This window comes from Phodopus roborovskii, unplaced genomic scaffold (assembly GCF_943737965.1).
Source record: "Phodopus roborovskii unplaced genomic scaffold, PHOROB, whole genome shotgun sequence".
NCBI classification, from domain to species: Eukaryota; Metazoa; Chordata; class Mammalia; order Rodentia; family Cricetidae; genus Phodopus; species Phodopus roborovskii.
The window spans coordinates 25,535,455-25,607,543 of record NW_026126447.1 but is presented as its reverse complement, the minus strand read 5'-3'; positions in this window follow the sequence as shown (position 1 = coordinate 25,607,543).

The window sequence follows — 72,089 nt, the reverse complement described above, 5'->3', positions numbered from 1 at the left end:
TATTCTTACTCACCTTACCCATCAGATGGACAAATATTTGTCTTTCAAATCTACAGAGATGCAGTTCAATTTGGGATCCATTTCCTTATTTCCCAGGATCAAATTAAATTCACCTGGTACTCATCAGCATAACTCCTACAATACTTCACTAGAACATCATGGTGTTCTTATTTACTTATTTTTCCCCTTATGTCTAGACTGGAAACTCTATTAACAGTTAAGGAAACATTTGTTTTAAGATATGTTATGGTATCTCCAGTGTTTAGAAAACTATCCACCACATAGGGAAGATATTTACTGAATAAACAACACTAGCACATATTGCATATTGTCACTAATTGCAACCTATTTTGTCAGCATATTTCCCAAAAGTTTTAGTTATATGGAACACTCCCTATTTCTGGATGAAAACTCTGGCAGAGCTGTCTTGTCCCAAATCACTTTAAAGAAATAGAAATTCTTACAGCCAGTCACCAATTACTTGCTTAATTAAACAGTGAAATGTCTAGTGTCCAATGAAATAATAAAATATTTCACCACTACTAAATGTGACAACTCCACCATTTTTTTTTTCAAGTAGGACTTGCAGCTTCATGAGCTTCTTTCTTAGAAGACAGTCTTCCTCTTTTAGCTCCAAGTTTAAAGTATGTCTCGGAACCATGACTTGAAAAGCATCATTAAAACAACTTTCTTTATTCACTATTGACTGTTTTCAGATGCTCTTCCATACTCTGGGTCTGAATACTGTAAGGATCATTCCCTTCTTAGACACTGAAGTATTGGGATAGTTGCTTCTATGTTTTTTTTTTTTTTTTTTTTTTTTTTTTGTTTGTTTTGATTGAGACAGGGTTTCTCTGTATTGTTTTGGAGCCTGTCCTGGAATTCACTCTGTAGATTGGCCTTGAACTCATAGAGATCTGACTGCCTCTGCCTCCCAAGGTCTGGGATTAAAGGTGAGCACCACCACAGCCCAGTTAATCTCTGTTTGATGGGAAATACTCTATTCAGAAATTTCAATTATACTTCCTATGTAAAGTGCAAATTGTTTTACCATAGCTCACCTTTGTTTCTTATGAATTCAGTTCCTGGGATAGCTGAACAACCCCCAGGGATCAACTGAACAGTTGATCATCCTGATACTAAACTAATTATCTCCAATATTTAGCCAACCTCTGGTTCTGAGGGTATAGTTTGGCTTGATATTATATGACATAGAAAACACTATTATTAGTCTTTCTTATGGAAGGGGAGCTGTCAGGGGAGGGAGGGGTAAAGACAGCTAAGACTTAACTTGTTCTAAATAATGTTAATATTTTTAATCATACCCTAATATGAAAGTGAAGCTTATATATTACACGATGAACTAGCAAGATGTTCTATTTTTACATCATTTATATACATGATATATATTGTGTATTTTTTATTATGGCATCATAAAACCATATATACAACTATTCTAGATTTTCTCCCAAAGACATAAGGACTTTGAGAAAAGGGAGCTCAAAATCAGTACTTGATATAATTTTCTTTGAACATGTACATCTCAATAAACTAAATGGGGTACCTGGGAAATCTGGATGTGTCATGGGTCATAGGGATGCTTTACTGGAATTACAGAAAGAAAAATGCAGAAGGAAAGTTCATGTAGTTTGCAGCATGGCAATATATCATTTATAATTTATTAAAGCTTGCCTGAGTATTCAGAAAGGAAATCCAGACAAAAGCTGTAGAAGTCAGGCAATGGTGGCATATTCCTTTAATCTCAGAACTCAGGAGACAGGCAGGTGTATCTCTCTGAGTTCAAGGCCACCCTAGCCTACACAACAGGGAAGCATAAAGGAGCTCACACCTTCTATCCCAGCATTTGGGATTATGCACCTTTAATCTCAGCACTAGGGAGGTGAAGACTGGAGTGATATGGCTGCCTGGACAAAGTAATAAAAGACAGGAGGAGACAGGAACTGAGAGATTTTGCCTCTAGGGATTTGTGGAGATAGGACTGCCAAGTTATCTTGATATGGATAAAATCTACTAGTTCGGCTGCCTTGCTTCTCTGATCTTCATCTTGAAGCTTGAACCCCAACATCTGCTTCTGGATCTTTTCTTAGCAGGATATTTAACTAGAAGAATTGTATCATAATTGACAATTTCAAAGTTTGCCATGAAAAAGTAACAATATGAAACCCATAAGGGCGCCATTTGTAAGGATTAGGTTTTTTTCCGCCTGCCACTGGTCTTGTCCCGCTGTCGTGCCAGCCCCAAATAATGCACAAAGACTCTGTATTAGATATAATTCTGTTGGCCCGGTACTAGTTTTTATCAGCTAGCTCTGTCATAATTATTAACCCATTTCTATGTATTTCCACGTGGTCTTACCAGAGAGAGGCAGCTGGCGATTCTGCCTCCTCCAGACTCCATCTTGACTCTCCTTTCTACTTCCTCTTTCCTCCTTGTCTCCTAGTCCCTCCTATCTCCATTTCCCATTGGCCAACAGTGCTTTATTCAATAACCAGTATGAGAAACATATTTACAGAATTGCATCTCCCATCATAAAATAATTAGTATCATTTGGACATTGAATATTCATTGTTCTTTATGAATTTCAAATTAACTTAATGCAATGAATCTATAATTACAATCACATTTTTCAAATAACTAGTTTTTGTAGTAGAAACCATGTTTTTACTGTAAGTAAAGATCACCTATGGTGTCTCATTAATGTGTATTTGGGGAATTTTAAACATTGGTTTAATAATTCCTTGACCCCATGGCAATTTTAAAGAGAAAATATTTTTACAATAAGGTTATTAAAGTACTTTTATTATATTTATAAATAAGTAGGTGTTCATTTAAACAAACAAACAAAGCTTGAATGAAAGCAGAAGAGAGGAGCAAACACCAATTATTATTGACCAGGCTGGAATTTGTCCCTCTGGTTAAATCACTTTTATTCATCAGATATTTTTGCCTGTATTATAATTTTAAAAATCTATGTTTAAAGTCACTCATTGCATGTACCCATCTTAGAAGGGAAGCTAAAATGTCACTTAACCATCTTGTATTAGTATGTTTCTATAGGAAGTTCCAGGCTTCTAATATGAATGAATGTTTTACTATAATCACACATAAAAGCTAAAGCTGGCACTTCAATTCTTACTTATTTGTTCTGCAAAGCAAAAGAAAACCCCTCTTGAAAAGCTTCAGATTTAGTGTGGGTTTCTTTTTGCTTGAAATTTTAAGCTGACAATGTATAATAAAATATGTATGCCCTGATAATTCTCATGTACAACACCAATGAAATATGCTCTGAAGAAAGCATTCCATCATTGTTTTCTTAAAAATAAATCCTCCTTGTTAAACAAAAGTCATGATAAATAACTAATAATTAATAAATTCCTTATTTTCAAGTAACTAATATCAAGCTTAAAAAAAAATAAAAACCACTGTTATCTTTCTACTCAACTTGGTTGCTTCATCCTAAGGGAAAACAATGTTTTACATTCACAGCATGTTCAACACATCTCTCCCCATCATTTTTATTCTTGTTTCATTGTTGAAGGTATCTGTTGAGTATTCGATTCTCATCATTCAAACACACACAGTTCTGCATGTATAATAAGTGCTAACATGTTTGATTTACAAATCTCTTCTTTGGACCTCCAGGTATCACAGAAAGTGCCCCCCGCCCCATGCTCTGCCCTTTCATTACTCATTACTTAACGGAGAAAACAGATTGATCTGTTGTCTGACAATTTGTCATCCTCCACAGCCTGCTGGTGTCAATCAGGGCTAGGGGACAGACATTCATCACAACAACCTAAACCTTGTCATTAAAAGTGGACGTGTACTTCCTATAAGGCTGATCTGAAGTCAGAGGAGCCAGAGAAAGGGTAGCAAACAGGACATCTGTGAAGGCCACTTCAAGGTAACTCTAGCCACTGAGGGTGGGCTACAGTATTTTGTTCAAATCCTTGATTGTGCATCTTTCAGTGAAAGGCAGAAAATGACAGAAAAAAGAAAGTGACACAAGTCATGCCTAAGATGTATGGAATTGATAGCCATCAAAATCTTCAGTTATTAAATAGGATTGTCAGTAATATATACGAAGGGAAGACGGTCTTTCATAAAATACCTTTTGTAAGTTGTCTCATTAGGTAGAAGTGTGTGATAATTATGAAAGCACAGGAAATCTTGTTGGGAATAAATTAAACTCAATAATGTTATAATAATTGCATTGGTAACAATACTAATGATTGTGTGGCAGAAGATATCATGAAACATAGACATGTGTATCTGTATTTTGCTTACAGTCCAAAACAGACAAAACATTTCAATATTACAATAAATATAATTATTCCTCTTAAGTTACCTGGGAAAATGCTTATTTAATTGATTAAATATTTCTGTTTCATGATTAGATTTCTAATATAAAGTATTGTTTTGAGAGTTTATCTAGGGCATGATGAAAACTCCATGACAAAATACAATGGAAAGACACTGCCCTTTTAGTAAACTGGTGATTGTTAAAAATGTTTCATCTTGATATTCCTTAATTATTTAATTTACTGACTATCCTTAAAAGGCAAATGTAAATATAGATAGTCACATAGCCCTTCTGGTTTTCCAGCAGAGTACTAAAATCTGAAACAGCAACAGTAAATAGAAATGGTAAACTATCCCAGCTTTAATTGAATGTAAACCTTGGGTTTAATCAGAATATCAACAAATTATCACAGATGTACCTTACATTTTGTGAAGCATCGTGAAATAGGAAAGCAGGTCACAGAAACTCTAACTTCTCTGCCTATTTTGAAACTGGCTATGAAGAAGATATGAGAGTTTTGCTTCAGAAAGGTCTTTGTTCCTTTCTGGGAGACAGATGTGAAGAGCCCAAAAAGAATCTCAGCAAGCAGGTCTTGCAGGTCTTGCTTTCTTTCTCCACTTGGTCTTTGAACATTGTCTATTCACATTTCAATATGGTTTTCTCTGTTTTGTTATTCCTCTGTAATGTTCTTCATAATAACCCCAATGGATAGAATTTGGAGAATTCCAAGTAGAGGATGCTGAAGAGTGATGTTCTCAAAGGTGACACGGTAGTTAATTAATCTGTGCACATATCTCAACAAACATCTTCACATGTAATATTTGTAATTCCCAATCATTTTTCTAAAAGTGCAGGTTTTTATGATTTCTTTGAGTCATCCAAGAAGTTTATTGAATCTACATAGAACTCTTTCACAACATTAATTCATAGCCAGTTGGTCGGAAACATATGTAAAGCCATCTATTATTGCTGAATTGGCATCTAAAGTCAGGAGTCAGTTTTGGGAAAGAGGTAGTCTAATTGTAAAATTTGGAGAAGATGGTTGTAGATTGTTTAGTGTAAAAAGTGTATCTGCTGTCCACTTTTTATATACCACATGAGAAATGCATAGCTCACTAATGGTGAAGAAATTATGGGTGATAGAAATATATATATTTTCTGGGTATTCTGTGAGTCTAGAACCTGAGCTTCTACAGCCCAGCCCACATTCTGTTCTCTGAGGTTTCTGATATTTCCTCCCGCTAATGAGAAACAGTCTTAGAAATATTTTAGCACACTGGCTTCAGCTATCTTTTTCTCCTCCAATAAAGCATCTTATATCTTTTCAGTAACTCCATCTTTCCTCAAAACTCATTTCCCTTCTTACCTGGGTTGCCTTTGGAATTCACAACTTAACACCAGACTCAAGCCCTAGACCTTCTTCAGATGCAACTAATTTACTAAAAAGTAGTTCAAATGAAGTCTCAGTGCTGACTGAATATATAAACTCATGTGAAGATCATCAACCTTGCTACATTTCCCTTGATCCCTATTAGCTCCTTTTCTTGGAGATAACTATTTTACCTGTTTTCATTTCAAACATCTAAATTCTTGTCTTTACATGTTCTTAGTTGAACTTATCTCTTAGAAATGAAAGCCAGCCCCCAAAAACAAAAACAAAAAACCAAAAAAAAAAAAAAAAAAGCAAACTCACAAAAACCCCATCATCAATTTCCTCTGTGCTCTTAAAACTATGTTAAATTTCTTTTTTTTCTTGTTCTCAGAACTCATCATCTTCTCTCACCAGTCCATGCATCTGCGGACTGAATATTCACTTTAATTTGTATTGCTTTATTCTCATATATCCATACTGTGCTATTTTTCATTTGAAACATCAATAACAAACAAGCACACAGTAAAATATAATATTGGTCCTTTTCTCATCCATTACTCACTGGGGATTTTCCTGTTCCAGTTTACCTTAAAACACATCAATAATTCTGTTGGAAGATAATTAATTTTTGTCATATTAATTATCCTAAACAAGCCCAGATCACCATTTCAGTATCCAAATATTCACAGTAAGACATCTGCATAATTTCCAAATATAAAACAGAATTTATTTATTCATTCAGAAAAAAAGAAACATAATTTCAGTATTTTATTCCAGGAGGACTCTATATAGAGATTTGGCTTCCTTTGTTTACTTCTCAGAAAATAAGTGTCTAAATATATTATATTGGGCTTTCATCTCTACCTATAATCACTTATGCAAGATTTTAGCTCAAGACTTTTATAGCTCTCAAAATTATATCTTTAAAATATATTGATGGGAAATGTCATTCTGTAAATATGCTTCTCTTATTGGTTAGTGAATAAAACACTGTTGGCCAATAGGAAAGCAAGATAGGTGAAACTAGGACCCAAGGAGGTTTCGGGGAGAGAGAGGAGAAGATTCAACACTTAGAGACTTGAGGGAGAACAACTCTGGATCCTCTCTCTGGTAAGATAGACCATGTGGAAATACTTTGTAGAAATGGGTTAATATTTAAGACAGAGGTAGCCAATAAGAAATGCTAGTAACAGGCTAACAGCTTTATATCTAATACAGCATCTGTATGTGTTATTTGTGACTGGTGCAGCTGTGGGACCAGGCCTGCAGGTAAACATGTTTGTAACAATATATCTATTCTGACAGGATTTCTAGTTTTCAATAATCAAATCCCAACACAGGATCTGACTTAAATCTCTAGTGGCCATTACAAACTTAGTATAACCAAGCATTATGGTTTGCCAACTTCTGTTTTCCAAACTCAATCCTTTCAAACTATTCACTTTTCTGGTAAGTGGAATCACATGATTACCATTTTACAGAACTACACCACTTGGGGACATAGCCATAAATTTTTTTTCATGTCTAAATTCTTCCCCTGCATTATTCTTTCTGGCTCTTTCTTCAAAACATATATATTTTCTTTACTTCTATTGCTATTTCTAATTCCAAATATAATCTCCAGTTAGATGCAGTGTTTTCTACTGCCTACAGTCTGTTTTTGTTTGTCATCTGCATTTTTATATTGCAAAACAATATGCATGCTCTCAACTAGGGCCTCAATAATTGCTGTTTTATTGCTTTAAGTTCCATAAATGCCATGCTTACTTCCTTCATTGCATTCAGATATAACATCTCTTCATAAACAAGTCCATACTAGGACCTCACACATGAAAAAGTGTACAATTTCCCATTTAGCCATTTATATATTTTCCTTGTCTAGGTACTCTAAAATATAATTTTATTTTAGTGCCTATGCTTCTTTGCAATATTAAATAATTAAGAAAGCAAGCTTTTCATTTCTTTCTATGACTTGAATTTTAGCACTGTATGTAAGAGCAATTTAAATGTTTCCATGTTTATAATTGTATGAAGACATATTGACCGTATTGCTTAGAGTGTTTTGACTACATTCTTTTTCACTCCTGTGTTGTATCTGAATGTACTCATGTGACAAGTGTGTATGGAGATCAGAGGAGGACAACAATCTTGGGAATAGGTCCTCACTTTCAGTTTTGTGTGCCTCTCTAGTCACTGCTGTGTACCAGGCTCATCATCTTTTGGAAATGCTCCTGTCTCTACCATCTATATCCTAGTAGGTGAGTAATGGGATTAAACACAATGGATTAACACTCAATCAAGGTTTTATGTGGGTTTATGAATCCAAACTCAGGTTGTCAGCCTTTCAAAGCAAGCACTTTCCCAAATAAACCTAACTAAGTCATGTCTTTTAAAATCTTGTGTCATCATATACCCCCAAGACCCACAGTTTTCCAGATTTCTTCTTCTCCTCAGAGACCTTTGTCTGGACCCTCTGTTTAATTAATCTAAGGATACTTCAATATCAGCTAAAAGTCTTTTTCTTCTTATACACTAATTTAATTCCTACATTCCTAATACATGTGTTGAATTCACCCTGAATCACAAATATGCATATTTCATAATTATAATTCTTTGTCTCTAATGTGATTCTGCAAAAAGCTTTTTGATGTTTGACACAAAATAATAAGCTTTTTGATGTTTCACAAGCAGACACAAAAATGTATCCTCTGAGAAGGCTTCTCTGACTTTTCATAATTTTAGGGGTTTTTTGTAATCTCACATGACATAATTACATTGTAATTTTTTTAATGCTAGAGTAGTATACAAAATAGAGCATGTGTAAGCTGATGGTTTTATGCATACAATAGTTCCTGAACTGACTGATTTTTCTATATATTTATATCCCCAATAACCATGTCAACAAAAAAAAAATCAACTCAAGTTTTTTAATAGAACATGAGAAGGTGAAAGAGTCAAACATTTCATGGTATATGTAATCATAATTTTAAAACTAATTTGCTGTGTTCCTCTGAAAAAATGTTTCAAGAGAAATGAATCAATTATAAGATGTCTCAGATACTGATGTTTCAAATTGATATAAATATATGACCCTTTAATACAGTGCCTCATGTTGTAACCCCAATCCTAAAATTAGTTTTGATGTTACTTCATAACTGTAATTTTTCTAATGTTATGAAATATTGTGAATTGTGAAGTAATATCTATCTTTGCTTTTAAAGAAAAAGTCAAAAGTTATTTAGTTTATCATAATCTTTAGCCAGTAATGTAATGCTGAGATTTATTATAATTCCATCAAATTCTTCATTTCATCATTTCATGAATACCTATTTACAATTCTTGTAAGACTGTGAACTTGATGGTAAATTTTCATATATTTTTGTCCTGAGTCCATGGGTTACAAGGTATGTTCTTGCTTCTCCTTAAATATCTATAGTATTCTTTGTTGCTATGATCTGGTCTCCATCTCAGCACTTTAGCATGCCCAACCTCCTTGACTCCTAAAATCCAAATCCAAATCCCTTCAATAAACTTTCAAAGAACTCTGCATGTCCCGATCTCCTTAATATTTTTCTTATTTTTTTATTTTTTTATTTTACATGTTGATCCCAGTTCCCTCTCCCTCCCTCCTGCTCTACCTCCCCCTCCCTCCTTCTCTCCATCTTACCCTCTCTGTGCCCTCACATGCACCCTGACCACGCTCCCCTCCCATCCCCCCCACCCGAATTCCATGTGTAGGGGAATGCCATCGAGGTGGGGTCATGTAAATCTGTCAAGTCATTTGAAGTAGGGACTAGGACTTCTCTCCTGTGTCTAGGTTAAGGTAGTATCCTTCCATGGAGGATGTGTCCGCAAGGTCCTTTTGTGCACCAGGAATAGATCCTGGTTCCACTGTCTGAGGTCCCTTAGACTGCTCAGTCCTTCTAGCTGAGAGCTATATTCAGGGGGGCCTGTGTCAATCCCATGGGACTGACTCCTTACTATTTTTAAATTTTATTAAAATTATCATATATATGTCACAGCATTTTTGTTCCACATGTAAGATTTAAAGAACAACTTCCTAGACTGGGATATATCCTTCTAACTTTATTTGATTTCCAGGGATTGAATTCAGATTATGCAGGTTTCATACTAGTACTTTCATCTCCTGATCCATCTCCCTGGCCAGATAGCTATTTTATTATGATGTCTATAGACATAATTTTTCTGTGATTATGAGCTCTGGTGATGTGGAAAACTCTGTATCTATATTTATTTTTATATCAAGAGATGAGTCTAGTAGTTAACAAATGGTTAGAGTAGATGAGTAAAGCTTTGTTTTGAATAAAAAATGATAAGACATTGTATCACATACTCTTCTAAATCCTCCCAGAAAAAAAGGCTTCAACAAATCATCAAGAATGTGTAATTGATTACTATACTTAAATGGAAAACCAGTCAAAATGAAACCAAGTCCTCAAAATTCATTAAATAAAACAAAGTGTATACTCCTTAAAATAGTGACTAAGTAGGTGAGACATAGCCCAATGTTGAATAGCCTCAAGCATGAATCATGTGATTTATGAGTATTTGTTTGACATAAACATACTTCAGTAAAGTCAGATAGAAAACTCATAATTCAGAAGAGTTTTCATTAAAAAGAAAACACTTGACTGTCATTGTATTAAGCATGTATGATGCATGCACACATTTGAGTAATTTATAGACAATATGCCCAAATAAACATGATTTAAAAGGGTATATGAAAGCCACAATTATTATCACCCATATGATTTACAACAACAGATATACATTCAAAATGTGTTATCAGAAGCCACAATATCAATAGCCAAAACATTATCTTGGGGAAATGAGAGAAGCCTGCATAGTACTAAACAGTGTATTTACATTAGTTTAACACAAACTTCTTAAATTATCATTCTCTTTAAAATTTTTCTTAGGTGCATTTAAACTGCCTACTTCTATACCCAAAAAGTCATATCTATGCCATATATGACCTGAGTTACTTAATCAAAGGCCTTCTGTTTACCAGTCTAACTCTTTTTTGTCTTTCTAAAGGGCAGGTTTGATGCATACTGACATCTCACATGGTAAATTATTAGCATGATTTATTGGAAAGTTGTTAATTTAATGCCCTTGCATGAGCCTGTAATTTGACAATAATTCAGTGAACTTTTAATGTTTCCTACACACACACACACACACACACACACACACACACACACACACACACACACACGGGAAGAAAATAATTTAATGCAGCATGTTGGAATCTTAAAAATATTTCAAGGAAGATTAATAACATCTGGATGATAGTTATTTCTCACTTTGAAGGAAAATACATTATCTGTTCCATAACAATTGATTGCCTTCTGAGGAATGTCCTTGATTACAGCTGTATTGTTCAGGATTTGATACTAATCTGTAAGATCTTTTCATGAAGGAATATCACCTCATCAGATATTCTGAAAGAAACAAAACTTTTTGCCATTGATAAATCATCCATAGTCTGAAAGTGACAATTTTCACTTGGTCCCATCTGATTGCTTTCAATACCAAACATAAAAAGAATATTCCAGAATAAAAATAAATAAAATGTGTCTTCTAAGCCAAGAGAAAGACAGAAGATAAAGTATAAAATCAGTCTTGACCTTTTCAAACACATTGTTTTACTTTGGATTTTATTTTAAATGTACTTCTAGTTCTTGGAATTGTAAATATTTGATTTATACTATATATAATATATTTTATATGTGTAAGTTATAATAATTCATATTTTCATTATTATATAAGTCTACCACCAAAAGCATCTCTGTTTGTGTGTGTGTGTGTGTGTGTGTGTATATATATATATATATATATATATATATATATATATAGTTTGTGTGTGTGTGTGTGTGTGTGTGTGTGTGTGTATATACAGAATCTTGGTTATTTGTAAGTACACAGTTATTGGAATAACCAGATTTCCTATATATTCACCACTGTATGAATTTTAAAGTTTATGGAACTATATCAATTATATATTACTAAAATAGGTAACATATATAAATAATATGCATAAAAACTATATCAATAGAAATTTAACAAATAATTATTTTTATTCATAATCTGTTGATATTCAGAGCACAATGTGATTTCATCTATAATTAATCACCTGTTAAAAAGTTGCTAATAGTAATTTATGTGAATTAAGAGTTCCTTTTTCTATTTTTTTAATGTTACTTCATGAGATTGTGGTCTAGGACCTGGGTTTAGATAGATCATGGACCTAGGGGTCGACCTAAGACTCTGTAAAAGGAACAAAAGAGTAAAAAGACTTTTTTTAAAAAAATGTCTGTTTCTTTTAATTGAAACAATCTTATTTTCTATATCAATCCCAGTTCCCTCTCCCTCTCATCCTTCCATGATCCCTACCTACTCCCCTACCATCCCACTCCCTATCCACTCCCCAAGAAGAGTGAAGCCTTCCATGGGGGACAAACAAAAGCAAATGTCTGTCACATCATTTGGGGCAGAGTTAAGGCCCTCCCTGGTTTATTTAGGTTGAGGGAGTGTCCCTGAATGGAGGAAAGGTCTCCCATTGTCCATTTGTGCACTAGGAATAAAAACTGGTTCCACTGAAAGAGGCCCCATACACTGCCCATGCTTCCTAATTGTCAATTAATTTCAGGAGGCCTGGAATTACCTCGGAACTTTCAAATGGACAATGTTCAGAGAACCAGAGACTTTGGAGCAGTCAACCTTAAAGGAGATGCCTTCAGTAAACCCTTCTTAGGTCAAGGAATTTATGAAGAAAAGGAATTGAAAGATTGTAAGATGTGGCAGGTGACTATAAGAAAACAGTATTTCAATGCAAAAGGGGTGGTTCACACTAGAATTCATAGCTATAGTAACTAAACAAATAAGACCTGCACATTTTTAAGACAGAGTCCCAGCAATGGAAGGAGAAAGGGTAAATGGGTTCCAACCAGTAACCAAAAAGCTATTTACAATAATAAGCTCTCACAAAGGAAAAATCAGTTGTCTTTAATGGGGTTTCACTGAAGATATCAAGCACACTATAGTGTTGGTACCATGCCTAGTAGTAGTCTGCCAACACAAAATGAACTTTTTGACTTTCTGTGGCTTTGTTTTTGTTGTGTATGTTTGGATGTGTGTGTGAGAATGTGTCTGTGAGGTCTTTTGTTTCATTCTGCTGTGTTTTGACATTTTTGTCTTGCTTTTTACTTGTTTCTTTTTAATTTTCAATTTTGTGTTTTTATTTTTTGAAGAAAAGGAAAGAGGGGATGGGATAAAGAAATGGAGAGAGGAAGAGAAATGGAAAGAAGAAGGGGAGGAAGAGGTGATGGTGGAGCGGGAGGAAGAAGTAATTTTTAAAATAATATAAATTAAGATGTGTAGGAAGGTGTGAGGTTCTTGGAGGAGTTTGAGCAAGAAAACATGATCAAATACAATATATGAAAAAATAAATTAAAATGCCTGTGTATTTTCTTTTAATATTTTCTGTATGTGTGCAAAATAACTGAGAGGGAACCATTCTTTCTAGAATTGGGACAGCTAAGGAGATCAAAGAATGCGGTCACATTTGTAACATTGCCAGGGAACTTTTTTCTCTATTTTTATTATTTTTTTTCTTATTTTACATATTGATCCTGGTTCCATCACCCTCTCATCCTCCCATGCAGCCAGACCTCCCTCCCATCCCATTCTGCACCCACTCCAGAGGGAGGTTGAGGCCTTCCAGGAGGGATCATCAAAATCTGTCAAACCATAGGGAGTAGGGCTTAGACCCTCCCATCTGTTGCCAGATAACATTTTTAAAGCAGTATTATTGTACTTAAGAAGGACAAGAATTAAAAAAAAAAAGTCAGTGAAAATTTAAGTAATGCGAAAAAGTAGAGAAGAATTCAATATGACAATATGTTAATGCACAGCAGTTTTTTAAACAATGTCCCTTTAGAATATTTTAAATGTAGATGTGTTATTGTATATATTCTCTGAATATTGCAGTCTCACATTAGACAGTCACATTTAAAAGCTATTGTCATATATCAATTTTCCCTCACTTTAATTATTATTTTCTTTTTTGCCTTCTTCTTTGACAGAGTCTCACTGTGTAGCTCAGACTAGCTTTGAATCCATTATCACTGTGCCTCAACCTCCTGTATTCTTAGATTGAAGGTACATATTCACACAGTGAGCGCTTCCTAATTGACTGTCTTCCCAGATTTTTCTTTTCCCTTCCCAAAATATAGCATCTTTTATCTCTGTTACATTTTGGCCCTGAACTAGAAGCATACTGAGCAACTTTCCCCGAGGAGAGGTTGCATGGAATTGTTGCTATTCACTGCTGCAAACCCAAGTTTGTTGACCTTAAGGTTACAGCATGAATTACAGCTGTTCCATTGCTATTGGCAGTGATTGATAACAAGGGGGATGGGAGTGATTAAGGAGTATATGATGTGTTTGTTTGCATCTTGAGTGACTGCTATGGAGTATATGCAATCAAAGGCATGGTACATTAAATAAATCAAATAGCTCCATAAATCAGCACAACCTGCCAAAAAGGAGCAGTGGGTGCTTGCCTTGCAGTAGGGCTGTATGTCAGGCCTTGGGCAAGCTGTTACCTCCAGGGTGAAGTTGTCAAAGCTGGAGCTCAAAGAACCAGGAAAGGCTGCCCTTTCATAGATGTTTGTGACATTTGTTTATGGTGTCACATTGCACTTCCCTAACAATTTTATGAAATGCTATTTACTTGTTAAAGTACATAGAAGGGAGATCCTAAAGGCCACATTACTTTAATAGTCTCTCTGAAGTGCCTCCATATTTTATACTTTTATATATCAGATCATGTCATTAAAGATGATGTTTCCTTCCTTTAATACCGTAGCACACTTACATTAGATCCCTCAAGATATGGCGAATTGAGGAGAGATGTGTTAGCATATATGGACAAATTAGAACCTCAGAACTGTTATGAAATGCATATTTAAACAGTACTTTTAAAACACCATGGTGCTGTAAGTTATACTGAAAAAGATAAAAGAAGTTGTTATAACTTAAAAATGTGATGGAAGTTACACAATTAGAATGAGATTCTTAGATATACAAGCAAAGGAAAGGCTACCTGTAAGTGCAGTAAGGTTCACGTTGAAAATAAAGATCTGTCTCTTGGACCAACAGAGAAGTTAGTTAATTATAGAATATAGCTTAAATGTCTGTGCTAAGAAATTACCTCACATTCTCATACCTTGTAAATATCCTCACTGGTTTGGAACAGTTTAGCTATGAGGATTTCTTAGATTTGGTTCTGTTTTTCTATACCATTATTTTACCACTTCTGTAACAAAAGTTGTTAAAATATTTATTATACTCAGTTGAAATTATTTTGCATATTGAGTTAGTTATCATTAGGTAGATCCCCAATGCCTTAATGCTGTAAGATAACTTTAATAGACTTTATTTTACAGCATTTTCAGCTTTATATTAAAATTTAGAGGGGAATATAAGTATATCTTATACTTATTCCCACAAAACTCATTATAAATACCTTGTATCAGAGCTGCAATTTGTATCAACTTATAAGTCTACAATAATGCATCATCACTACCCTGATATTTCGTGTTAAGGTTTACTCTTGGCATCATAATAGTCTATGAATAGGCAAATACATAATACTAAGTGAAACACACTATTTTTCTATTGTCATAGTAAAATATTCAAGGCTGTATAATTATAATGAAAACAAGTTTATTTAGCTCATAGTTTTTGAAACTAAAGGTCCAAACCTGGGCTGCTTTAACTGGTGTCTGGTAAGGACTTTATGACAGATAGACTCATTTTAGATGATCATGCAAAAGGCAGAAATCAGATGGTAGGATGAGTACTCATAAGAGCAGCAAGAATCATTTTTTTTGCTGTTCTCTATGCTTTCCCTGACTCAATCTTACTACTACCCATGCCCATCTCTCCCCTCTTCTTCCTCCTGATTCCCTCTCCCCTCCTCCCCCCATGCTCCCAATTTGCTTGAGAGATTTTGTCCCTTTCCCCTTCTCCAGGGGACCATCTTGTTTCCTAAATGATATGACAGACTTTGAAGACTCTCCATTGAAATCTGCTCCTTGTGGAGCAGTAAGGGGATGGGATGGAGGTTGGTGGGGGGAACAGGGTGCGGGACTGAGATTGACATATAAAACACTCTTTTTTCAAATTTAAATAAAAAATATTATCAAAACTACAAAGTAACCAAAACAACAACAACAAAAAGAGCAGCAAGGAGTCCTCAATAACTCACTCCTAGAAAAAAATAAATAGGATTTCATAGGTACTAACTAGAGTCCTAATTGCTTCTTGAGCTGGTGCCCAAAATGGCTTAACGACTTCCCACTAAACCAACCATCACTTATCATCTATGTACTGGAACTTGAGATTCTGTCATGAATTCTTTATGGTATATATTTAATCCATTTCTAAACTAGAGTGAGATGTAGTTACCACAATTATGTCTTGAGAATCTTTATTCATGCAGAAAAAATTTCAATAATAGGCAAGTGTGCTTTACTTCTCACACATACCCTTCTCTCAACTCCTGACAGTCAGTGGCTATTTTGACTTTTCCTGTTCTTTACTGATGTATGATAATACTCTTGTTCACTGTAAAGATTTGTCACTAGTATTGGTTTAATAAATGCTGATTGTCCAATAGTCAGGTACGAAGTATAGGCAAGGCTACCAGACTAGGAGAATTCTGGGAAGAGGAAAGGCAGAGACATATTTGCCAGCCAGATGCAGAGGATAAGAATACTTTACTGAGAAAACATACCAAGCCACATGGATAAACATATATAAGAATTATGGGTTAATTTAAGATGTAAGAGCCTACTAGTAATAAGCCTGAGCAATAGGCCAAACAGTTTATAAATTATATAAGCCTTTGTGTATTTATTTGTGACTAAAGGGCTGTGGGACTGGATAGGACATAAACTTTCATCTACACTTTCCTTTTCCAGATCATTCTATATTTGGGATTATTGAACCTACATGTCTATAAGATTGCTTCTTTCATGTACTACATTTGCTTACATTCCTTTTAAGACTTTCTGTAGCTTTCAAACTTGTGAATTCACAAATATTTCCTGAATGCTCTACAATCTGTCCCTTTGTTAATTTCAAGTTTTGGCAATTGAGAGTAAACCTGTTACAGATACCCATTTTCAGGAATCTATAAGGACCTCAGCTTTTGGCTCCTTTGGAAAAAAATAATTTTTAAAGTATAAAACTTTTGTTGGTCTTTTTATAGTTGTTTTGAAGTCACAAAAATCTCTGAAAGTATGAACAAAACCCTAGGACTTCTATTGTAGAACATGTCTGAGTCACTGTTTTCATGTTATGTTACTTAACCACTATAATTCCTAACTGAATTCTAAATATTTATTATTATAATTACAGATTTGTAGCTGACATTTCTCTTCAAGGATACTTCTCTTTGCAGCAGATGGATATCATTACAGAAAGCTACAATATAGAAAGCTACAACTGGTTACAATGCAAAGAGCAAGTGATCATGGGGGCACCTAGCCCAAATTGCAACATCTACAACATAGTTTCTTCACATAAGAGGTGCAGAGAAGAGACTATGAGCCAGAGGACTAGAAAATCTAGAGTGAGAGTATGTCTCTGAATAATGACAAGGGAGCTTCACAATAACTAAACAAGGTGGTGGCCTAAACAAGATCTGAAGAAGTACAGTATTATACATGCTAACATGGGGGGAAAGTTTGCACGGCATTCCCTATAAATACCAACCAAGAATAATAAGCAACAAGCAATGAAGAAATACTAAGAACAGGAGAAATAGTCTTACTCAGTGATGAGCTCTCTAATAGGAGAATTTAATACTAAATCATCAGTCTTGAAATCATATGCATACAAGTAACTATAAACACACTCAGCAGGTTGTTATATTTAACATAATAGGCAAAGAAACAGGCATGGTTTTGAGGACAGCAAGGAAAAAAGGATAGGAATGATTAGGGTGAGACAAAGAAAGAAGAAAATTATATAGTTTTATTTAACTTTAATATAATAAAGATAATATAAGTTATTCTTTTTTAATATCTGAATTTCTTTTTCCATTTTGACAGCATTTAGCCACAAAAGTATTAATCAATTATTATATATTTTATGCAGAAACAAAGTTTAAATACTCAATATATTGTCAAAATGTTTGTTGCATAAAATAGCACCCTAATAAGATAGCAAAGTGTCCACTTTGCTATCTTATTAGTGTGTATTTTAAACCAGAGGTCAATGGTATATTTATTATCAAAGAGAGCTGTATTTGTTTATATATGTGTGACCTTACACTCACATGCATATATAAAAATATGTAACAAATATAAGTGATGTGGATAAATAATAAATTCATAGTATTCATATTAAAAGCTTACTCAAGTATCTATTTAAAATACATTCCAAACAAAGCAATTACTTATTATTTAAATTAAGCATGTGAAGCTGTTGAATCTTGGCTTGACTAATTGCTTGTCAGCAAACTGTTCACTGTTCAAAACAGATGAGGCACTAGTATGAGAAAAGAGATTATACTTTGTTCTGATGTACATTTCAGAATCCGCAAAAATGATATTATTTGCTTTTAAACATTGCAAAGCATTGGTTTTAAATTGTCACTGAATTTACTGTGGAAAAATCCTTGTTGGAAGACTATAAAGAATTGTAAGTGACATGCAGCTAGATTTTTAAATCCTATCTTGGTTACTTACAAGTTTTGTAAATTTGTGCTATGGAACTGTATGAATTTAGACTGTGGATGCTAGAAATCTTTGATGCCTGAATTATATTGTAATTGCATGTTTCTTTAATTTCAATGGTCTAAGAAAACTTCCAGCATCAAAACATTATTGCCACTGAGTATATTATGTCATTACTATATAAATACTTACTGTTTCACTACTTTAGTTCGAATGTTGGTTTTATGATTAAATTATAGATTAATATTTTGCAATGGTTCTATAGAACTTAAAGGTTGATTTTTAAACACATAAATATAACTATGTGTAAGCAAAAATGTAAATGAGCATTCATGTATAAATGTAGAGCATGTGAGTTGTAATGAAACAAAAAGAAATTAATTACCCTAAATCATGAAACTAACTCAGTAATTTCTTCTATCTAAGAAGATATTGAAGAAAGCAATGGAAATTGACAAAAACTTTACCTGAATATATATACATATATACATACAATATAAATATACATACATATATATATATTTATATATATCCAGAAGAGATAGCTGAAGGAATATAAACAATTGGAAAAAAGACAATTATCTGATTTTCAGAGCAGTTAAAGTTAATTGTATTTTAGTGTGAGTCACTCATTGTATAGCACATCTGTATATGCTTACCTCATGGCTGATAGAGGTTATATATTGGTTCTGGAATAAGAAGCAACCATTAGGCTTTCTGAAGTAGAGATTTGTTAATGTAGTTCCATAACTGAAAATTATGTATGTCATTGACCATAAGATAAGACAACCACAATAATAGTTACTGAGTTGTGGATGGCAGAAGCACAGTATTCAATGAGGTGCCCATTATTTCTATGCCATACGTTCTCAAATTTACAATGGAGAAAGATTAACGATGTAAGTTAGGAATTATAGTGAGTACTGAGTGAACTCAAAGTAACTGAAGATGAATTAGAAACATTGGCAGAATGTTTATATACTCAGGTATTACTACAGTCAATAAGATTATTTTTTTAATTATTTTTTATAATTTTAGTCAATTTTCTCCAAAGTAAAGTGACATTAAATCAATATATAATAGTGTACCAAACCTAGCTAGATGAGCTTGATCCATGAGGCACATGTGATTCTAAGCTGTAACTCATTAGAAATTTTTATGACTAGCTATTGCAGGAAGTCATTTTAACTCATATTTTTTGCAGTTAGCTATAAGTAATGGTAATTGTGGTAAAGTGTTGAAAATACTAACTTGTGAAGTCAATTCTACATTCACTTTTATTCCTTTGTTCATTACCGTGTAATATTTGTTACTGGGAAGATAAAAAGCTATCAGCACTCAGGAAGACTTTTCATAATAGATGAAAAAATTTATTTCAGTTATTTGATATCATGCCATCATTTATCAAAGCTCTACATGATGTGTATCTTTTAGACAAGCCCTATAAATAAGCATGCTGCAATTATATTTACTATACTGCATGATTTACAGTTCTGTATAGTCTTACTTAGGAAATGGATCTTGTAATAACATTTAATATATTGGGTTTTACTCTGGAGAGAAGCATCAGTGGTAGGAAGCAAGAAGAAAGACACAGAATCCATAAGGTTGTCATCTTTCAGGATGCATATTTATGAGGTTATTAATTGAATATTGTTAGATCCCTAGAGATTTGGGGAGTTTTATGATAAAGAGAAGTGGGTCACAATAATCTAGAAATGCATTTGCCATCTATAAATCAGTTTGTACTCTCAAATAGCAAGGAAATGTGCATATGCCTGTATTTGTGGTATGCATTTCATAATTACGGATAAAAATACTTAAAATATATAAAAGTTGTGGTTACATGTTTGTTATACATGTCAAATTTGAATAAGATTGTTCCTATATTTTATCATTAGTATTTATACCAGGCAATGACAAAAAAAGTCAATACTCAGAAAAACCTACCAGGTATCATGAGCATGATAAAGTTCTGTGTCACCTGATGCAAAAAAGTGGGGATCTAAAAGCTTTCATAATGATTTTTTTATTCTCTTATTATTTATAAGCAATACAGGACAGACAGCTAAAACTAAAAGTCACATGAGGTATACTTAATACATTAGAAGCTTTTATATATATATATATATATATATATATATATATATATATATATGTCTATCTATCCTATCTATCTTCTATCTGACCATGTATTATGTATGTTTGTATATATTTATAAATGAGTATATACTTACACATCTATATACACGTACACACACAAATGAACACATCTGATTGGAATAACTAAATAACAGGGTGAATATGTCAAATGAAACCCAAGCCTATATCTCACCACCAATTTAAACCTCCAGTGCTAGGAACAGGTTATATCTAATTGTGCTGTTAGTGAAAGGGCTCACTTTTAAACCTACAAACAACTCAGTCTATTGTCAAGTTATTGGATGCTCTCCACAAAATGATGGTAATGCCCTATTTCTGAAAACAATACATATGTAATTACACATCACATTGAATACAGAGATTTATATTTGGGCCTAACTAGAGGCTTCTTCCCTATACTGTATTGTTCACAGTACTGGAAGGTATCTTGCAAACCAGCAAAGGAGAAAGGTAAAGACAAACTCAGTTATCTTCAGTCTACAATGGTTCCCTGCCTCCATGATGTGTTGATGAAATGATTGCTTAAAAGAAGTTGATATAATAATTCTTTGCAATTTGATTTAAGCCACACTCCAAGATATGGAGCCCATGTCTCACACACCAATGGCCAAGAACCAGTTACTAGAATAGCTATTCACTTAGTAGAAAATCAAATATCATTGTTCTCCTAACAGAGTGCAGCTATAAAATTACTCCTAACAGCATCCTGCTATATTTGTAGACTAGTGTCTTACTTAGCCAACTTCAGAGAAATTTCTTCCTGCAATAGATGGGAAAAATATTGTCTCATAACTGGGAAACATGTAGAGTAGGAGACCTTGGAGCACTCAGTCTCAAGTGGAATGTTTCTATCAAACCTCTTCCCTCAGTGCAGTTTTCAAAGGAGACAGAAATGTGGTTACAGCCAGTGGAAATAGATGATGTCAATGAAACATTACCTTTCAAACACTGACAGAGACTGTGGCAGAAAGCCACACAGCTCCAATCAATAGATGAAGTTCCAGCATTGAAAGAGGGACATGGGCATGATCTCCCATCCCTATCCAAGAAAATATTCCTAATTGACAACTGCTTACCAGGGGAAAAAAATAGTTATTTTCATCTTCAATGGAGTCTCTCATGATAAACAATCCACAATTAAGGGAAGACCCTATGCCCAGCACTAGATGGCAAACTCAAAATAAAGTCAGTGGTATTTTGGAGACTTTTTTCTCAGAATACTTTATTTTGGCATTTTCTACAGGTTTTGTCTCTTGATGACATATTATAATTTTCCATTTTGTTTTTGTATAGGTTGTGTGTGTGTGTGTGTGTGTGTGTGTGTGTGTGTGTGTGTATGTGTGTGTGTGCATGTGTGTGCATGTGTGTGTGTTCTGTACTTCTAAAGCCTTTTGTTTTTTTAAAGATGTTTTTCTTCATTCCTTTATTTTCCTCTTTTTTTCTTGTTTGTTTTCCTGACCTGTTTATTTTCTAAACATAGAAAGGAAGAAGGCTTGGGATTGGATGGATGAGGAAGTTAGGAGAATCTGAGAGGGAACTGGAGAAAGTGATCAAACTATATAGTATAAAAATAAATTTTCAACAAGAAAATCCTTCAAAAATAATACAAAGATTAAAACACATATTAACTTTTGTACTGCTCCAGAGGAAATGTTGCTCATATCTCTAACATTAGCGTATGCAGACTAACATTTAACTGTTTCAATCTCTGTATATCCAAGAGTGATAGGATGTGCTTCCCCGTGTATTTTCTCTTTCTCACTAGGACTAAACTTTTCACAGTTGTGGTGTTGACTAGTATGAGAAGACAATTATTAATCCTGCTTTTAAACACCAAAGTCCAGAATTATCGAGCATGGTCAGAGGAAAAGATACCAGCTATTCTCTTCCCAGAAAAAAGTTAAGTGGAAGAGAGAAAAGCAAAGAATTCATATACTGATATTTATATGTTGATTCTAGATTAAGCATAGTTAGTTCTAAATTCAATTAGACGTAGTTCAGGGTTGTGGCATTAGCTTAGTCATTTGATCCCATTAGTCAAGGGTTCAGATGCTTCCTTTCCAGAGCTGTGATTCATTCAGGACATCAGGAGATGAGTACATTGATATTTCAGGAATACGCTGCTGATTAATTGTCAACAGGAGAAATCTAGCTCATAAGACAAGACTGACTTGTCATTTGACCAGAGAAAGCAAATGATCAGTGTTGCAGAGAAAAGTCAAGGCAAACTTTGACCCCATGAATGCTGTTATACAGTGATTCATTTATATTTCACACAATTTTAAAACCATTCTTTATCTCAAACTTTGTTAAGTTCTGGTAATATTTCTTTTAAATTGAGGTTATTGCCATCAATGAGGAATCAAATAAAAAATACTTTAAAATGACTTCTGTGACTAATTCAGTAATGGTAAGATCACTGAGGAACATTTGACTAACTTTACATTTCAAAAGAAAGGATAAAGGAATTATATATACATGCAGAAAAGTATAAACTTTACATGACATAAATCTTTGAAAAATGTTAGACAGAATACAAAATATTTTTCCCTTTTATAAAAGTTTCAGTAAACCATAGTAAAACTATAAATTTCAAAATAAAGTAAATAATCTTTAAAATCCTTTTAAGGGGTTGAAGAAATTGCTCAATTGCATGGAATATTTCTTTTGTACACTGTGAAGATGTGTTTCTCTCATTGATAATAAACATCTGACTAGCCAATAGCTAGGCAGGTAAAGGGTAGGTGTGACAAAAAGAGAGTTCAGGGAAGAAGGAGGGCAAAGTCACCAGCAAGACACAGAGGAAGCAGAAGACTAAAATGGTAAGAATGCAAATGAAAAATACATGGTAATTTAAGTTGAAAGAGCTAGTTAGTAACAAGCCTAAGCTATCAGTTGAACATTTACAATTAATAAAAATCTGTATGTTTATGTGGGAGCAGGCTAATGGGACATAAAGCCCCAAATATAAATGACATCCAAAGTCTGGCAACATATCCACATAAAACCTGAGAAAGCTTAAGATTCCAAACACATATAAACAGAGCTAAATGTGACTTCCTAGTCTTACAGTCTCATGCCAGCCACAATACAGAGACATGTCTCCCAGCAGCTGCCTATGGCATAGCCCCTTTTCAGGAATCAAGTGCTAGTACCATGCACTAAGCTGAGCCATGCCAGTGGCTAAATAGTAACTTAAGATTCAACTCCAGTGATCAAAAAACATCACAGACACACAGTAAAGACAAATACAGATGTGAAATAACCTCCAGATGCATTATAGTGTGTTTAAAAAGGTACATAGGCTTGGGAGAAAAAAAGAGAAAGAATATAGACAGTCATAAAAAAGTTTAAAAATAAAATATTTAAAGAAATACTGAAGTAATATAAACAAAAAGGGCAATGTAAACATGAAAAATATATGAGGATTCTAGATCCTGTATGCCTTTGTGTTGTCTTTGAATTTTTTGATTGCTGATGAACAAACAATAGCTGCTAAGGGACATTGGACTATGATGGCTGCTGGATTAAACCTACCTATGTATTTTAAAAATGTCTTGACTTCAAATTGAAGTCAAAGATATGTTGCTCTGGAGAAGAAAGTATGTTTTTGCTCCCACAGAAAACAAAAAGCTGTGGCTTCATTTGAGGTTGAAAACCATCAGGTTTGATCAGGGAAGATCCACTAAAAACTCCAGCCACAACATGAAGAAATAAACCTAGAAAAACTACAAGACATGTGACATATGCTTTACTACTCAAATATAAAACAAAAAGTCATTTTGGCAAACTTTTTTTTATAACACACAGTCTAAACTTATATTAGTATTGATATGTATGTTACTTTTAAAAGTGTATGTACTTTCAGAGCAAGGGGACCTGATACCAATAAAAACAGATGTTCCAGGTGATTCAACATCTCAGCCCATCTCTGTTGCAGTTTCCTCAGAATTCTGAATCCAGTAAACCTTCAATGCCATAATACTGAAATTATAACAATAAGTATTACCTTTCTTAAAAGAATCTAAAAACTCCTCATTTTTCAAAATCTTCTATCTAACTTCTTATTAAACATAGTTAGGAATATACTTGATATAAACCATGGCAAATGTGCAAACATGACTTAAAATTGATTCTAACATAAAAACAATTAATTTTATTGAGAATTTTATGTACTGCATTTGGATCATATACACCTCCACTTTCCCATTTAGCTACCTCTGATTTTCCCCCACCTCTCTACTTTTCCAATTACCTCTCTACATTTTTAAAATTTAATAATTAATCACTAAATTTGTGATGTACATATAATACTAGATATGAACCCATTCATGTATCCTTAAAGGAAATTGACTCTTATTTGTCCTGAAGCCATCAACTAGCTATATATAGCTTTTCAGTTAGGTGTGTGTGTGTTCATGAATGCCTTCTAATCCCATGCTAAAACATTTAGTGGCTTTATCTCGTATAGGCAACCACAGATGCTATGAGTTCATGAAGACAGAGATCCAGTCATTTTTAGAAAACACTGTTTTTCTCTGTTCTTCCCTGACTTCTGTCTCTAAAAATCTTTCTATTCCCATTCCCCTTTCCATGATGATCCTCAAGCCTTGAGGAGGGATTTGATAAAGATATCCCATTTGTGCTGTAGCAATTTTTAGCAATTTATTCTCCTCATTTTTACCAGTAGTTGAGATTCTGTATTAACCACCATTGTTACACAAGGGACTTGTCTGATGATATCTGAAAGAAGCACTAAACTATAGGTAGAAATATAAACTTAAAAGTGCAGATTGACACTATATCCATTTAGTGAAATAGTGGAGATATTATCATCTGAGAAGCTTGTGGGTTCTCCAACAATGAGTTCTTAACCAGAATTTGTACTATGGAGGAGGTCTTATATCCAATAAGAAATGTCAATGGAACATATCTTCCCACATTAATTATTATTGTACTTCAAAGTTGGGTAAGGCTATTAGTGATATCTAACCTGCCTCTTTCAATGTAAGATACAGATGTTATGGAATAAGATTACTGAACTTGATTTCTCAAAGTATGAGTGTTGTATCTTCAGTAATCAGAGATTGTCACTAAATTCTGGTAGTTAAACAAAAAGTAAGAACATAGATCCACCAAATAATCCAACTATACCATGCATGGGTAAATACCAATAATACTCTATATCCGACTACAGATATAAATGTTTATTTATTTGTGTTCAGAGTTGCTCTATTTACCGGAGGTGGGATACTGAAATAGCCTAGCTCTCCCTAAAGTGATGAATGGAAAATGAAAATGTGTTATCTAATTGTGATTAGATTTTAGTCAGCTGCAAAGAAACGTGAAATTATAAAATTTTCATCACATGGATATAGACAGGAGACTTTGTACAGAATGAAGTAAGCCAGGCCTAGAAAGACAAACATCACATCTTCTCAAGCATATATGGATCTTGGAGTGAAATCTTTAGATTCACATGTTCAATGTGGAGTATTTGTATAATTCAGGAAACTACAAAGAGACCATTTGTAAAGAGGGAGTAGAAATATCTTAGGGAAGTATGGAATAGTAAAACAACAGTGATATTAAGCAGGGACAGAAGAAAAATAGGAAGTTTATATAATCCAGGAAACTACAAAGAGACCATTTGTAAAGAGGGAGAAGAAATATCTTAAGGAAGTATGGAATAGTAAAACAACAGCGATATTAAGTAGGGACAGAAGAAAAATACGAAGTTTACATGGGGAGAAGAATCAGAGAGTAAGTCAGGTAGGAAATTGAGGGAAGTATAACTAAATCTAATGATCATTTCAAAGGATGCATGGAAACCTAAAACATAGATATATGTCTGTATATCATATAAAATTTTAATTTCTGTTACCCAAAACATGATTATGCTAATTCCAGAGAATTAAGTTTCCAAATTAAAATGCACAGTGTTTCAATGGATATATCTCTCAGAGATTTCAAAAAGAGGAATACTATAGATTTCCCAAACAATACATATTTCCTACATTTTTAATAACATAAGAACCAACACATTATCTAGAAAAATCATTTAAAGAAACTTCTTGGAAAACAGGATTTGTAATTTTATTTATTTGTGTTTTACTCTTTTCTATTACTGGTATTCTAACCCAGTGTTCAGATTCTTAAAAAGAATATCACGTTTCAGCAAATTTTAACTTTCCATTAATTTTTATCCATAGATACAAACTATTTGCATGGTAGAAAATAAGTTGTCCTTATTATCTATATAGATTAGCAAATAATTTTCTATTATCATGCCCAAATTCAGAATACACACACACACACACACACACACACACATATATATATATACATATATATATATGTCTTTAGTGATAATAAATTCTGAATAATCTCAATATCTTCTTTGAAACACTCCTATGTAAATCCTTCCTTCACTAATATCTCTACCAAATTCTTATCTAGTTTCTTTGTTTTCTGACCCACTGAGTTTATCAATGTTTATCTGAGTGATCACGGGAGATGTTATTCTGCATATGTTCCTCTTATTGGATGATGAATTAAGTACTGTTTGGCCAATCAGGCAGGAAGCTAGGTAGGACTAGGAGACAAGGGGAATTTTGTGACATATAGGCAAAGAGGAGTCATGATGTGATCCTGGGATAAGAGAACACAAGTCAGGTCTTCTCTGGTAAGATAAGACCACATGGAAATATATAGATTAATAGGAATGGGTTAAAAATTAAGACAAACAGAGCCAATGAGAAGTCCTAGCCAATGACCAACATATTATAACTAAGATAATCTATGTGTTCATTTAGGGGCTCCAAGTGTCTGGGACCAAGCTGGTGGAAAAGAATACTAGTCACAAGCTACTGTTTGGAGCTTGGTGTGCTCAACAGTAAGAACACAACTAAAGACAGTGATTCTATCTCCACCATAAGCAATAAATAGACAGCAGTTCAATAGTAAATTATTGGGACTCTCAATATCCTCTGTTATCCACAATAACTGGCAGGACCAGACCAGTGGCGGGCAGAAAAACCTTACTCCTTACTTATGGTGCCCACATGGCTAATAAGAACTTCCACTTAAAATTTAACAAGAGTTTAAAAAGGGGTTTTACAAACAAAAGAACAGAGACAAGCAAGGCTTCTTGGTAGCAGAACTTGTCTCGATTGGGTTCTGTTTTGCTAAGGACAGAGATTTCCACGGCTACTTTAAAGTTTCCTGACTGAGCATAAGCAGCAAAAACCCAGCCAGAAGGACTAAGCAGTCCAAGGGACCTCAGATAGTGGAGGCAGGATGTATCCCTGGTGCACAAAAGGACCTGTGAACCCATCTCCCATGGAGGGATAGCTGCCTTAATCTAGAGACAGGAGAGAAGCCCTAGTCCCTATTACACATGACCTGTCAGATCCACATGACCCCAATTGGATGGCCTTCCCCTACATATGGAATTGGGGTGGGGGGGATGAGGGCAGTGAAGGTAAAAGGGAGGGAAGGAGGAAAGGAGGGAGGGAGGGAGAGGGAACTGGGATCTGTAAGGAGTTCAGGTTTTTCTTCCCTCTGCCTGGTCTTGTCCAGCCGCCATGCGGGACACACACAGAGACTCTGTATTAGATATAATGTTATTGGCCCCGTACTTGTTTCTTATCAGCTAGCTCTGTCTTAAGTATTATGGCATCTCCCATCAGGAATCAACATGTAAAATAATAAATTAAATAAAAAAAATTTCTTTGACTCCAAAATTTAAGTTCAAGGACAAATTACTGGGGAAAATGATTTCTATTTTTGTTTCCACACAGAAAATGAAAAGAGGTGGATTCTTTCCAGACTAATGTGGTTTGATCAAGACAGACCCCCTGAAACAGAGTACCAGGTGATCCTACATTAAAAACAGCTGGACAAAGCAGCCTTAAGGACTATAGCCAGGATTTCTGCATCTTCTTCGAATCCCCATGACAGCACCCCTTACCAGCTGGAAGTAGTTTGGAAAGAATGACACCCAAATTCCCAAATATTGTCTATAAATGTTTGTTTTCATTTAAATGGACTTGGTTATATAAAAAACAAAACAAACAAACAAACAAAAAATGGCTAAAAATTTTTTTGGTGTGTATGAGAGGTGGCAATTGCAATGGGGTTGGATATAAATGGCTAATGATCACAACCAATATCTTTTTAAAGGAAAAAAGGGGATTATGGTGTAGATATGAATATTTTGTTTTGGAATAGAATTTCATTTATTGATAAAATTTAAGGTCAATTTTCTGATATATATAGTTCTACTTTTGTTTAGGTATTTTGGTTATATAGCTCCTTTAAAATGTAATGTATAATTTAGTTCAGATTTTAGATAGTTACTTATAATAGTCAAAACTTATAGCTATGTGTGTTAGGATTTCTAGATATGTAGAGATGTATTTGAGATGGATAGGCATTCTTCAAACCTTTCAAAGACCTACAGAATATGGCATTTAAAAAGGCTGAGTGTTTTTCTTGACAATGAGGCACAATTGCTCCTAGCAACACCACTTGTGTCAGGATGGAAGATGGACATTGAGGAAACTCGTTATGGAGTTTACTTCCAATATGGCAAGACTAGCCATTTGGACAAGATACTGCTCTTGTCTGGACTGTTTGACTTTATGCTGTATAAACTGGACATGCAGTACCCACAGAAAAATGACTGCTGATTCAAGATGGACATTGCTACAGACTTCCTGCTTCATGGAAGAGTCTGCCAGACAGTCTGCAGGACACAGAGAAAAATGACTGGCAAACTGCCAGTACAAGAAGACAGTTTAAAGTTTCCTGCTTTGCTGAAGAGTCTGCCAGACACAGTATGGCCTATTAGCTGAAGATGAAAGATTACAGAAAAACTTCGAGTGACTGACAAGGCAAGATGTCTTTGTCATTTCTAGAATTTATATACTATCCTTCTGCGATCTTTAAAGGAGTTGAATACAGATAGTTATGGTTATAGTTTTCCTTAGTTAAGCTTAAAGATAAGTTAAATATAGGACTTTAGACTCACAAATATAGGATAGATGATAGAATAGTTTCTTTTAATCTTGCTAAATGTTAATGAACTAAATATTGTTAACTGTGATTCTTATTTGATAACTGTTGTGTTATATATTTTGCTATGTTAAGGTTAAAACCCTTCTTTTTATTTAGACAGAAAAGAAGAGATGATGGGAGATATCATTCTGTATATGTTTCTCATACTGGTTAATGAATAAAGCACTGCTGTCCAATAGGAAAGGAAGATAGGAGGGACTAGGCGACAAGGAGAAAAGAGGAAGAGCAAGGAGGAGTGAAGTTAGAGAGTCTGGAGAGAATAGGACACCAGCTGGCTCTCCGGTAAGAGCATGTGGAAATATTAAATTAACAGAAATGGGTTAATCCTTAAGACAGACTAGCCAATAAGAAACAAGTAACTGGCCAACAGCATTATATCAAATACAGAGTCTCAGTGTGTTAATTGGGGAAGGCGCGGTGGTGGGACCAGACCAGTGGCGGGCAGGAAAACCTTACTCCTTACATGGCTACTCTAAAGCTGGGAAGATTTTTAAATTGTTTGAAAATTATGAATTGGCCCCCATCTTAAATCATTTGTCTAAAATATTTCCATGAATAGAAATACTCATTTCTTGCTCTCATCTATTCCTCCTCTGACTCTATCAATCTTCCTTGTCCCACATGTTCTCCTCTCCTCCTTCCCTTCTTTTTCTCCTAGAGAAAATAAATAAATAAGAGAGAGAGAGAGAGAGAGAGAGAGAGAGAGAGAGAGAGAGAGAGAAGGAGAGACCACAAAAGAGGGAGCCATTGGAGGTTTGAAGAGAAAACTGACTCTAGAGAAATGTCCTGAGACCTATAAGGATGCCCTAACAATCTGAGCAACAGTGGAAAGGAGAATGATGACTAACTTATCTACCATCATAGAGCCCTCATCTAGTAGCTGATGGAAACCAAGCAGACAACCACAGCTAAACACTGAGCTGAACTGGAATCCAGATGCAGAGAGGAAATAGTGATAAGAAAATGGGGACAAAACCAGGCTACAGAAACCCACAGAGAGAGCTGACCTGAACTAGAGGGAGCTCAGACTGGAGCTGGAAAATCAGCTTTGGGCCCACTCAGAACCCCTGAACATGGGTCTCAATTAGAAGGCCTGGGAAATCTAAGGGACTTCTGACAGTGGAACCAGATTGTATTACTGTTGCACAAAAGGACCTTGGGAGCACATTCTTTATGGAGGGACACTCCCCTAACCTAGAGGCAGGAGGGAGGGCCTAGCCCCTACTCTAAATGAGTTGACAGATTTTGCTGACCCCTCCTGGAAGGCATCACCCTTTCTGGGAAGTGGGGTGGGGTGGGGTGGGAGCATGGCTGGGGCATGGGAGGAAAGAAGAGAGGGAGAGAAAACTGGGATAAATATGTAAAATAAGAAAAAAATAATAAAATAAGAAATACTTTTTTCCATATGCAAAAAAAATCTCTAAAAGTTCTTTAATGAATGTCATATACTATTCTCTGTTTTGAAAACATTTTTTCCCATTCAATTTTCAACAGTTCCTTTTCATATGCACCATAAAGTTAATAGAGATTAAGACATAGACAGCTTCGCCCTTTCACCGAAAACCATTCAAGGCTCTGATAGGAATATGGTGGTAATCTGGAAAAGTAAGCTATTTTATATACCATTGAATAAATCTGCTGGTATTTTCTCATTTAAACAAATGATGTGTCATATACAATGTCGTTTTGAAATTTTATACTATTAGTGGACATATTTGATTTGGATATGGGAAAACAAGATCTAGAAATATTTGCTATGTTAGAAAATTATTCTAAGTTGTATAGTTGTTTCCATTTAGAATTCATATACTTCTTTAAGCTAACAAAAATTGTTTCCAAGAATATTATTTTTCACCTTCTGCTCTGTCTTATCCAATAGTATGAAAAATATGACAGCCAAAAGTTGATGTGAACACATCTAAAAAGGTCCTATGTTACTAAGGAAATATAAAGTTTAAATAGTGAAATTATGTATTATCTTTGGAAATTTTTATGTACAAAATTATAAGAAAACATGCCAAATATGAATGTATTACTTAATTCAAAGTAGATACGAGTTGTTGATATTAAAAGTTTTACAATTATAAGTAAACTATAATTTTATTTCTTTGTAGTTGGGGACTATGCAAAAAATGTTTCAAAATTGGTGATTTTATAGACACTACTTGCAAAAATAATAAACTGCAACTGATCTTTGTGAAATATGCCTACAACAGGTTCATCTCTATTAAACATCAGTACTTTTGGAAGATGTGATTTTATGTTTTAATATGTAACATATATGTACATTATACACATTGAAATGTAGTAATTTTAAAGTTATTTTATGTGTTTAATGAAGTGTTTGATATATACTTATAAATCTGAGAGACCAGAATTTAACACCTGTTATCTTCCTCATATCTTAGTAAGTTAAATATTCATCTTGGTTTTTGAGACATGATTACTTACCGAACTTGAACTTTACAGGTTTAACTGTCTTGGCTATGCAGTTAATTCTGTTATTTTGCCTACCTCAACCTCCCCAATTAGCATGACCCACCATATATAGATTTTTAAGTCCTCAGGTTTGGGCTTAAAGCATCCAAATTGGCAACTTAGGAAATACTGGGGGAAAAAATTTTGCTGCATTTTTTAAAGTGTTGACAATAAATCTTATAGTAATATCAATGATATTGACATATAGGATACATTAAACAAAAAAAAACCACTGAAATCAGAGTATATTCTTTTACAAAATGAATAGAATTTACAAACCTAAAGATAGACTAAAACAATGGAAGAAGTCACTCAAAATATCAGATATATGTTCATATTTACCCTACTTGTTGTTATAAAATGATAGTAAGATAACACGACAAGCAAAGCTATTTCTTATTCTTGAAAATCAGTCAAGGGATATAGATTTAATTGTTTACATATATGCAACACATCTTTTAAAATTTTCTAAACATTTAAAGATAAAATAGGAACTCTACACAATATATTTTGAGAAATGGTAGATTAGAAAGTATTTCACATGCAGCAAGACTAGGCACCAGCTCACCATTAAGGCTTGATGAGGCCACCCATTAGAAGGAAAGGGTCCCCAATGCAGGAAATAGTGTGTCATGATAGCACCTACATCCTATTGAGGTTTAATAAGGTTCAGGATAAACAATTAGGCTGAACAGATGTTTATTCAGGGAGAAATACCTCACAACATAGACAGGTGAACACCAGCAGGTTTCTGCTTCAAAGAATGCCTCCAGAAGTCCTCCTGTCCCCATGCAGCTTGCAAGAGAGCATTCTCCCGTGCCTCCTCCAACTTAGTTCCCCAGGTCACTTCCGCCCCTGGCTCTACCCCCAATGGGCATGGTCAGTGCCACAGAAGGAGACAAAGTGAATATCACACTACAATTCTCCTTTTAGTCTAAAGAAAAGATTTAGGCTTCATACAAAACTATACAAAACAGTGAATAACAAGTATGCTCTAAGGAAAGGAAAATTGAGAACAAAACAACCTACATATTTAGTCCTAGGGTAAAGGCATAATAGAGGTTTCAATAGAGTTGTCCTAAGCTGAAAAACTTAAGTCTAGTACCTAATATATTCAACTAGAAAGAGAGAATAATTGTTGTGATAGTTTAATCTCCAACCTCATCAAGACCTGAGAAGGAAAATAACGATACTAGGGTAGACAGAAAGTGCAGATGGGCAACTTCCAAAGGTGCAGCGAGGACAGAAACAGCAGGCTACCTGGACAGTCACCCAAGGTCTCAAAACAATTTTGGTACACCCAGTTTTGGCTAAGGCCAAGAGTACTTGACAGACCACAACAACAGCAGGGAGGTAGAAAGGCTGTCTTACCCTGACTTGGCAAGGTTCAGCAGTCTTCTGTATTTGTCTCCTGCAAGCACATAGGTTCACATGTCCAAATCAGTGGTCAAGGAGGGGGCAGTTCTTTGCCCAAAAAGCCATCAGCCGAAGCAAGGATGAACTCCAGTAGGAGCAACAACAGTGTCCAACATATTTTCAGGAAAGTGCACGGTGCTGTCAGGAGCAATAGTGTCTCATGTCAACGGAGTACTAATATTAAAACATTTAAATGCCATGTTTTACATGTCTATGAAGTGATTGAAGATTAAGCACCTGTGTCTGAATAATCGCATATGTAAAGGAAACATGGGTGAAGATAATCTGTAATACTCAGGAACTTAGCTAAAAAACAACAACAACAAAAAAAAAAAAAACTGATTAAAACTTCTTGAGTAAAGCAGGGATTAATACCTAAACAATATAAATATATAATATATTTAAATATATGTAAATCCCTAAAATAGAGGTAGAGTAGAAATGTCTAGACAAGAGGTAGAACTATAAAGGGCAGCAAGATAAATATCCCCAAATGTATCAATATACAAATTGTCTTGAATACAAGAAAAGTATACATACATAGAATATGGCAAGAATACATGTGCATAAATTGTATCAACATATAAAATGTCTTGAATATAAATAAAAGTATACATACATAGAATACAGTAAGAATAATGTGCATAAAACATCATAACTGGAAAGAATTTCACACAATATAACAAAATATAATATACAATTCTTCTTGGAAGGGAATATAAACTTAATGTTACATAGCTTACCACAAATAAGAATATATAACAATGTAAGCTGTACAATAGTATTATCTCACTCTTACTCAATAATTCACAAGAAGACAGGCTAATCTACCTATATCCCATCTAAACCATATCTTTCCCAACCATACCCTATTCCTGTCTAAAAGATAAACCTGAGTCTAAGCATCACCTTCCATACACTACACTAAGTAACTAAAAAAAAAAAAAAAAAAAAAAAAAACACACAAAGAATATTATCCCCAAATTCCAAGAGTATGGAAACCAGAAGTCCCACAAGAAGACCAAGACCACAACTGAAGCACATGTGCAGAATTCCCAGATCAGTCCCATGCAAGTTTTCTGGTTGGTTATTCAGTCTCTGTGATAACCCTGGAGCCGATGTCAACTGACTCTCTGTTTTTCTTTGCTGTCTTTTGCCCTCTGAACCCGCAATCCTTCCTCTCCCTCTTCTACATGATTTCCTGAGTTGTGCCTAATGTTTGGCTGAGGATTTCTGAATCTGTATCTGTTTCTATCAGTTGCTAAACGAAGGCTATCTAATGGCAACTGGGCTAGGCAACCATTTATGGGTATGTATAACAGTACCTTTAGGTATCATTTCATTGACTGTATTTATTATTATTATTATTATTATTATTATTATTATTATTATTATTATTGCTAGTCATGTTTGGTTCTATTCTAGGTCTCTGGGCTGTCCAACCTTTGAAGTTCCTGGGCCTTGTCAGGCTCTATGTGCCTCCAGCAAGATCAGTCATTGGTTAGCCACTCCCATAAATTCTTTGCCAACTTTGTCCCAGCATATCTTGTAGGCATGGAAAATTTTAAATCAGAGCTTCCTGAGAAGAAACTAGACCTTGCCCCCATGGATTGTGTTTATTGTATTTATATCTTTTATATCTTCTCTTTTCTCTTAAACTCAATGTTTCACTATAATATTAAGACTAAATATTTGAAGATAAAATGATTGAATCAGGCAGTGGTAGCACATGCTTCTAATCCCAGCACTTGGGAGGCAGCAGCAAGTAGGCTAGGTATAGGACAGCCAAGCTACAAAATGCTGTCTGGAAAAGCCAAAAAAAAAAAGATAAAATGTTTGAAATGGAATATACTATAGATTTACAAATGACAAGAGTGATCTTGTAGGGAGACATACAGACTCTACAATAAATACATAATAAAATGGAATAGATAAAAGGAAAGGAAAAACCTAAAAAAGATAATGTAAAAATAGCCTGCACTTAATGCAGTCATAGGATACAAGATCAACATAAAACATTTATCACTTTCATCGGAAATTACAAATAGGACTGAAAATTATATTAAAACAGCATAAATACATGTTATTGGGGCACAGACAAATAACTAAGGAAATCTACAGAGTATCTATCAAGAAACTACAATGTCAGGTGAAAATAATTGAAAGTAAACACAGCTATTCCATTTTAAATGTTAGAATGCTAGATACTGCTAATAGGCTTATTTATTCTAAAATTAATATGCAAATTTCATGCTTTGTAGAGTTGCTAAACTGTTTCTTACCATTAAAATCAAGTGAATTATTTTTAAGTTATCAAAAACATCTTAATGTTTAGTCTTTGTAAGTGATTTATGCTTCTTTTTGTTGATTTTACTTCAATCACAATTTCATACACAGACATATTAACTGTTTTCTTTTTAATTTAGAAACAATCATTTTACATATCAATTCCTCTGTTCCCTCTTCTGCTATCCTCCCATGTACCTACCTACCCCTTCTGAACCCACCCCTCATACACTCCCCAAGGGCCTTACCTGGGGGAATCATCAAAGTCTCTCACATCATTTGGGCCTTTCCCCATGTATCTGGGCTGAAATAGTATCCTTCCATAGGGAATGAGGTCCCAAAGTCCATTTGTGTACTTAGGGATAAATACTGGTTCCACTGTTAAAGATCCTATATATCCAGGCCTCCAAACTGGCACCTCCGATCAGAGGGTATGGTTCAGACTAGTGCTACTTCCCCAGCTTTACAACTGGGATCTGTGTGCTCTCACTAGGTCAGGTCAGCTGCTTCTGAAGGTTTCTCCTGCACTGTCTTGACTCCTTTGTTCATCTCTTCTCCCTCTCTACAATTGGATTCCAGGAGTATGACTTAGTGTTTAGCTGTGGGTGCCTACTTCTGCTTCCATCAATTGCTGGATGAAGTCTCTAGGGCTGCAATTAATGTAGTCATCAATCTCATTATAGAGATAGGGCATTAAAGGCAGCCTCACCACTACTAGCCTAGATTCTTAGTTGGGGTCATATTTGTTGATCTCAGCATTTTCCTAAAGCCAAATTTCTCTTTAAACCTATACTGGCTCCCTATATTAAGATGTCTCTTTTCTTGGGGATGGAGGTAGGAAAAAGAAAAGGGGAGAAGCGGAGCAGGATGAACAAGAGGGATCAGGAAGACTGAGACAGGGAAGTAATAGATCACATATTGCATTTTTTACTACTGTGATTGCTGCCTGTTCACATCCCTACCACACCCAATTACTCACACCACTGCAGGACTTTTATTTATTTATTTTTATTGCCATTTTCACAACCTTTTGTTTTATTTTATAGCCTGAGTTTAACTAGAGATGTCTGTGTCACCTTGAAGGTGAAAGTAATTATTGTGGAAGATGTAAGCTCAACAGTAGATGCATGCCTGACGAAAATGAATTTTCCTCCCTAGAATTCATAAACAGAAAGTAGTTCTTCTAGAAGAAATAGGGAACCATGGGAGTCTCCTTAATCCATGAGTCAGCTACAGCTGTTGTGGGATCATGGTTACATTATGTACCTTATTTCCAGAAGACAGTATTTCACAGATGTTAATCCTGTCTTCTGGCCATTACAAATTTCCCAACTCAATTTCTACGATATTCCCTGAACCTTAAATATAGTGGTATATGTGTGCTGCTGTGAGCTGGGCAATCAACCATCACTTAACCTCAACACCTTTCACAGCCACATGTATCTAGTCAATTCAATTCATTGAAAAAAACAAAAGCAATAAATAAAACAAAGTTTGTTTTTGTTTTTGTTTTTTTAATGAATATTGATAAGGCAGCTTTGTTCCATGATAATTTATCTATTCAGGAGTAATTTTGCCCCTAAGAACCAAGGTTCTTCAGCTTTCAGGTTTTGAGTGGTTATACAGTGTCAGAGTATCCTATTATGGTGTAGCCCACAAATCTAGCCAGAGTGATTAGTTTTCTTTATAATAACTGTTTCACTATGTGGACACATCTGATCTGGCATATTGATATTATACTGTATCTAAGTGTTAAGTCCCAAGGATAACAGTGTGACGTTTGTTTAAAGAATCTATTTATAACAAAACAGCAAGGCAATATGATACAATCTACATTTTTTTCTAGTTTGGGCATGACTTTAGATTCTTTAATGTTCCAGTGAAGAACAGAAAGTTGAAATATGTGATATATATATATATATATATATATATATATATATATATATATCAGAAATTTGTTTATAAAATTGTATCTGCCATAAATGGTCTGGAATCCATGGAAAGGTTTTTGCTATGAAATCTGATCAAACCACTAACCCAGAGGTGTTTTAGAGAATACAAATTAAGTAACAAATATGATAAATATTGTAGTTTCATGAAATAAGAGTGACTTCTTTATGCTTGAATTTTGTCATATGTCGTAAAACCTATATTCTGTATATAAATTTGGTCTGGTTGTAATATATTTAGTAAACCATTTTCATAACTTCTATGAAAATTAGCCCTTGTGTGTAACATGATAAATAAATGACCCAGAGACTGATATTGGTGTTGAGTCTTTAAGCTGAAGTTCAGAAAAACAAAGCAGCTGGCCACTAGCTCTCACCTGTAGTTCAGACTGAAAGGGATGATCCATGAGCTCTTTACCAATACTCAAACTCCTGAATCTCCTCAGTGTGGCTAGAGAATGAACACTACTATCTTTAGTGTAGATGGAGAATGAATGCCTTCTACTGAATACTGAAGACCCTGCTTCTATCTTTTATACCTCTCTAGTACTTGGATAAAAGGGTTGGGATCTTTTATTCTTTTAGACTGATTTAATCTCATCTATGCCTGGGTGGTTAGGAAGTCAGGGAGATCTGTCTACCTTTTAATCCTGAGTCCTAGGATTACAGGTGTGTACCAACACCTTCTAATTTCTGGCTGCTGGGATTAAAGGTGTGTGTCTGGCTTCCAAAGTCTGGTGGACTTTGCTTTCTAACCCTCAGGCAAGCTTTAATAGATCATAAATAATATATCACTACTCTTGTGAATGTGTGCATTGAAAATAACCAAAGATACACAATGCCATTGATCACTCTATACAAATTTATTTCTGTAGGGCGAACACAATGACTAGCTTCTAAAGACAAAGTTTAATGTAAATCAACTGAAAAAAATGTGTTAACTTTTACTTCCTTTGTGTTGACTTCTCCTTTGCATCTTTGCCATCCTTTAAAACACATATCTCCTGATAATTCAAATGAATATTGTAGAAATTCTAGCATATGTATCTCCTCCTCCTTCTGCAAGTGTGTTCTCAGAGTAAGACTTTGGATTTTGTGGGCCACTTGCAGTTATGACTAATAAAAATAAGACTGACTTGTCAAATGCTGTGAGATGCTGGGAAAAGGTAAAGTCAGCACTACGATTGTTGACATTTGATAATTCATTGAAAGTAATCAATTCCTCCTCACCTTCTTGATGAGGACATTCCAGACAGTGGGATTAGAAGGGATATGAAGGCAGTCCTTGAGGCAGGACTGCAATAGAATACCTGTTGATCTGTACACAAGACAAGAAGGAAACCCCAGCTGACAGGAATTCCCGGATGCTTTTGTTTTGTAATAACTCTGAATACACTCCAGCCCAAAACCAAAAGCATCTGAAAGCAAATTAGAAAACTGTGTCAATCTCATGGGAATTAATTTCTAAAAATCTCAGCACTGTCCTCAGTAAATGGAAGGATTTATTGAGCTTTCCTTCAAATATTTGGCCTTGCTTCTGCCCAAAACCTATCTAACTAATCAAGCTTAATCAGAAAGAAAGAGAAGTCCCATTAGTAATCTGGCATGAAGCATTGTTTCAGTGGGGCCATCCATTCTGATTCATATTGAAAGAATCTCAAATGCTCAGACCTATAGTATTTTCATTAGTTGGTAATTATTTCAGGTAGTCTTGCTGACAAAGAAAAATCTTTACCTGTTTTATTTTATGGGTTCCGAATTTTCATTCTGCCAGATGGGTGCTTACCTAATTGCAAAACAGATTGTTTCTGTGTCTACAAAGCAAATTGAATTGGAGACTTAAACATTAATCTCCAGGCTATATTTGTAAGTTGTCCTAAGTAAATATGACAATAGCACCCAGCCATCATTGTGTGCTATTTATATAGTGACAGAAGTCTATCTCTATTGATTCATCAATGCATCAGTGCTCTTCTAAATTATGTTAGGTTACTGATGTCAGAATCACCAGTTACTGTGTTAAATTCACACTCCCTGATTCCTCTCAAAATAGAACCCCGGAATATCTGAAGTCTAAAAAAACAAAACAAACAAACAAACAAAAACAAAACAAAAAACTTGGATCTATAGACTCCCATTAACAGTAAGTGCAGAAAATGAAGTTCCTCATAAAACAGTGTTTCAAGAAGAGTTAAACATTGATCGATCATTGTTGAAAGCAGATGGAAGTTACAAAAGAGATTGTTGTCTTGCTGGGTTTGCATGACCAAAAAATAGTTTATAACAACAATAAAGCAAACATTAAGGTGCAAATAATGCAGTGGTTCCCTGTTTTGCAGAGTGTATTTAGCAATATCTGTGGACTTGATTGTCAGATTTGGTTGGCTAGTAGAAAAGGAGGGATATGCCTGGACAGCAGACTCAGAAGCAGCTAAACATGCGCTAGAGAGTTCGGCACTCAAAACTCAAAACACATTATTTGTAGGCTAAAACTACAATTGTGAAGAAACCCTATTCTATATGCCCAATAAATTGTGTCTGTAAGCTTATCAGGACATATGGAAAATTCTGGCTCCAACTCTGAAATATGGATCATTTTTGTGAATGTCAGTGAGAAGAAAGTTCCAACTTCAAGTTTACCTAACATTTTCTTCAATTGTCTTCCCACTTGGAAGAATTGTAGTCTTTTTTCAGTTATTCTTTCATTGGTTCATGGCAGATGTCTCTTCATGCTATACCAACTACATTTCCACTAGAAACCATGGCTTTGATTAACATTTTGCTTTGATCTCTGCAGATTTTAGCAATTATATATTTTTCTGCATATTTAAAAAATATTAAGTGAATTATTCCTACTATAAATAATTACTAGCAAAGTCTAAAGAATTCTTCTGTTCTCATAGCTCATCAAAGAAACTTCCCTTTGCAAGAGACAGAGACTATTGTAGAAAACCATAGCCAATGTAAATGCAGACAGCAAAAGAGTATATGGTGTCCATTCCAAATAGAACATAAGGCTGAACCTAAGGATCACTTAAAAAAATTTTAACGGCCATAACAAAAAATTTGCTATGAGATTTTTTCATAGACATATCATTGAGGCTACACACTAGTCTTTTCAATATGGCTGCCTAAACAAGATGTGAATAATAACACCACCAAATAGATATTAACATGAAAAAGACAAAGCTCATTGGTCCTCAACCATAGATAAAGAATATGGACAAATGGGAAATACAGAGAGAGACAGAAATAGCCTTCCTTAGGGAAGAGACACCAAACTGTTTATCTAATACTAGGTGTTCAGCCTTAAGGCCATATACATTCAGATAACATTGTGTAGATTGAACAGGCTGTATTTATTTATTTAGGAATATGTATATATATATATGTACATATATATATATGAATATATATTCATATGTATTTATATATATTCATATATATGTGTGTGTGTTTGTGTGTGTGTGTAAGAGAGACAATAATTAATGGAAAAAGGCTACTTCTGAATGAGAGTAAGAAGGTTGATTGGGAGGGTTTGGAGTGAGGAAGGGAATGGAGAAAATGATATTTTATTATAACATTAAAAAAAGACAATTGAACAAAACAAGATAAAACAAACCAGCAATAGCCTAATATATAAAGTTTCTATTCAAAGTAAAATAAAAATTTTATAGTATGATAAAACGAATTCTATCTCAAGTAAAATTTCAATTTGTCTTAAATGGAAAATGGCAAAAATACAGGTAGTACTGAGGAAAAACTAATTATTTCTCTGTTATCAATGATATTTTATGTATGCACAGATAAATTAATGGATTTTAGAACTGTACTTACCTCAAAATGAGATAAGAGGCATGATAATAGAAGAAAAGACCTATTTTCCTTTTTCTTCAAAAAATGACATAAAATATAAAGGAAATTTGGGAGTAAAATTTTTCAATAAGTGCCAAATATGCATATTTATATAGCTATACATATATGTGTATGTCCATATATACATATATTTATGTGCATATCTACTTGACTTTCTGCAAAATTGGCAGAAATTGCATCCTAAAATATTGCCTTTTGTTTCTGTTCTTTGACACTTCCTTTTCAATCTTATCATTGAGCAGGATTCTGCCAATATTGTGGATATTTGGCCTAAGGACCTGACTTATCAAAATGGAGTTTTGATGAATAATGAAATATGTGAGATTCCCTTGAGTAGAGAACCATGAAAAGTGATGGAGTTTAGACACAATTAACAGATTATGTATTTATCATATTATGTACTAAATCAAATGTACAGTATCATATTTTAATTTTTATCTATGATATTTTATAGCTGTATGACTTATTATATCATAAATCTAATGAAAAACATTCAGAATAATCCTATGAACTTTAGAACTTAGACAATTACAACTTTTATTTTTATATCTTGTCAGTATTGTGATTCAACAAAACATAATAAATGATTGTAATGTTTCTGGTTACTACATGCAAATTATTACATTTACTAATTTACTAATTTTATTTAATTTCTTTTTTTTCCTTTTTTGATTTTTCAAGACAGAGTTTCTCTGTGGCTTTGGAGGCTGTCCTGGAACTAGCTCTTGTAGACCAGGCTAGTCTAGAAATCACAGTGATCTCCTTCCCAAGTGCTGGATTAAAAGCATGTGCTACAAACACCAGGCTTGTTTTTATTTTCTTAAAAGGTTCAGGAATATTTGTAAAACTCTCCTTAAGTTGTTTTTAAATACACATTATGCTTTTAAAAATGTGTCTCTATGGGAAATATGCATATAAATGCAGAAACCAAAAGAGTGAAGAAAAGTGTATTGGATTCCCTGGAGTTAAGGCTTGTTGTGCTTGGAAAATCTGACATGGGTGCTGGGAACTGAACTAAGGTCTACAGGAACAATGCATGCTCTTTGCAAAAAACTAAACAAAACACAAACTTTCTCCATTACTTTTAAGTCACCTTTAAGTTCCTCGTATTTCTCCATCGTAACTTATAAGTCTTTCTATATTCATATTGATTTAATTTTTCATTTAACAGAAAAGACCTTGCTTAGTTTCAGGACATTGCTATATTATTAGACTGAGGCTAGAGCTGTAGGATATATCACTATAGTTTTCTTCCTGAGGGAGGTAGACCATTTTACAAGATATTTCTTACACCATTCTCAAAGGACAATGAGGATCATTTTACATCAAATCTATAGATAACACACAAGGTTAAAATAGCCTAAAGCAAGATTTTATACCTTTAATGCCTGAGTAGTCTCCAACTGTCTACATTTATTAGTGATGTAGTACTTTATGAAAAGCTCCAGAGAACAGGCTGTTTCTTCTGAAATGCTTGGTAACTGCCTTGAAACTTGGAAGGTCATCAAGAAAAATATTATGAAACATAAATGTTCAACAGGTGCTTTCAACTCTCCATCAGAGAAAGGAGTATGCTTCCCAAACAATAAATATTATATTAATTGTAAAGTCCTTCCTATTTTGCTATAATTTTGTCATTTTCTATCAAACACCTACACTGATCAAAGTAGAAGAGGTCTCCTGGTATGTTTTCCAAACTCTGTGTTAAACACAGTGTAAAAAAATAACATGTAACTAAATAATGGTACACCATAATGAACCCAATAAGTTTTTAATCTATACAAACTATCTAAGAACTAGTTATCTATACAAATGCTGTGAGAAGTGGGTTTTCTTCTTAAGCAGTCCAAGTAAAATTTCCTATGAATATCTGTTAAGGACATCATCAGATAATGTATATATGCTTTTGTAAATGTCAGTATTTTTCTTGAAAATGGAATGTTTTTATTAAACACATGTGTTTTATTAAACACATGACTTAATGGCTAAATAAAACACCATGAAACTATTGTATCATTTAAGAATAGGGTATATGTGGGAATAGTAGTATATAAAATAGAAACTTGAAGAGTGCATAATACAGAGAAATATATAGATAATATTAGAGGGATATATATATATATATATATATATATATATATATATATATATGAAAAATGTTCACCATTCAGTGAATGAAGCAGAATGCACTCCAGTTGTACCAGGTGTGAAAGATTTCATGTTTGTGTTTAACTTTTCCACAAGGAGCTGTTGCAATTCTCAATAATCTCTGAGAAGCTGTAACCAATTATCTCAGTCAAACGCAGCTGTGTGGTTAGCTTTCTGTGCCTACTGGGAAAACGATGTTGAATCTCATGTGTACTCTTGAATTTCTCAATATTTCTCTAAAGGATAATGGTCCCTCCTATTACTATGCTCTTAAAATCTCTTGCCAGCTCTTCTCAGTTGTAAAACACTACATTGAATTTACTGAGAAAATGAATTATGGGAAATGTAGTTCTCAAGAGCTCTAAGGGATCTAAAAGGGAACAGTGCAATCCTTAGTTGACAAACTCACATAAAAATATAACACTACAATAATAATGGTTTTCTGAATAACAGAATCTTAATGGAGGATTTTGTACTTTTAGTTACTTTTCTTTTTATGTCCAAGTTTTTCAGAGAGAGTGTTATTGATACTATCTAAAAAGATAAGGACTTTTCTCTTTATAGTCAGGGATCCTTGTCAGAATGAAACATATTAGCATCTCAGAGATATCTTGTATACTTCCTGGGGAGGGGAAGACCCTGGTCTGTACCTATATATTAACTAGATTTTTTTTTACTTTGACAAAACAACCTTAAATAGGATAATCATAAAGAATAAGAAGCTATTACAAATAATTTTATGGCCAGATGTCTTTGTTGCATGGATGTGGATCATTTGGGTATATGCCTAAGAGTGGAATTGCCAGATCCTGTGGTACACTGATTCCAATTTTCCTGAGGAATTACCATACTGATCTCCAAAATGGCTGTACAAGTTTTCACTTCCACCAGCAGTGCAGGAGAGTTCCCCTTTCTCCACATTCTCTCTAGCATAAACTGTCATTGGTGTTTCTGAATTTAGCCATTCTGACAGCAGTAAAATGGGATCTCAGAGTTGCCTTGATTTCCATTCCCTTGATGGCTAAAGATGTTCTTGAATGTCCTTCAGCCATTTTGGATTCCTCTATTGAGAATTCTCTATTTAGTTCTGTACCCCACTTTTTAATTGGATTATTTAGTGTTTTAGTGACTACCTTCTTGAGTTATTTTGGAATATATTTTGGAGATCAACCCTCTGTCAGATATGGAGTTGGTGAAGATCTTTTCCTACTCTGTGAGTTGCTGTTTTGTCTTTTGACTCTGCCCTTTGCCTTATAGAAGCTTCTCAGTTTCAGGATGTCCCATTTATTAATTGTCTATCTCAGTGTCTGTGTTACTGATGTTATGTTCACTAAGCAGTCTCCTGTACCAATTCAATCAAGGTACATCCCACTTTCTGTTCTAAAAGTTCAGTAAGGCTGGATTTATGTTGAGGTCTTTGATCCATTTGGACTTAATTTTTATGCATGAGGATAGACATGGATCTATAGCTAAATCTGCAAACAAACTAGATGCCCCACAACTTAAGAAGATGTGGTATATTTACACAATGGAGTACTACTCAGCAGAAAACAAACAAACAAGCAAACAACAACCCAATGGAATATTGAAATTCGTAGGCAAATGTATGGAATCAAAAGAAACCATCCTGCCTGAAATAACCCAATCACAGAAAGAGGAATATGGTATGTACTCACTCATATATGAATTTTAGAAGTAGAGCAAAGGATCCCCAGCTTACAATTCACACCACCAAAGAAACTGGGATACAAGGAGGAATTTAAAGAAATTTATAAAAGTCCCCCACAGAAGGGGAAAGGAACAAGATCTCCTGAACATACTGGGAGCATGGATGGGGGTCAGTGAGTAGAGAAGGATTTAGAAGAAAGAGAGGTGGAGAAGATAAGGCGAGAGGAGAATGTAAGGGACCAAGAAGATAGTTTCAGGGCATCAATAGTGAAAAGCAAAAAAAAAAAAAAAAAAAAAAAAAAAAAAAAGGTACCATAATTAATAGACGGAGCCATTATAGTTTTGAAGAGAAAACTGGCAGTAGAGAAATGTCCAGAGAGACCCACAAGGATGACCCCAGCTAACAATCGAAGCAATAGTGGAGAGGCTACCTTAAATGCTCTTCCCTGATAATGAGATTGATAACTACCTTATATGCCATCCTAGCACCCTCATCTTGTAGCTGATGGAAACAGAAGCATGCACTCAAGCTAAATACTGAGCCGAACTCCTGGAATCCATCTGCAGAGAGGGAGGAGTGATGAACAAACAGGCCAAGACCAGGCAGCAGAAACCCATAAAGAGAGCTGACCTGAACATTGGGGAACTCATGAACCCCAGACTGATAACTGGGAAACCAGCATTGGACAGGCTCTGACCCCCTGATCGTGGGTCTCAGTTAGAAGGCCTGGGCAGTCTAAGGGACCTCAGAAAGTGGAATCAGGGTGTATCCCTGGTGCACAAAAGATTTTGGGAGCATTTTCCCCATGCAGGATTACTCCCTTAGCCTAAGGCAGGAGGGAGGTCCTAATCCAAATGACTTGACAGATTTTGATAATCCTTCCTAGAAGGCCTCATTCTCCCTGGGGAGTAGGGGAAGAATGGAATTCGAGGGGCTATGGGGGATATGGGAGAATGGGAGCCAGAGGGAACTGGGATCAGTATGTAAAATAAGAAACAATAATAATAAATAAAGAAAAAAAAAAAAAGGCCTAACCCTCCCTGGGGAAGGGATGGAAGGGGGTGTCGGGGTGCATTGGACAATGAGAGTGAGAAGAATCTGGGATCAACATATAAAATAAGAAAAAATAATAATAAAGAGGAGGAGGAGGAGAGGAAGAAGAAGAAAGCCATTTGATCATAGTTTTATATGTCCAAAGGTATAGAGTTGGCATAAGTTCTGTCCTTGCCCACTGCATAACTTAGTAGAGATTGAACCAAAAGCAAATACAAGATCAAGTAAATATCTCATCTCAAGCTAGGGATATATCAGGAAAGATGGAGATATAGGGCTTTAAATGAGAAAGGTTTTTGCACAGTATTCCTCCAAATAACGAATCCCTCCACAATTGAAATATCTGCTTCAAGATCCTCAGGACTCTCAGGTGGCAAATGGGAAAAACAAAAGGTAACTTGTCCAAGATAACAAAAATTAGGAAGATTATTCACTCCCTAACAGTAAGTCACCAGGAGTCACAAGAGGAATGTGGATTATGCTCACCTGAACTTCAAAAAGAAAGAATCACATCACACTGTGATGGGATTGTCATAAATAATTTAAACATAGCCATCTAAGCAAGATTTCTTCGCAAGAAACTCCTCTGAATTTTTCATTGTTTTCTTCTGCTAGGAGGTCTACTCAAGGAGTCTGTGATAAGAGGTAGAGAGCAGTCATTTTATGTCCTGCTGTGGGAGGACATAAAAGAAAACTCCCGAGATTTGAATGTGGTTGGGGGAAGTACAATGCTCTAAGTGTGCATATGAAATTGCCTTGGACTAATTATGCACATTTACACATTGTGATGTGCTAAGTTATTAGGTGCACATCAAGCCACTTTATTTCAAGAACTAATGCTGAGATTCTAGGTGAGAACTCAGAAAGAAGTTATCTAGCCATTTGCAATCTCAGATTGTTCACCTGTAAGTTAAAGGTGTTTGATTGCAAATTTTTAAAATTTCCTTCCAGCTCTGGCAGGCTGTGTTCCCTTGAACACATCACAGCCAGTGCTTGGACAAAATGCCAAACTTGGAAATGTTATCTTCAGTTCCCTACCAGGAACACTACTATCATCTTTCTGCTCTATTGCCCTCAGGCACCATCCCAAAACATTTCTAGTTGGGATGTATCCAACCTTCTTCTTTTAGTCAGAGTTCATCAGCTCAGTGTCTCTTCCATATCTAATATGATGCATAATATGTGCTGCTGTGATGGTGTGAGCTAATGAGGTAGTGGCTTGCCAGATGGTATATTTGCATTTTAACAGGGGCCTTCTGGAAACAATGCCTTAGTACAAAGGAGTGCTTTAATGGGTGCAAGTGTTATCAAACAAGGTAGGCCTTCTGAGCAGAAAGACCAAAGATAATGAAAGATAAGTCAATTAGTTTGCCAAATGGAAACTGTTACTATTTTAGATAGTCCGTTGCCAAAGATAGAATTCTTTATGTTATTAAGGTATTTGGATTGCCTCCTAAATGAAAATATTTTCTTTTGCTTGAAATTCTCACACTTTCATACTGGGGAAAAATCCTTCTGTACACTGAAATGTGTTGCTCCCATTATTAATAAAGAACTGGCTGGCCAATTGGTAGACAAAGAGAGGTTAAGCAGGAAAACCAAAGTCTCACTGGGAAAAAGAAGGGTAGTGTCACAGAACCCTGAATGAAGCAGGAGATGAATATATTGTGTTGAAAAAAGGTACTATCACCTGGAAGAGTGTAGACAAGAAATATGGCTTAATTTAAGTTTAAAAATCTAGTTATTAACAAGGCTAAGCTTTGGCTGAGCATTTATAATTAATAATAAGTTTCTGTGTGGTTATAGGGAGCCAGTGGTCCTGATGACAATCTCTGCCTACACTTTCATGAAACCAGGAAACTCAAGAATTGAAGTAAATGTCACACAGACTATAGGTTCTAGACCAAAACTAAAGTAACCTTCAACCAGTAGACATATCAGTTTGCACAAAAAAAAAAAAATGGTTGTTTATTACACACTGTCACTCATTTTGGGAAGAAGATTAAGATTTATTTATAATCTGAGATGACATTTGAAAATTTGTCAGAAAATTATGCTAATACAATAGGAACTGATGGGAGATGTCATTCTGTATATAAAAAAAAGAAAAGTAGAGAGAATGTACGAAGGACAAAATGAATCTGAAGAACATTATTACGCTGTAATCACAACTTTAATTTTCTGTTTTAGTGTCTTTCTTTCTTTGAGTGTTGTTTAGCTATCATAACACTTTGCATCCTCTTTATATTTGAATGCATCATGCACACTCATACACATATACACACATGCTTTATCTCTTTATATACTGATCATCTATATATCCTCTATCTATTTATGCCTGTCTGTTTATCCATTTTGTTCTAGAAATTATAATTTCTATATATCAAATAACACCATCATTTTTTGGGGAGGGGGTGGTTTGAGACAGGGTTTCTCTGTGGCTTTAGAGGCCATCCTGGAACTATGTCTTGTAGACCAGGGGCTAGTCTGGAACTCACAGAGATCTGCCTGCCTCTGCCTCCTCTGAGTACTGAGATTAAAGGCATGTACCACCACTGCTGGGCAAATAACACTATCATTTGTAGACTCAGCTGCATAATGAAGGAGCTTGTACTTTATAACAATCACATTTGTCTTTTTAAATGTATATAACTTTAACTCTCAGATTGGGTCAGAGAAACCTCTTTTGGTCATAGTTAACAGTAACAGCAACTGTTCTAAACACTGAGAATAAAAGGCTGATTAGTACCAATGTTTAAATATGACATATATATGTCATGCCTTCCACAGCCCAGGGGGTACTGGGAGGAGGGAAAAAAATATAAGCTCTGTGGTAGTCAGAGGATGGAGAAAGTGTTCCAAAATGTTGACTTGTAGGTAATGATATAGTTGCTGTAATCATAAACAACAGCAACCATGACTACCAGCTCAAGACCTGAACCAAAAATAAAAGGAAAGAAAAAAAAAAAGGAAACAGAACAAACAGGAGTGTAGGAATCTGGAGGGTATGTAGAAACAGACTACTTGGGAAGAAGTAATGAATAATGGATGACAATGCCCGGGTTTAATAGATAGTGAATATGAACTCTGTACATTGTATTCAAGTATTAAATGTCAAAAAATGTAAAATAGAAGCTTTAAATTTAAGGACAAAAGGACACAGACAGTATTAAAGGAGCACAGACAGCTTATAGTTGTGAATTCCTGATGAAAAAATGTATAGAAAACATGAATGGAATGTTAGCTAACTAATTTCTGAGCCCTGATAAAGGTCCAATGAACAGGTGGTCAGTCATGTTAGTATCTCTGATATATATATATATATATATATATATATATATGTGTGTGTGTGTGTGTGTGTGTGTGTGTGTGTGTGTGTGTGTATATATATATATATATATATATATTCACATTATTTCCCCCTCCATTTCCTCCTTCCCAAGCTATTCTCTCTATAATCCCTTTCATACTATCCACTTTCAAAATGACAGGCTCTTTCTTTTTCTCTTTTGTTGATTTTCTTACACACATACATACAGAGACACACACATACAACAGAGGGTTGAGATAGGGAAAGAGAGATCCTGGTGACTCCATGTTTGTTGCTTTTGTTTACATGGTTTGACAACTCTTTATGGTAAAGTGGCCATCCAATATAAAAGAGGACTCATTCTTGGAACAAGCTATATAAGCTATGTATCAGAAAACATTGACTAGTTTTTAGCATTGCATAAAAGCATGGGAATGAAATCCTGTTCTACCCTCTCATAGGCAGAGAATACTTTCATAAAATAGTTGTGCTTTGAATGAAATTATATTAGTTTTCTAATTTATTTCATAAATATAACTCAAATACACTAACTCTTCAGAGCATGACCTGTGACTAGTAATTTCTCCTGACAATTCTTTTAAAAATACTGATACTGGACCTGTCTAGCTCCATACCCTCAGCTCAATAACCTTCCTTATGCTCTAGCATTCTTCTTCTATAAGTCACCTTTCTTTTCCTTCTTCCCTTACTCTGTTGTTCCATCCATCTGCAACCCTAACTGCATCCATATCCATCCACAAATCCTAACTATAGAACTTGGGACCACAAACCCTCATTGTTCTTGAGCCAAAATTCTTCATAAGTCCTGTCCTCAACCCTTCTATATCTGAAAGTCTAAGGGTCAATTTCCTGACCTGTAACTGTGAACCCTCTTCACACAGGAGTTTTTTTTTTTTTTTTTTTTTTTTTGGCCTAGCCTAATAGTATACTTGTGTTTTGTAACTACAAATTACCAGTCCAATTAAACAGCTCCTCAATTATTTTTACTTGGCCTACTTTGTGTTGTATATCTCCTATACTGACTCAAGCAAAAGAAGGAGAGGGACAGCTTATCACATTAGACATGCAACCAAAGAAAGAAATCCACATGCCTAGGTCAAGTAACAAGAACAACATGAGTAGCTAAAACATAGTGTTTTCCATAAAAACCACTAACTCCACAGAGGTGATTTCTGATGAAAACTGCTGAGACAGACACCAGGACACAAAACTCAAAAGGGATATCATAGAACTTTAATAAATAATTCAATAAATTTAAAAAAGACATAACCACTTTGTTTAACTTACATGGATAACAACAATAAACACTTGAGTGATATCCATGAAAATAGAAATACACATCTGAATGAAATATTAATGATAAAGTAATTCAATAAAGACATGGGAACATTGAAAACAATACAAGGTGAAATATAAAAGAAACTGAAAAACGCAATATTCCAATTAGCTCAGGGAAAAGCCTTACATATGGAATGAATTAAGCAGAAGTTTGACTATAAGGACTTGAAGATAAAGTAGAGAATCTAAATAAAATAAAAACAAATGAATAAGAAAAAAAACAGGATAAGGATCATGCAGATAATGTGTGGCATCACCAAAGGCTAAATCTTTGAATTACAAAGATAGAAAAGGGAAAAGAATCCCAGATCGACTATATAGACAACACAGAACATAGAAAAATATTGAAAATTGCAAGAAGAAAAAAATCAAAATTCACATATAAAGAAAAACCCATCAGAAAAACACCTAGTTTCTCAATTTATATTCTAAAAGCCTGAAGAGCTCAAATCAATACACTTCAAATGTTAAAAGATCAGGACTGCCAATCTAGATTACTGTAGTGGCAAAATTACCTGCCATGGTTGGACTAAGAAAAAACTTCCATGATCTAATTAGCCTTAATAATTTTATATCCAAAAAAAAGGAACCTCAACTTCGAAAGGAGGGAAGTCACAAACACCACATGCTAGCAGGGGAAACCCCATTTGGCCTCTGAATTGTTAATGTAAAGTTGTTACTTATATCACTGCTCTGTTTACTATCTAATTACAATACTTTTTTTCATGTCCTCTGCTCTGCCTACAGTGTGTGTACTGCTATCAAGACCCACTGTTTAGACCAACGAGACTGTGTTCATAGTCAGGAGAGAGGTAGCACAGATCCAAGTGGATCAGCAAATCACTAATACCAGTCAGGAACTTCAAACACTGACAAGATGGAACACCAATTCTGTGTTGAGGGGGGAAGGGGGGTAGTAAAGGAGGCCTTACCCATCTCTTCCTTTACTGACAATCTTCACTTCAAAATAGTAAATACCACAGGCACCAGGGATGGTGTGGGTGGCACGCACATAGGCTGCATCTTTGTGATTTTTGCCATGACCTAATGTAAAAAGGCAAAAAAGTAACATCACAATACCAGAAAACACAAATAGAAGCCTCCTTTTTCTCTATGCCATGATAACTTCAACTCTCCTTTGCCAGAGGAAGTTCTTGTACTGTCCAAGTAATTGATTGACACACAAGCCTCCCAACTTTAGATCCCAGACCAACCAAAAGTCTTGATCAAGATACTGTCCTCCATTACAAAACAAGGGTATACATAGGCAATAAAGGTGCATGTGACACACAGAATAATGTTGTTTGGTTTTTTAGAATCCAAAAGGCCCGGCCTGGAGCCCAGGGGAAGGAAGTGGCAGAAATGGAAGCCACCACTACCAACAACTTTAGCTCACAACCCCCAGGCCAGTCAGCCCATGCACAGCCTGTGAGAATGTTATCACCTCTTTTTTGCACACATTACTGAAACTAAGCCACAATAAAGGGCCTAGCTAAGGTTGGAGCCAGTTCAGGACAAGAAGGGAGACCCGAAAGTAGAAGAAAGTATTGTCCAACACTGGTTTTTGACATTTACTGTAGTTCTAAACAGCAATAACCATGAAATCACTAAACAAAATACTGAAAACAAAATTTAAAAAGGATGAGAGGAATAAACATGGCAAAGAGACTCCAGAAATACTACTCTAAGCCTTGTTCAGAAAGCCCATCCAATGAATTATCATTCAGCAACTCATGGATGCATAAGGTACTAGAAATCAATAGAAGATAAATGGTAGCATTTTATAAGATATTTACGCTATCCTCACAGAAGCCAAAAACACATTGGGAAAGGAAGACTGAAATAATGTAAGAATCAAATGATAGGGATCAGCCTGTAAGATGTCATCTTCTCTGTAAACCATAGTCTTGTAATCATGAACTCAAGGGATCTATGATGTCTTTATCCAGTCTTCACAAGAATGTGCTTGCCAATACTAAAGCCCACAAGGATAAGTGAGTCTTATTACTAAACCTAAAGAATAAGGTAAAAAGGACCAATTATTAGATAGTGATTTGTTGATTTAATTACTGATTTCCTTAAAGCACTGCTTATATTTCCTATTTGCCAAGCACGATTTCACTTGCCACTTGGAACAGAATGAACTAGAGAATTATCTGAAACAATGGGTCTTCACCTTTAACACAAATATTTTGCCTGCCACATACACTTCTGTAATGTTTAGGTTGGCTGGCCATCCAATCTTGTGATTTTAGACCACAAAATGAGAAAAACTAGACCCAGGCAGCATTGAGGAACTGTTCTGGCTTCATTCTATCAGTGACATCTCTCCAACACTGAGCCATTGGTGTTGAATTGAATGTTTCAAAAATATTCCTGTAACTTTAGATTTGGGGTTGAAAAATCTTGGCTGTCAATTGTACACCCAACCATGACACTACCATACTCCCATAGATGCTTTTAATCCAGTACTTACACAAATAACTATGATTAGAATGAATGAATCACAACACAAAATTAAAAGCCATAGGCCTGGTAAAGATAGTGGAGAAGAAATGTTGATAGAGATGGAAGGGAGAGTGGATTAAATTGGCAAAAAACAAAAATCATCAATGAAAAATGAAAACATATTTTAATGTTATAAGATAATTTGCAGTAGCAGTGGTCAATGAATCATTTTCTTTAATAACTTTTTTCCATACAGTATTTTAATATTTAGCAATATTTGCCAGAACATATTAGTATCTTAGGACAGCCCCAGTCTATCTAAAATAAACTAAAACAAATTTTACCTCTTCTAAAATTGTTAAATATTTCACATCAGCCGAGCCAATTCACCTGTGTTTGTCAAAGCATCATGTTCTTGCTTCTATATATTTGATAAATCTCCAGCTAGGCACTATTTCACACTATGCTTACAACCATAGTGATTGTACCATGCTTCATTACAGAAGGAAGGAATGTATGGACTTCAAATTCTTTGATTTACTCAAATTGGCAGGTCCATGTTGTTACTAAATATGTTGCATTGTTGTGACACTTGGTGATTGGGTTTCATGAAGAACTTTATTGCATTATTGAACAATTGATTGCTTTAATATGAGTCACATTATTTTCAAAGCACAGAAGCTTTAAAGTAGAATGACTGATATCTTCTTTACTGACTTATTAGTAACAAAAGAATTACCAGCAGCAATTGTCTAATCAAGTTTTGAATACTTTCTGTGAGGATAAACATTGATGACATACCAATACATCCTATCTTTCACCTTGTGTTGGAAAAGAAAGAGATAAAAGTACAAAGAATCCCAGTGAACAGGACCCTGAGTTATAATGATAATTTGTCATTGCCCAGTTCATTAAAGTGAAACTTTTGAAACAATTTACACCACATTACTTAACAGTTGGCTTTTATAAATAATGGCTGTATTTTTTATCTAATGATTCACATGTTTCTTATGTATTCATAGAATATAACTGGGACAAACAGACAATAAAATGATTAATGAACAAATTAATTTAAGATAAAATAATTTATTAATAACTTATAGCCACCATGAATTTCATAGAAATGATGCTTGAACTACAATGGCCCATGTTTCCTCCCCTTCCTCATATAAGAACAAAATTTTCAGTTAGTACATCCTACCTAATCCTGTAATGAGAATGTTAACTTCATATTGTTTCTCTTTTTCTTACTCCAGACAAACTAATGAATTTTAATCAACAAGCAAAATACATTGATTTAATGTGTAATTTTTAAAATTCACTATGAATTTAATGGACACATATCTGTTTTCAAATTAAATAAACAAAAACATTTTCTTTTCTCATTAACTTTGCATATGTTGAATTTATTGAGCCATATATTATATCATAAACTCTATGGAATAATCAAATGCTTTGGATTTTATAGTTTTTTCTTCTATAAATAAATGCCTAAAATGAAAAGTATAAAAAATTACAAAACTTAAGCTAAAATAAAGCTTTTCATTAGCATTTCTTGGGGAATGAATATAAAAAATATGTGCAAGTTTTCTGTACATAGCAAACTACAAAAGTACTTCCCTTCAAAGAACAAATGAACTTAGGACCCCTGTTGCATCCAGTAAAACCTCAGTAATTTAATGTAGCAATGTGTAGGCATTTTTTAAGATAACAATATTGTTAATGTATTAAAACACCCAGAAATAAATAATAAGAACACCTTATTCCTTAATTATTAAGAGCATCCTTTATTCCTTAATTATTCCTTATCTTCACAGTTTTACCCAATGGCATAGAGATCTAGTAGAATAATTATGAGCTCTTTATATGAGTCCTTATCAAATTCTTGTGTAAAATTTCATTTCATAACTATTTTCTCCTCTTCTCTTTTTTATGTCCCTTCTTTTTGTATACCTTTCTTCTTATGTCTCCATTCTCGTTTCAGTCCTATTTTCTTTTTCCTTCACACACTTAAGATATAACTATAATTTAATATTAATTAATTAATAATAAAAACTGGTGTAAATAAATTATGTTAATGTGATTATCCCTGAGATCACTGTTCACTGTTAGTGTGTGTGTGTGTGTGTGTGTGTGTGTGTGTGCACATAAGTGTATGGCTGGGTGTACAATGAGGACAGAGATCAATATAAAATGCTGTTTTCTATAGCTCTCTACCTCATTTTATTATTTCCCTTTCCTCCCTTCAAACTCTCCCACATGCCTCTCTCTCTTCTTTTCTTTAAATTTGTAGTCGTAACTTTTATTAATTGTGAGGGAACTATTCTATATTTATGAGATAATAAATATAAATGATGATTTATTACAAAGGAAATGTTGGTTAAGGATAAAATTACACATTCCATTGCACATTTAGTGTTATTAAAATATTTAAAATTATTTTTCATTATAATAGAGAAATAGGCATTTTAATATGTTATTGGTCGAATTTCATATAAGTATATTTTTAAGAACACTCACCAATGTTTATAAATTTTTAAAATACGAACAGCCTATAAACCAATATTAGGCTTATAGAGATCACTGATAAGGAAAAACAAAAGGGAAAAATGAAAAGATGCAAATAATCATCCAGAATTATAATTTAACAAAGACATAAAATAAAACGGTAAAGAAAAGACTATTCAACAAATTGTATTGAACAATTAGACATACATTTGCAGATCATGGGCCTGTTTTAAACAGCACATCCAGGCACATATAAAAAGAATGTAAAATGGTACATCCATTTTACATACAGTTTCATAGTTTCTTATAAAATGACACAAGAAATTAATATACAAAACAATAATTACATTAATTGGCTTTATGACAATGAAATGAAAATGCATATTTTGTGGTTTAATAAAGATCATGATAAACAAATAGGACGAATAGATGTTTATTCAGGGAGAAATAACTTACAACCTAGACAGATGAACACCAGCAAGTTCCACTGGATGCTCTCCCCTCTTGTCCAGCCAGCAAAAGAGCATTCCCCCAGTTCCTCCTCAGACCTCCTTTCATAGGTCACTTCTGTCCCTGGCTCCACCCCAATGGGTGTGGTCAGTGCCACAGAAGGAGACAAAGTGAATATCCCACTATACATACTCATATAAAATATATGTTTGTATATGAAAGCATTATTATGATAACAGAACTCTGGAAGTAACCCAGATGTCTGTGATAAAAAATAAAAACAAATCAAAACAAAAAATAAACAAAAACAAAGAAACCCTCAGCAAGTAAAATTGGCAATTGTAGATAAACAAATATTTAAAATAAGCTTCAAGTAACTTTTGCTAATGAGGTGAATTCCAAGAATTTCTATGTCAACTGAATTATATTACATATCACCATTGAGATAAAAAGAGAATCATGTAATAAAAGATGGTATAAAAAAGGCAGGAGTATAGACAAAATGAACAACAGGAAAAACTCTGTGGTAAAGGAATTATTCTGTTGTCTCTTTAGCAATGGGAAAGACATAAGCTTGTACTAGTAACACATTTTTAAACACTACAGATGTGGTGACTAATCTTGGTCTACTCTTTGGCACATCTGGGAAGATAAAATCTTAATTAACAATTTACCACAAACAGATTTGGCTTATGAGAATGTCTGTGTGGGCATTTTCTTGATTGTTAACAGATACAGTAGGACCCAGGACACTGTGGTCATACCATGCTTAAGCAAGTGATTTTGTGCTATAAAAGAAAGGCAGCTAACCATGAGACTGTGAACAAAATAAACAACATTCTCACACATCCATTTTTTGAGACTGTGGACTCAACATTCCTGCCTTGAGTTCCTGAGTTGGCCTTTTTTGTATGATTGACTTCATAAACCAAACCATCTGTTCTCTCTAATGCTATTTGTCACAACAGTAGAAGACATGCTAAGAACAGATTTCATGCACTCATATACAGGCATGTACATATAAATACATATACCTATACACAAATGTAAGTGCAAGCAAAACTGGAAGAATTTAGACTATGGATAAATTATATTATTGTTAATATCTCAACTTCTACATCTTAATACAGCTCAATATATTTTCATTATTTGTAGAAATCTGGATACATGTTTGCATTGTTACAATCATATAAATCTATATAATTATTTCTAAAGAATCTATTTTAACAGATGTAATCTATGACTTGATGATTGTCTTTCATGGTACCCGTTTTATTACAGATATATAGACACGTGTTAGGAAATAAAAAGATGATGAGAGTTGTTTGTAGTGAAAGTATCTAAAGATTAAAAAAACACTTCAGAAGCACATGCAATGATTCACCTCTGTAAGTCTTACTATGGACATATTCACTGCAAGGAAAAGAATTAAGTAGCATTTTCTATAAGTGACTATGGAAATATTCACAAGACATAAGAAGAAACAAAAATATAGAAATACAACACTATGTTCAATGAGCTGTTACATGCTTTGGGGGAGACAAAACATGGCAGTTGTTTGAGTAGGGAACTGATGAAAATAATATTCTTACTCTTTCATTATTTAATATGATAACTTTGACAATATATTTTATATGCCCACATAGTACACAAGTAAAGTTACAGGACAGTTGCTGATAGCACTTTCTGAACATGCAAGTGGTGTCACAAGTGTCAAGATTTTTCTGTTTTTCCAAAACCAATGCAGAGCATTAGTTACTCAGGCCTCTCTTCTAACAGTGATTATTTGGCGTATTTTATTTTATTTTATTTTACTTTATTATATACTTATGTGATTTCTTAGAAACAATCTTATTTTATATATCAATCCCAGTTCCCTCTCCCTGACATCCTCCTATGCCCCCCATTGACTCTCCCATCGCACCCCCCAATCCACTCCCCAGGGAGGGTGAGGCCTTCCATAGGGGATCATCAAAGTCTGCCCTATCAATTATGGAGGGACCTATTCTCTTCACCATGTATTTAGGCAGAGAGAGTAGCCCTCCATGTTGAATGGGCTCCCAAAGTCTATTTGTGCTCTAAGTATAAATACTAGTTCCATTCTCAGAGGTCCCATACATTGCCCAGGCCTCCTAACTGACACCCACTTTCCAGAAGATTTGGTATGGTCCATTGCTGATTCCCTAGTTTTATGACTGGGGTCCCTGTGCTCCCACTTGGTCAGTTCACCTGTTTCTGTAGGTTTCTCCAGCATTTTCTTGACCCCTTTGCACATCCCTCCTCCATCTCTACAACTGGATTCCAGGAGGTAAGCTCAGTGCTTAGCTGTGAGTGTCTGCTTCTGCTTCCATCAGTTACTAGATAAAGGTTCTATGATGGCATTTTTTCCTTCAAGTTCACAATATTCTATATCCTACTTCCCTAAAATTAATTGTCAGAATATCATCCCCCAAAATATTTTTGTTTCTTTCTTAGGTATAGTACTATTAATATACATGGTGGGTTGAAATATCTCTGCTCACTGTTTTTCCCATCTTCCTTACTCTTAGTATTTACCCCATCCATCCATGTTTTTATATCTAGGTAAATGTTAAGTTATGTTTTAATTTAGAGTAAATTGTCCTTTAACTTATGGCTATTTAACATAAATAAGCATACTAAAATTTTGTAATTGTTATTTAATGATCTATTTATTCTGGATCTTTAAAATATTCAGTGGAATTGTTAATCAAGGTACCCCTGACATCTGCAGAACTGGGGAACTTATGGATAATACCACAAAAAGTTGGATGAATACTACTTGTTTATATTTGATCTAAAACCTCCCCCTGTTTCTTGGGTTCATGTCTTGGGTTTCTTGTCCTTAATTCTTTAGTAAACTTATGATATATAACATAATCAATCCAGTATAAGAACTTCAATTTATCAAACACACATACACAACTCTCTCTCTCTCTCTCTCTCTCTCTCTCTCTCTCTCTCTCTCTCTGTGTGTGTGTGTGTGTGTGTGTGTGTTTCTTTCTCAAACACACACATAAACCAGAGGCTTGGAAGTTAAAGATTTATAAACCTAAAATAGAACTTATTTGAAAAATTAACATAGTAAGTATTGGTAGGTGGACTTTTTTTTCAAAAATTCAAATCATGACATATATCAGTATTATGAATGTTGTGTGATTTTTTTTTCTGGGGAAATCTAACAAATGTTTATCCCAGATAGGGTATTAAAGGCAGACCAAAGATGTGACTCTGCCCCATGATTCTGTCCTCAAACAAGCTAGCAAACCTTTGAGTTAATTGTGGTTATTTGAAGAAGTGTGAATGGATTACTCACTGTTGTAGGGGTGCTTTAAAAGGAACTGCGTCACTGAAATTCTTGCTTACCATGGAATTTCGTTTTTCATGAGGCCTGCAATCCTGGAGCTCCCTCCATGATTTCAAGACAACCAGTCAGGAGAGTCTCTGGTACCTGCTATTTTAACTGGTTACATAACACTGAGAGGAGACTTGTTAATCTTGTAATTTTCACAACTTTGTGAACAATTAGTTTTGTTTAGTCTTTCAAACTTGTGAATTTCCCTTTCCTTCTCTGATGAGCCTCTTTGCTAATTCAGAGGAAATAGTTCTGCAATACTATACCTCTTCATTCAATTCTTACATTTAGCCTTCTTCTTCTTCTTCTTCTTTTTTTTTTTTTGTGTGTGTGTGTGTGTGTGTGTGTGTGTGTGTGTGTGTGCAATGTCTCCCCTGTCTTGAAAAGGTAGGCAAATATACCTGCTGATTTTTTATTATTTTCCTTTATATGTGGCAGACCATTGGGCAACTATGTCACAACAAATGTAACTTATTTTTTAGGAAGTTATCCAGTTATGAGTGTTTTAAGCAACTACTTTCTACAAAATAAAATATTTTCACCTTACTGATGGGTCTAGGAGTAATAATAAACTGTGGGAATGAAGATAAAAGTTTAGAAGAATTATATCCGTTTAACAAATGATAGCAGTGACTGGAGCCTGTATCCTCCATAGACATTTACTCTAGCTAAGTATACCAGTTATAAGTTGCCTCTTGTATAGCAGAACTTAAATACAAATTTTAAAAAGCAGTTGGTAGCACTCAAAATATTTTTGCCACTATTGCATTAGTGGATATGTTTTATCTGAATTTTTATACTATAATATGCACGTCCCCAAACCAAGGAAGACTATTGGTAACAGATCTTGTCCACATATTAATTACCAGCACTGTGAAAGCCAATCAGCAGGGAAGGAATCAGTACAGTCACAAAGTTTCCCATGTCTTGCAGTCAAAGTGTACCATATCTTCTGAAATGCAGAATTTACCATCTATTTCTGGCATGCAAGATAATAGTGACAATGCCATTATTGTTTGTGTTGCTTTGGCCAATAACTTATAGAAGGTAACCAACTCAAGGTATACTAGAGTTCTTTTATATGAACTCATCTGCTGTCTTTTGTGTTAGTTTGGTTGCTTTTACAAAATGTAGCACACAAAGATTAGCATCATGTGATAAAACATACAGATAGTGGACAAAATCTCTATAGCTCTACCAACATTCATCAAAATTAAATATCAATTGTTTGTTGTATACTGAAAAAACACATTAACAATGTTATAGTTGGTAAAAAAAAAAGATTGTAACGCATTTTTCAATTATTTCATTAGGTTTTAATGACAATGGCACCCATATGCTTATATAATTGAGTATTTCCTCCCCAGTTGGTGTTTATTTGTGAACAATTATGAGGTATGGCCTTGTAATCCTACTTGTTGTAAGAGGTATGTCACTAGGGAAAGCTTCGAAGTTTTCTCAGCATAGACCAATTAGTCATTCTCTATCTCCTTGTGGATCAGACATGAGCTCTCAGCTATGCTGGATCAACATGCTTTCATGCCTATATTATGTTCATTCTCTGAAGCACTGAGCTCCCCCCAAAAAATGTTTTCATCACAGATAGCATTGATCATGGCTTTTTAATTTTTAATTCAAATTAGAAACAATCCTGTTTTTTACATGTCAATCCCAGTTCCCTCTTTCGCCCATGCTCCCCTATCTCCCTCTGACCCATATGCCATCCTCATTCTTCTTCCAAAGGAGGGTGAGGCCTTCCATGGGGGATCTCTTTTTTTTTTTTTTTACATGTCCATCCCAGTTCCCTCTCCCTCCTTCCCTCTGTCCCTCTCTCCATCTCTCCCTCCATTTAACTCTCTCTGCCCCCTCACAAGTACCCTGACCACCATCCCCTCACATCCCCCACCCAATTCCACATGTAGGGCAATGCCATCCATGTGGGGTCATGTAGATCTATCAAGTCATTTGAAGTAGGGACTAGGACTTCTCTCCTGTCTCTAGGTTAAGGCAGTATCCCTCCATGGTGGATGTGTTCCGAAGGTCCTTTCGTTCAGGAATAATACATCCTGGTTCCACTGTCTGAGGTCCCTTAGACTGCTCAGTCCATCTGGCTGAGACCCATATTCAGGGGGCCCTGAGTGAGTCCCATGCTGGATTCCCATCTATCAGTCTGGGGGCACATTAGCTCCTCCTTGTTCAGGTCAGCTGTATCTATGTGTTTCTGCAACCTGGTCTTGTCCTCTCCGTCTGCATCTGGATTCTAGTTTGTATAAGTGTTTAGGTAAGGGTGTTTGCTTCTGTTTCCAACAGGTACTAGATGAGAGATCCATGATGGTGGTTAAGTTAGTTTTTGATCTCACTATCCAGAAAGTGCATTTATGGTAGCCTTTCCACTGTTACTCATACAGTCACTTTGGAAATCAGTATGGCAATTCTTCAGGAAAATGGTAATCAAAAATTTTCCCATGAGAATTGAAAGTAACAGAGACAGAAGTTGGTACCATGGAGTAGGCTATTGCTGTATGGCTGACAGGTCTGACCATGCAGTATTTTGGAGGAATGTGGCAGACTCTGGAGCATTTGACCGGGAAATGAGTTAAACCTCTGTTGAGAAATAACTTAAGTAGTTTTAAAACAAAATATTCTATCTAAGTTCAGTCCAAAGATATGCTAATTTGATACTTAGATGCTGAGGAATGACTCAGCATCTTTCCAAGTTTCAAGCAGCATGTGGTGTTAAGATGTGTGCAGTGCCAAGTGTTCATGTTACACATTCAGAACCAAGGCTGCACCAAAGTTGTCTAATGAAAGTGCCAGGAAATACTTGGATTCATTGTATGTTTGATTTTGAATTAGTTTTTTATCATTGTGACTTTAGAAACATTTTATTCCTATCAGTTTTGGTGACTTACATATTCACTCACAACCTATAGTTGAAGAATTACAAAATTGACTATTTTCTATAAAAAACAGGTGCTTCTCAGAAATTATGATCTTCATTGATCAAATAACATCCATGAACAAAAAGACTGTGGATAGTTCCAGTCTAAGCATAGCAAAGGTAATATATGATTCATTTATCCTGTCACAGAACAATCTCCAAAACTTACCATTCGCTCAACAAATATGTAATATGTTCAACTACAGTTTAGTTATATTAAGTAGCTTGGCAATGATGTGTATTTTAAATATAAGCCCTAACTATCATATGCTTTTTCCTAATAACCATCTTTGAAAATCATAGTGTAATAGGGGAGAAGAAGTGGACCATTGGTAGCACTGGTTATGTTTATGCTGGTCTATGCTGGCAAGCCATCTAGAACTCCAGAGGGAAAGAACCAAAGAAGGGGTTTTTCTTTCAAATATTTGTCTAGTAAAGAGAAAAAGTGGAAAATGATGAAGAAGATGGGGAGAGGGATGTCCATGTATGTGATCTCTGAACTCCATTTCTGTTTTGTGATGCCTATGAAGTATCTTATTATTTTATATCAGATATTTAGTTGTAAAATGTGTGTTTGGTTGCTGCTATAATCTCTGAAATATTTATTCCTCTCTAAATCCCTGAAATTCACATGCATATATAAGAAGATTCATGAAAGCAGAAACTTGGATCCATCATTGCTTGAATCCTTAAAATCACCAAAGCATTTAGTAGAGAAATCACTAAAGAACTGAAAATAGTTGGTCTCACTCTCTTGCAAAGAGAAGACATGAATTTGGAAGACAACAAGTAGAGGTTCTTAAGAGGATTTTAAGAGAGTAAATGGAAGGGAAAATGATATAATTAGTTTTATTATGTCAAAAGTTAGAAGCTAATTGGCTCATTCAATGAATAGCTAAATGTATGGCTAACTTCCTAAATTTTATACAATTATAAAGTAATTTACATGTTCCTAGAGAACTTAATTATATCAATGTAAATAATGCATTACTGGAAAAGACCTATATAATAAGAACTTTGTGACTCTAAAGAAAGAAATTAAAGAAGATACCAGAAAATGGAAAGATCTCCCATGCTCTTGGTTAGGTAGGATTGACATAGTAAAAATGGCAATCTTACCAAAAGCAATCTACATATTCAATGCAATCCCTATTAAAATCATAGCACAATTCTTCACTGACCTTGAAAGGATAATAATCAACTTTATATGGGAAAACAAAAGACCCAGGATAGCCAAAACAACACTATACAATAAAAGAACTTCAGGAGGCACCACCATTCCTGACTTTAAGCTCTACTACAGAGCTATAGTTCTGAAAACAGCCTGGTATTGGTATAAAAATAGACAGGTAGACTAATAGAATCGAATTGGAAATCCTGATATTAACCCACACACCTATAAACACCTGATTTTCAACAAAACAGCTAAAATTATACAATGGTGCAAGGACAGCTTCTTCAACAAATGGTGCTGGCACAATTGGGTGAGGGTGTGTAGAAGACTGCAGATAGACCCATGCCTGTCGCCATGCACGAAACTCAAGTCCAAATGGATCAAATATCTCAACTTCAATCCAGCCACATGGAACCTCTTAGAAGAGAAGGTAGGAGGTACCCTTGAACAAAGTGGTATAGGAGACCGCTTCTTGAACATAACTCCAGGTGCACAGACACTGAAAGAAACAATTAATACATGGGACCTCTTCAAACTTAGAAGCTTCTGTAAGGCAAAGGACACAGTTGACAAGACCAACAGATTGGGAAAAGATTTTCACTAATTCTATATCAACAAAGGGCTGATTTCCAAAATACACAAAGAACTTGGGAAACTAATCAACAAAACACCAAATAACCCTATTAAAAAATGGGGTACAGAACTGAAGAAAGAATTCTTAATGGAGGAATTCAAAGAGGCTGAAAGACACTTAAGAAAATGCTCCACATCCTTAGCTATCAGGAAAATGCAAATCAAAACAACTTTGAGATACCATCTTACCCCTGCCAGAATGGCTAAAGTTAGAAACACCAGTGATGACTTATGTTGGAGAGGATGTGGAGAAAGTGGAACACTCCTCCACTGCTGGTGGGAGTGCAAACTCATACTGCAATTTTGGAGATCAGTATGGTGGTTCCTCAGGAAAATGGGAATTAGTTTACCACAGGACCCGGCAATTCCCCTCTTAGGCATATACCCAAAGGATTCACATCCATGCAACAAAGACATCTGTTCAACTATGTTCATAGCAGCACTATTTGTAGTAGCAAGAACCTGGAAGCAACCTAGATGCCCTTCAATTGAAGAATGGTTAATGAAGATGTGGCACATCTACACAATGGAATACTACTCTGCAGAAAAACTAATGGTATCTTGAAATTCGCAGGCAAGTGGATGGAACTTGAAGAAACCATCCTGATGAGGTAACCCAGTCACAAAAAGAGGAACACAGTATGTACTCACTCATATATGGATTTTAGACCTAGAGCAAAGGATCTCTAGCCTATATTTCACATCACCAGAGGAACTAGGATACAAGGTGTATTCTAAGAGATTCATATAAAGTCCCTCACAGAACTGGGAAGGGACAAGTCCCCCAGACCTCAGGTGAAGTGGGGGAGGACAGCGAATGGAGAGAGAAGTAGGAGAAAATGAGGTGGAGGAGGGGAAGGCATGTGCGACCAGGAGGATTGAGCCTGGTTAGGAATGGAAGATAGGAAAGAGAGAGAGAGAGACAGAGACAGAGAGAGAGAACATAAAAGAGGGAGCCAATATTGGTTTGAAGATAAAATTGAATACAAAGAAAGATGGAGAGAACTACAAGACTGCTCCCAACTAACAATCTCAGCTTCCGTGGAAAGGCTATCATAAATGCCCTTCCCGGAGAGTGAGATCAACAACTAATTTCTCCATGGAGCCCTCAACTAATGCCTGTTGAAAACAGGATCAAACACCCATACATAAACACTGAGTCGAAGTAGAACCCAGATGCAGATGGAGTTGACAAGACCATGAGGCAGAAGCACATAGAGACAGTTGACCTGAACAAGGAGTTGCTAAGGGCCACTAGACTGATAGCTGGGAAGCCAGCATGGGACTGACTCAGGCCCCCCTGAATATGGGTCTCAGCCAGAAAGACTGAGCAGTCTAAGAGACCTCAGACAGTGGAGACAGGATGTATCCCTGGTGCAAAAAAGGACTTTGCAAACACATCCCCCATGGAGGGATAACTGCCTTAATCTAGAGACAGGAGAGAAGCCCTAGTCCCTACTTCACAGGGCCTGACAGATCTACATGACTCCAACTGGATGGCATTCCCCTACATATGGAATTGGGTTGGGGGGATGGGAGGGGAGGGTGTTTAGAGTGCATGTGAGAGGGTAGAGAGTATAAAAGGGAGAGAAGAAGGGAGGGAGAGCTGGGGGGAGGGAGGAAGGAGGGAGGGAGAGGGAACTGGGATCAACATGTAAAATAATAAATTAAAAAAATGCTTTGACTCCAAAATTTAAGTTGAAGGACAAGTTACTAGGGAAAAGGATTTCTATTTTTGTTTCCATAGAAAATGAAAAGATGTGGATTCCTTCCAGACTAATGTGGTTTGATCACGCCAGACTGCCTGAAACAGAGTACAAGCTGATCCTACATTCAAAACAGCTGGACAAAACAGCCCTACAGACTACAGCTAGGATATTTGAATCTTCTTCGAATCCCCCAAGACAGCGCCCCTTACCAGCAGGAGGTAGTTTGAAAGAAGGAGGCCCAAATTCCCAAATATTGTGTATAAATGTGTGTTTTCATTTAATTGGACTTTGTTATATAAAATTAAATAAAAAAAGGAAAGAAAGAAATGTAATGTATAATTTAGTACAGATTATTGATAGTTACCTATAATAGTCAAAATTTATAGTGTTAGGTTTTCTAGATATATAGAGATGTATTTGAGATTGATAGGAATTTTTCAAACATTTCAAAGACCTAAAGAATATGGCATTTAAAATATTTTAGGGTTTTTCTTGACAGTGAGGCACAACTGCTTCTGGCAACACCGCCTATGTCAGAAAGGAAGATGGACATTAAAGAAATTCGTTATAGAGTTTGTTTCCAATATGGCAAGACTAGCCATTTGGACAAGATTCTGCTCTTGTCTGGACTGTTTTACTTTATTCTGTATAAACTGGACATGCAGGACCCACAGAAAAGTGACTGATGATTCAAGATGGACATTGCTACAGAGTTCCTGCTTCATGGATGAGTCTGCCAGACAGTCTGCAGGACACAGAGAAAAGTGACTGACAAACTGCCAATCCAGAAGACATTTTAAAGTGTCCTGCTTTGCTAAAGAGTCTGCCAGACACACTATGGCCTATGGGCTGAAGATGGAAGATTACAAAAGAACTTCAGGTGACCAGGCAGTGAGTTGTCTCTGTCATTTTTAGAGTTTATATACTATCCTTCTGTGGTCTTTGAGGGAGTTGAAGACAGATAGTTATGGTTATAGTTTTCCTTAGTTAGGATTAATGATGTTTCTTAGACTTTAGACACAAAGATAGAATAGATGATGGAATATTTTCTTAAATATTGCTAAATGTTAATGTACTAAATATTGTTTACTGTGATTCTTACTTGATAAATGTTGTGTTATATATTTTACTATGTTAAAGTTAAAACCCTTCTTTTATTTAGACAGAAAAGAGAAGCTGATGGGAGATGCCATTATGTATATTTGTTTCTCATACTGATTAATGAATAAAGCACTGTTGGCCAAAAGGAAAGCATGACAGGCGGGACTAGGAGACAAGGAGGAAAGAGAAAGTAGTAAGGATGAGTCAAGATGGAGAGTCTGGAGAGAATAGAACCGCCAGCTGCCTCTTGCTGGTAAGACCACGTGGAAATACTAGATTAACAGAAATGGGTTAATAATTAAGACAGAGCTAGCCGATAAGAAACTAGTAACAGGCCAACAGAATTATATCATATACAAAGTCTCTGTATGTTAATTGGGGCTGGCATGGTGGCAGGACAAGACTAGGCGGCGGGCGGAAAAAAACCTGTACTCCTTACATGTGTGTGTGTGTATATACTGGTTAGTTTTGTTAGCTTGAAATAAAATAGAGTCAGATGGGATGAGGGAACCATAACTGAGGAATTGCCTCCACCAGACTGGCCTGTGGACAGGTCTGTGGGGCATTTTCTAGAATGATGACTTATATAAAAGAGCCAGATCACTGTAAGTGGTGCCACCCCTGGCCAAGTATCATAGGTTGTATAAGAAAGTTGAGGAAGCTTAATCAAACCACATTAGTCTGGAAGGAATCCACATCTTTTCATTTTCTGTGGAAACAAAAATAGAAATCCTTTTCCCCAGTAACATGCCCTTGAATATAAATTTTGGTGTAAAAGCATTTTTTTTAATTTAATTTATTATTTTACATGTAGATCCCAGTACCATCTCCCTCCCTTGCTCCAAACCTCCCTCACTCCCTCCCTTCCTCCCTCCCTCCTTCCCTCCCTTTTATCCTCTTTGCCCTCTCACATGCACTCTAAACACCCTCCCATCCCCCCACCCCAATTCCATATGTAGGGGAATGTCATCCAGTAGGGGTCATGTAATTCTGACAGGTCATGTGAAGTAGGGACTAGGGCTTCTCTCCTGTCTCTAGATTAAGGCAGTTATCCCTCCATGGGGGATATGTTCGCAAAGTCCTTTTGTACATCAGGGATACATCCTGTCTCCACTGTCTGAGGTCCCTTAGACTGCTCAGTCCTTCTGGCTGAGACCCATATTCAGGGGGGCCTGAGTCAGTCCCATGCTGGCTTCCCACCTATCAGTCTGGAGGCCCATTAGCTCCTCCTTGTTCAGGTAAGCTGTCTCTATGTGTTTCTTCCACTTGGTCTTGTCCTCCCCCTCTGCATCTGAGTTCTACTGCTACTCAGTGTTTATGTTCGCTTTTGTTTCCAACAGGCATTAGTTGAGGGCTCCATGGATAAGTTAGTTGTGGTTCTCACTCTCCAGGAAGGGCATTTATGATAGCCTTTCCACAGAAGCTCAAATAGTTAGTTGGGAGCAGTCTTGTAGTTCTCTAGACCTTTCTTTGTGTTCAATTTTTTCTTCAAACCAATACTGGCTCCATATTTTATGTTCTCTCTCTCTCTCTCTCTCTCTCTCTCTCTCTCTCTCTCTCTCTCTTTCTCTGTCTCTCTCTCTTTCCTTTCTTCTATTCCTAACCCTGCTAAATCTTCCTGGTTGCACATGCTTTCCTTTAATCCCTCTCATTTTCTCCTACTTCTCTCTCCATTCGATGCCCCCCCCCACTTCCCCTGAGCTCTGGGGCATTTGTCCACTACCAGTTCTATGAGGGACTTTATATAAATCTCTTAGAATACACCTTGTACCCTAGTTCCTCTGGTGGTGTGAATTATAAGCTGGTGATCCTTTGATCTAGGTCTAAATCCATATATGAGTGAGTACATACTGTGTTCCTCTTTTTGTGACTGGGTTACCTCATCAGGATGGTTTCTTCAAGTGCCATCCACTTGCCTGCGAATTTCAAGATACCATTATTATTTTCTGCAGAGTAGTATTCCATTGTGTAGATGTGCCACATCTTCATTAACCATTCTTCAATTGAGGGGTATCTAGGTTGCTTCCAGGTTCTTACTACTACAAATAGTGCTGCTATGAACACAGTTGAACAGATGTCATTGTTGCATGGATATGAATCCTTTGGGTATATGACTAAGAGGGTGATTGCCGGGTCCTGTGGTAAACTAATTCCCATTTTCCTGAGGAACCACCATACTGATCTCCAAAATTGCAGTATGAGTTTGCACTCCCACCAGCAGTGGAGGAGTGTTCCCTTTTCTCCATATCCTCTCCAACATGAGTCATCATTGGTGTTTCTAATTTTCGCCATTCTGGCAGGAGTAAGATTGTATCTCAAAGTTGTTTGATTTGCATTTCCCTTATAGCTAGGGATGTGAAACATTTTCTTACGTGTCTTTCAGTCTTTTTCATTATTGAGAATTCTTTCTTCAGTTCTGTACCCCATTTTTTAATAGGGTTATTTGGTGTTTTGTTGACTAGTTTCCCAAGTTCTTTGTGTATTTTGGAAATCAGCCCTTTGTTGATATAGAATTAGTGAAAATCTTTTCCCAATCTGTGGGCTGCCAGTTGGTCTTGTCAACTGTGTCCTTTGCCTTACAGAAGCTTCTAAGTTTGAAGAGGTCCCATGTATTAATTGTTTCTTTCAGTGTCTGTGCACCTGGAGTTATGTTCAAGAAGCAGGCTCCTATAACACTTTGTTCAAGGGTACCTCCTACCTTCTCTTCTAAGAGGTTCCATGTAGCTGCATTGATGTTGAGGTCTTTGATCCATTTGGACTTGAGTTTTGTGCATGGCGACAGACATGGGTCTATCTGCAGTCTTCTACACACCCTCACCCAATTGTGCCAGCACCATTTGTTGAAGAAGCTGTCCTTGCCCCATTGTATAATTTTAGCTGTTTTGTCGAAAATCAGGTGTTTATAGGTGTGTGGGTTAATATCAGGATTTCCAATTCGATTCTATTAGTCTACCTGTCTATTTTTATACCAATACCAGGCTGTTTTCAGAACTATAGCTCTGTAGTAGAGCTTAAAGTCAGGAATGGTGATGCCTCCTGAAGTTCTTTTATTGTATAGGGTTGTTTTGGCTATTCTGGATCTTTTGTTTTTCCATATAAAGTTGATTATTATCCTTTCAAGGTCAGTGAAGAATTGTGGTGGGATTTTATTGGGGATTGCATTGAATCTGTAGATTGCTTTTTGGCAAGATTGCCATTTTTACTATGTATATCCTACCTATCCAGGAGCATGGGAGATCTTTCCGTTTTCTGGTATCTTCTTTAGTTTCTTTCTTTAGAGACACAAAGTTCTTTTACTTGTTTCGTAATCATTACACCAAGATACTTTATGTTGCTTGTGGCTATTTTAAAGGGTGATGTTTCTCTGATTTCTTTCTCTGTCTCTTTGTTGTCTGAAAAAATTAGGGCTACTGATTTTTTTGAGTTTTTCTTGTATCCTGCTAGTCAGCTGAAGCTGTTTATCAGCTATAGTAGTTCCCTGGTAGAGTTTATTGGGTCGCCTATGTAAACTATCATATCATCTGCAAATAGAGACAGTTTGACTTCTTCCTTTCCAATTTGGATGCCCTTGATCTCCTTTTGTTGTCTTATAGCATTAGCTAGAACTTCTAGTTCTATTGAAGAGATATGGAGAGAGAGGACAGCCTTGTCTTGTTCCTGATTTTAGTGGAATTGGCTTAAGTTTCTCTCTATTCAGTTTGATGTTGGCAGTTAGTTTACTGTATATTGCTCTTATTATGTTTAGGTGTGTTCCTGTTATCCCTGACCTTTCCAAGACCTTTATCATGAAAGGGTGTTGAATTTTGTCAAAGGCTTTTTGCGCATCTAGGGAGATAATCATATGGTTTTTCTTTTTCTGTTTTTTTTATATGGTGGATCATGTTGATAGATTTTCGTATGTTAAACCCTCCCTGCATTCCAGGGAAGAAGTCTACTTGGTCATGTTGGATGATTTCTCTGATGTATTCTTGAAATCGGTTTGCCAGTATTTTAGTAAGTATTTTTGCATCAATGTTCACCAGGGATATTGGCCTGTAGTTTTCTTTCTTAGTTGTGTCTTTGTGAGGCTTGGGTACCAAGGTTATTGTGGCCTCATAAAAAGAGTTTGGCAATGAACCTTCTGTTTCTATCTTGTGGAAAAGTTTGAGGAGTAGTGGTATTAGTTCTTCCTTGAATGTCTGGTAGAATTATGCATTTACTCCATCTGCCCTTGGACTTCTTTTGGTTGGAAGGCTTTCGATGACTGCTTCTATTTCATAGCAGGTTTTAGGTCTATTTAAGTTGTTTTTCTGTTCTTGATTTAATTTTGTTAAGTGATAGTTATCCAGACATTTGCCCATTTCCTTTGAATATTCAATTTTTGTGTAATACAGATTTTCAAAGCATGACCTGAAAATTGTCTGGATTTCCTCTCTGTCTGTTGTTATATTCCCCTTTTCATTTCTGATTTTGTTAATTCGTATCTTCTCTCTGTGCTTTTTCATTAATTTGGATA